Source organism: Notolepis coatsorum (genome assembly GCF_963971535.1).
Source record: "Notolepis coatsorum genome assembly, chromosome: 17".
Taxonomy (NCBI): domain Eukaryota; kingdom Metazoa; phylum Chordata; class Actinopteri; order Aulopiformes; family Paralepididae; genus Notolepis; species Notolepis coatsorum.
Genome location: NC_140181.1, coordinates 29,617,275 through 29,689,363, shown reverse-complemented (window position 1 = coordinate 29,689,363; position 72,089 = coordinate 29,617,275). Strand labels below are relative to the sequence as shown.

Genomic DNA, 72,089 nt, shown 5'->3' with positions numbered 1-72,089 from the left:
AATAACTGCTAAAGCTGTGGCGTACTTATCATCTGCCACCGTCATTGTATAGAAAAGTCTTTGTCCTTCCACTCCCAAACAATGGACGAGCAGGGCACGCTTGCGCGCGTCAGGTAGCTCCTTCCCGGACATGGCTAGTAGGTAATTTTCGAACGAGCGGATCCATGCCGTGAATGGAATGGCTGGCTCTCCGCCGTTTTGAAGAAAAGGTGCCGGTTGGCTTAGGTTCAACATCGACATCCTCGTCGCCAATATGTTATGTCGTAGTAAGAATAAGTAATGGACACTTTAGTACCAGCGTCTGTCTTTATTCACGTTCATACCAAGAGCTCACTTGCTCAGTCCTTCACTCCAACTGGTGTGTCACGCCGGGGCACATCCACCCCGGTGTAACCCATGCTCTAGGTTAGAGCTCCGCCTACAGGCCTAATGGAGACACCACAATGACATGTGAATGTTGTGAGTGTATAAGTCTGTAACTGTATTTTACGTGTTATGGACCCCAGGAAGAATAGCCCCAGCACTGCTGTGGCTAATGGGGATCCAAATAAACTTAAACATGCTGCTAATTGAAATATGCTAATATGCTATAGCATCTCTTCAATTGTGTGTATTCTGGATGCCATTGCTGTGAGGATTCGCCAGTCCCTGAACCCTTTTTCCCTGTCTACTCTCCTCAGCAGCCCCCACCCTTGCAGGAACTTTTCCCTGCCTCCTACTCTCCTCAACAGCCCCCACCTTTGAACATTCTTATTCTCTTGGCGTTTTTATTGTCTCCTGTGTTGTTTAACTGTGTTCTGTCTTTAGTCTCGTTCCCTTTGTAATTATTTATTAGTTCCTTGTATGTTTTGTTTACTCTGTCTAGTGTTCAGTCTCCTTTTGTAGTTAGTTCTTGTGCTTCCCTGTTTATCTTCCCCATTAGTCTGGTGTTTTCCTGTAGCCCTGTTAGTTCTGCCTTTTCCCTCTTGTGTGTCTCATTTTGCTAATTGCCCTGCTGTCTCTCTAGTGTTAATTGTTTCCCCTATATCTGGTGTGTGTTCCCTACTCTTATTGTCGGTTCATTGTTTCGGTTCCATGTTTGATATCCTCGTCCCTGTTTCATGTGCTGTTCTCCTGTGTTCATAGTAAGTTTCCCAGTGTCATTTAGTGTTGTGTTTTTGGACTTGCTCTCTTTATGAGATTATTCTTTGTTTTGTATTTTGCCCTCTGCCAGTCTTAGCTGAGCTTTACCTTGTTTTGTTTTGCTACTGCCTTGGAAGTATTTTTGTTACACTTCACCCCTGGCTCGAAGTGTTCGAATTAAAGGAGCAGTGCTAATTTTTTGACAATCTACCTTTACCTCTCCCTCGTATCTGTTTGCGCCTGGGCCCTCTGCTAACAATCCCTAACAATTGCATTCTGCCAATTACTTGTGTTATGTAGGGCTGTCCCCGACTAAGGATTTGGATAGTCGACTATGATTGGCCAAAATGTGCCAATAGTCAACAAAAAAAGAATATAATATTTTCCGATGACGTCATTCCTCGCCATGCGTAATCTGCCAATGACGGCGTAAGCGTCTTTGAGATCAATATTTCATATTTTCGTCATGGTATTCACATATCAACTCTGCAACGCTTCAATACCGCCACCTGGTGGCCGATCGGCGAGTTGCCAAAACCGGAAGTGGCCGGAAGTGCTTAGTCCGTCCCCTATTGACACTGTGCATATCGATCCGTTGCAATAACTCAATAAACAACATGATTGGACGTATATTAATTTATTGAACTGGAACTTTGAAACACATGAGCACTGGGATTGATATATGTTCTCTCTTCCACTCCTCTCCTATCTCATCCTGTCCTCTTATCTCCACACCTGCCCGCTTGTGTCTGCTCCTGTCTTCTCTTCCTACTCTTCTCAACTCCTCTCCACTCTTCTCCCTTTTCCCTCTGTCATCCTCTAACCTCTTGATCTTTGCCATCTCTTCTCTCTTGATAAAGCATGACAGCAGGCCTGTCAGGGTGCTTTGGAGCTCCTTTGCCAATAATGGCACCATTGGGGCATCTGTCTGAAATACCTCCAAAAAAGGCTTCAGCTGTCTTGCAACAAAAGCGAAAAACTCAAGTTGAGCCAGGTCTTCGGTTGCCTTCTTGACTGTATGTTGGCACTTTACTCTTCTGATGTTTCTTGTGGCTGTGGCCACACTTCGATTGCCCGCTCAGCAACTTGCAAGTCTTCAAACCATCGAGTGGCACAGAACTTAAGAGGAAATCTTGCAGTTTTAGTCAGCTCACTGAAATCCTCTCGCCTTGCTGGCGAGTCGTGGAACACCTGCCAAAGCGCTCTCAGCGCATCTCCGATTTTCCAACCTGTTTCCCTCTCTCCGGTCTGGAAACTTCCATGCACAACATGCAGACCACAACTTCCCAGGTTGATGAGCTTTGGTACATCTGAGTCCTCTTTGCTCTTGTCCTCTTGGAATATTCTTAAGAACTTCCAATTCACTGTAGGGTCGTCCATCGATATTTGCAGGAGCTTCTTGGGGTCCAGAGGTGACAGGGATCTGTTGATACCCTCCAAGAGCTTCTCTGCCTGAGTGTGTCCTAGGAACTCTGAAGTGAAGTAACGCACAGCTACTTTCCCTTCGTGTTCACTCCAGTAGCGCAGAATGATATCCATCTGTTCTGTTTGTGACACTTTGCTTTTCTTAAGTCTTCGATCAGCTGCTCTTGAGAAGTGTGACCTGACCATCTTCATGACCCAGCGAATCTCTGCTTCAAATACAGCTTGGCTTGAAAAAAAATTTTCCCCCTGAGCTCCAGAGCCTTTTTCCGTAGGCTGTTCACTGCTGGTACTGGGCACCCGACTGTCACTTTCTATATCCTGGCTTGTTGGGCCGCTTCTTCCCTCTCCTGTTTTTGTAGTCAAGAAATCTGTCATTCTTATTTCATTATTTAGCTGTCCAGCTAACTTGGTGTGGGTTTGTCCTTTTGAATGGCTCTTGAGGGAAGCGACCCCCATATTGCTGATGTCAAATGACAAATGACAAATGTCAAATGCAAATGACAACTTGCAATAAGCCTTGTGGACATCTCCTGGTACCTCTCCAATCCAGTCCTTGTATTGAGAGTCATCTTTCCAATGTGACTTGAATCTGCCACGTGTCATTGTCACTCACTCCTGTAATGCATCACTGTCATCAGGCCATGTGAGCGGATCGGAGCGTGAGCGGCGCAGAGCGGGCGGTTTTGACGTGAGCGAGGAGTGGGTTTTAAAATGGGTCGGCGCGACGTCCGGAGCGAGAGTTTCCTCCGCTCCAATCCACTCCGGGACGCTCACACAGTGGTTTAACACTGATGTAATAATATACATGTAGTACAATGCCAAAGCAAAAGATGGCGATGTACAAACATGAAGGCCATTTTCAACCAATGAGAATTGAGAAGGGTGAACCTGTGATATCCTGTTCAGGCTTCACTCCTCCTCCTTCACTCACTCCTGTTAGAAAAGTATCGACGCCAGGGCGGTTAGGTGGCCGAGCGGAGATTGCGTTCGTCACCAACCCCAGAGCTGTGAGCTGGATTCGCCTGTTCGAATCCAGCTCACAGCTCCGGGGTTGTCACCAGCTTGGCTGGCCGTCTGCACCAATACAATTGGCTGTATTGGAGGGTGGGAGAAGCTGGCGGGGTGGGTCCGGGTCGTTGTAAACAGCGACTCCTACAGTTCGGTCGGGGCGCCTGCTAAGCGCGGATAGGACTTGAGGGGGATAGTGTGGTCCTCCCACACGCTACGCCCTCTCGATGAGAATCCGCGCTGCCAGGTGAAAAGAAGCGGTGATTGGCTGGACGTGTGTCGGAGGAAGCACGTGGTAGCCTCCACTCTCCCAGATGATCTGACTGTGGGGGGTAAGTGCGCAGCGACCAGGAAGGGACTGGGAATTGGCATACGACTAACATTGGGATGGGAGAAAATCGGAGGAAAATGGAGGGGGAAAAAGACAAAAAAAAAAAAAAAAGTATCGACGCCATTGTTGTTGTCGTTAGCTTACATGCTAACGTTAATGGCAGCGACCATAGCATTGTGGCTTGGCTAACTATCATCGCTTAATAGAGCTAGTGAATGGATAAACAACGTTATTTAACATTGCAGAATGGGTACAATTACAACGCTGCTCAATACAAACAATTGTTAAGGGGCCCAGGGGGTGTAGACTGTTGTAGTTTGAGCTAATTTACACTATGCTCCAAAAAATAAATAAAAAAAAGCCGAGCGATCTGGCGCGGGGAGCGCTCGATTCAAGGTGAGCGGTGAGGGAGCGGAGAGCGACTTGGGGGCGGGGTCAACATGAGCGATTAGCGGAGCGGACCAAGCTTTAAAGAGCGAAGAGCGGATTTCTCGGCCGCGCCGATCCGCTCACGTGGCCTGACTGTCATAGTCACGGCACGAGCGTACTTCACTCCCCCTCCTTTTCCCCTCACATTCACCACACTCCTCTTCATCCTCCTTTCCATCCACCACGCACTTCTCCTCATCCTCTCTTCCTCCACGGAAGCCTCACACCCTTATATGGCCAGCATCCCTTCACTTCCCGTCACTCAGCCCAGCTGCACCTCATCCCTCTGATTCACACGCTGTCAGGCACCTCACTCCTCACAGCTGTATCCCATCCCCCGTTGATGAAGACCCTACTTCTACTCAACGACGCTGACCAGAAGTCGTCGTGGTGTTAAACATCACCTAGGTACGACGTCTCAGCCTGAAGCTCTGCTAACCTGCTCTTGTGTATTCCTTGCTCTAATCCGTTTCTCTTGTGCCCCAGGATCCCTGTTCCAGTGCGCCTTCCTGCCTAGACATCCCGTACTACACAAGAAGTGCTCTTGCTCTCTCTCCAGACACAGACCTGTGTCCTCTGCCCACAGCTGCACCGGGAGTGCACCTGTCCTCACCCCCCCAAGAACATTCTAACCCTGTTCTGTTGCACATTCCTGTTGTACTGCTGTCTGCTTGGGAAATACAATTAAAACCCCTTGAAACGCTCCATTCTCCTCTCCTGTGTTCAGCGATTGGGCTGTGTTCCAAAACCCACTTCTCACAATCACACATTTGAGATTATGAGTCTTAATTTTTAATTGTTAATTTTTATAGTATTAGGAGTTTTATTTGCACCAACTGTTGGTGCATTATATGTGTATGACCGTCAGTCAATCATTGACATTGGATTAAGAAAAACTTACCGTTTGGATTGCTCTCTGGATCGGATCGCTGAACAGCAGAAATGGCCCGACGAGATCCTTTGTTATGCCGGCCACGGACAAGACAAAAAGCCGCCGCGAAGACGAGGAAAGAGAGCCGGGGTCCGGAACAGACTGAGGTCCAAACGACACAGAACCACATTGCCCAGCATATTGTTGGCCAATGTGCAATCGATAGGAAACAAATTGGACGACATCAGAGCAAGGATCCAATTCCAGAGGGACATTCGGGATTGTAACGTCCTCTGTTTCACAGAAACTTGGCTGAGTCCAGATGTCCCGAATCATGCAATAGAACCGGCAGACCACTTCTTCGTTCTACGAAAAGACCGGACGGCATTAGAGTCACTAAAGAAGAAAGGAGGCGGCATTGCCTTCATGATAAACAAGGAGTGGTGCGATTTAGGCAACACAAAGGAAATGTCTAACCACTGCTCCCCAGACCTGGAGTTTATCACGATAAAATGTCGACCCTTCTTCCTCCCAAGAGAGTTAACGTCCATCATCCTCATCGGAGTGTACATTCCACCACACGCGAACACTGAGGTCGCACTTTCAAAACTTCACGACGAGGTAAACAAACTCCAGGCAGCTAACGTTGACGCGGCCATTTTGGTCTTGGGGGATTTCAACAGCGCGCGTCTTAAAAAGGTGCTGCCGAATTTCTATCAGCATGTGACCTGTCCCACCAGAGGCGAGAACATATTAGACCATGTATACTCGCAATTTAAGAATGGGTACAAGTCACAGGCTCTTAGTCCATTCGGTAAAAGCGATCACGCCGCAATTTTTCTTTTGCCTAAGTACAAACAGTGTCTCAAGCGAACGCCGGTGGTCTCGCGAGAGGTTAAGCGTTGGACCGTGACGTCAGTAGAGTCACTCCAAGCAGTGCTGGGAAGCACAGAATGGAGTGTACTCCGTGATAACACAGCCAATATTAACGAATACACCGAAACGGTGATTGACTATGTCTGTACTCAGGTAGAAGTAATAATCCCCACCACCAAAATTAATATCTACCCAAACCAAAAGCCCTGGGTAGACAAATCCGTCCGTGAGGCTCTGAAAGTGCGCACATCAGCATACAACACCGGGCTGGTGACAGGCAACATGGAAGAACACAAGATGGCAAGATACAACGTCAGGAGAGCAGTAATAGAGGCAAAACGGCGTTACAGGGATAAAGTTGAACTTCAGTTTGAACAGGCTGACTCTAGAGGCATGTGGCAGGGCCTCAGAACAATGACAGACTACAAAGGAACCCCCCTCAAACTGAACAGTGACATCTCCTTAGCAAATGATCTCAACTCCTTCTATGCGAGGTTTGAGGCTGTGAATAACAACACCAGCCTACAAACCACGGCAATGGGGGGGGGGGGGTCTGCTGATGGAGACTCAGTGTTCAGGGTAACAGAGCATGAGGTGAGACGGATCTTTAAAAAAGTGGATATCAGGAAGGCAGCAGGACCGGACGGCATCCCCGGCCGCGTCCTAAAAGTCTGTGCCGACCAACTGGCCCCGGTATTCACTGACATCTTCAACCTGTCCTTGGAACAGGCCGTCATCCCCACCTGTCTGAAGAAGTCCACCATCATCCCTGTACCCAAAAAATCTACGCCCGCTTGCCTCAACGACTACCGCCCTGTAGCCCTCACCTCCATAGCCATGAAGTGCTTTGAGAAGCTAGTGAAGGGCTACATCTGTTCCTCCCTCCCCATCAACCTGGACCCTCTGCAATTTGCATATCGCCCCAACAGGTCCACGGAGGACGCCATAGCCCATGTGCTGCACACAGCAGCATCACATCTGGACAAGAGGAAGGGGAACTATGTGAGAATGCTGTTCATCGACTACAGCTCAGCATTCAATACCATAGTCCCCTCCAAACTCATAGCCAAGCTCAGGGACCTGGGCTTGAACTATGACCTGTGCCAGTGGGTCCTGGACTTCCTGACGGGCAGACCCCAGGTGGTAAGAGCCGGCAACTGCACCTCCTCATCCATCACGCTCAACATAGGGGCCCCCCAGGGCTGTGTTCTGAGCCCCCTCCTCTACTCCCTGTACACACATGACTGCGTAGCACAGCGGAACAACAACACCATCATCAAATTTGCTGATGACACAGTAGTGGTGGGCCTGATCTCTGCCAACGACGAAAGGGCCTACCTGGAAGAGGTAGAGAACCTGTCACAGTGGTGTCAGGAGAACTGCCTCTCCCTGAACGTCAGCAAAACAAAAGAGATGATTGTGGACTTCAGGAGGTCGGGGGTCAAGGACTACAGCCCCCTCAGCATCGACGGGGCACCAGTTGAGAGAGTGAACAGTTTCAAGTACCTCGGAGCCCACATATCCGAGGACTTGACATGGACCACACACATTGACAGTGTTGTGAAGAAGGCACGACAACGCCTCTACTTCCTCAGGCGCCTAAGGAAGTTCCAAGTCAGTCAGAAGATCCTTAGGAACTTCTACTCATGTACAATAGAGAGCATCCTGACCGGCAACATCACCTCCTGGTTTGGGAATAGCACTGCACAAGACCGTAGCAGACTACAAAGAGTGACACGTTCAGCCGAACGCACAATTAGAGGGGGGCTTCCCACCCTCCAGAACATTTACAACAAGCGGTGCAAGGGGAAGGCTAAGAGAATTATTAAGGACTCGAGCCACCCGAACAACTGCCTCTTTGAACTGCTGCCGTCAGGCAAGCGATACCGGAGTCTTATGGCGAGCACAGAAAGACTCAGAAGGAGCTTCTATCCCCAGGCCATCAGGCTGCTAAACGAACAATAATCGCTAAACGAACAATAATCACTATGCAACAACCATCAAATGCACACAGCACACACACCCACACGCACACACACACTCACTCAAACAAACAACACACTGCAGCACCCACTCTCCACACTTTAGATCACACAAACACACTTACACTTTATATTTATTGATAAAGGATTTGCACTACAACTCGTACACCTACTGTGAATTGTACCTAAACTGCACCTCGTCCATTTATGCCTTGCACTATATAGTATTGTATATTAGTACACTGCACAGTATTGTATATTGTATGGTAACTACGTCTACGAACATTGTACATATGTCTAAACTGAACACTGTGACCTCTTTTTTTTCTTCTAATTTTTACTATGTTTTTATTTCATACTTATCTTGTCATGCACAGTCTCTGGAGCGCAACAGTAAGAAGCATTTTGTACAAAAGTATTCTGTACTTCTGTATGACAACTATTAAAGAAACTTGAAACTTGAACTTGAAACGTAGAAGGGGTAGTATTTTTTGTAAATCAAACTAATGAACCTAAAATGGAAACATAAGGCTGGTTTCCCTGTGGTTCCTCAGTACAGCAACCCCACTAGTAAGAACAGTATAGATGTATAGAATCAGTCTAGGCATGATCAATGATTTTTCAAAAATGTCTCAAATGTTCCTATTTAGTAGTATAATTTCTTTTAACAAAAAAAAATCACAAAATAGCTAAAAGTAGATAAGAATGAATGTTACAAAATTGATAAAGACTAGACTATTCATGTAAACTAGTATAGAAGACACCAACCCCAGACATCGGCACATCCTCATAAAATTCTACAGGTACCAGGATAGAGCCAGGATCATGAGTCTTGCTAGAGAAAAGAAGGACTTTCTTTACATGGGAAATCGCGTCTATATTTTTCCTGACTACAGCAAGGCAATGCATGACAAACGCAGAAGTTTCATCACTGTAAAGAAGAAAGGACGCCCTGCGTGGCAGTACACTTGAAGTGAAGATGGATGGCAAATGGAAGAAGTTCAACTCTCACGAGGAGACAGAGGCTGTCTTGCTGCCATCATCAGCGACCTCTTCCCTGAATTCGACAAGATAAACAAACCAGAGAACTGAAGTGTACTCGTCCTCCTGTCCTGAGTGAGTGTTTACTAAAGTTTCCCTTCAATGTGGAGACATCGTTTGTCAGTCTTTGATTTATTGCCAAATCTGTAAATGACAGTCCTTGTCCCGAACTCTCAAAGCTGTATGAGCTCAGCCTATAAAGGGGCGATTTAATTTAATTAAACCTAATTTGAGCATTATATTGTGTCATTCGTTTAGCTATATTTCCTTTCCTTTTATCGATTCAGACTGAGCAGAAGTGGTGGTAAGATTTAAACCACCTAAGCCATGGCTGGTTCATTTAGTAACCAAGCAGTTTTATTTTTTATTTTCCTTTTGTCTTTGTTTTGTATGTGTACGTGTATGAATGTGTGTGTGAAGTGTGTAGGCTATACTCTCGGTCACGGTACTAGTCAGAGACGCTCCCTGATTACTTTCCCCATGTGCATTGGTTCAGTTTTACATCATGGCCAGTGCAGATGACGGTGATTGCCCGTCCTCGCAAGGGGATGACATAGAGAACGATACTCCCATCATTATTCATTTAGATTCTGATTGCCTTGAAGCTAAATTTGACAGTTTTGAGTACACAGACTATAAATCCCATACACAGGTCAATGAAATAGACCCGGACAATTTATTTTTTACAATGTCAAATAACGAATGCCAATATTACACCGCCGGTAAATTCAACAGTAAGATCAATGTGGCAAACAACATATCACTGATCCATTTTAATAGTAGAAGCCTTCCCAGAAACTTTGATTCCATAAAAAGTTATCTAAAGGAATTTTATAAACCATTCAGTATCATAGCTATTTCTGAGACTTGGCTGAAGCCTGACAATTACTTAGATTTTAACATCTGTGGTTATGAAATGTTTTGGGTAAATAGAAGCAGCAAAGACAGAGGAGGGGTGGTATTGTACATTGATAGTAATCTGTGCTGTAAAAAGGTTAACGATATGTCAAGGGCCGTGGACGATCTCTTTGACTGTGTAACAGTTGAAATCCAAATGGAAAAAAGAAAAAACATTATTGTGAGTTGTATTTACAGGGAGAGCCAGGGACGAACGCTGGAGAATTTACGGAGTGGATGGAGACATTATTTTCAAGTCACGGTCAAAGGGACTTATTTTTATGTGGTGACTTCAACATTGATTTATTAAAGGCTAAGCATCATAAAACAACAGAAGCATTTATTGATTCAATGTTCAGTATGAGTTTGCTTCCAAACATCATCAGACCCAGTAGAATAACTTTCCATAGCGCTACTCTAATAGATAACATATTTTCTAACAGTTTTGGTAACAGTGGATTATTAATCAATGACATTTCGGACCATTTACCTGTGTTTACGGTGTATGAAGTTAATTACAAAAAGAATAGAACAGACACTGCACCAAAATATATACGGGTTAAGACTGATAGCTCAATGAATGCCTAAGAATGAGTTAATGGCCCAGCATTGGGAAACTGTGTACCTAGAACAGGACACTGATGCTGCTTATGAGTCCTTTCTGAATATTTTCATGAATCTGTATAATAAGCATTGCCCATTAGTCAAATGTAACAGGAAAAATTACTGTACAAAACCCTGGTTAACCCTTTATCTGCCAGGGATTATTCTGATCTTATACCCCTCTCTGCCACCACTGTAAGTCTATGGAGATGTTCCCCTTCTTTGCAGGGCTATAACTTTTTAAATTGTATTGCTAAATTGACATTACTATGGCCCATTCAACGTCAAGTATCTATCGTTTAGGATGTAGCAACGTTCTACTTTTTCATTCACATATTCATACTAAAATACGGTCTAAAGTATAAATATGTTTTTATCGTTTTCTGCAGCATTCTGCAGAAGGTGATTTATAGCCCTAAATACATAATTACATCATCAAATGTAGTTTGATACCGATTGACGTCATATTAAAACTTTCAATTGCACAAGGTCCTAAACGTCTTGCCTCATCATCTGCTGGTGACCGGAGGGGGGGGGGGTTTATAAGTCCGTGGCCGACGTTAAATCATTTATGTAGTATGGGCGATACATAGATCACAGCAGTTTATATGGATCATAATATTCAAACACGCTGAAACTTACCGCACCTTCCTCTGACCGTTGGGTGGTCAGCGTGGAGCAGAAAGTTCGCGATTATGGGATGTTGATATATGCAATCCATTTCCAGGTTGTATAATATATACGTCCAAATCATGTTGTTTATCGAGTTATTGGCAACGGATTGCTATCCAGTGTGTCGAGCTCGAGTCCCACGAGCGATAGCGAGTGGCCGGACCGAAGATGGATGAGCACCACTTCCTGCCGCTCATTTCCTGTTTGGGCGATCCGCCGATCGGCCACCAGATGGCGCTCTTGAACAGTTGGAGAGTTGAGAGGAGATCAACAGGAGATCTCAAGACTCCGTGGGTGAAATATGATTGCCATCACAGATTTTTTAAATATTGATCTCAAAGACGAGTTACGGCGTCATTGGCAGATTACGCATGGCGAGCAATGACGTGGTAACTCGTCCTTGGCGATTAAAGGGTTAACCCATTCTCTGCCACGCTTATATCCATCGCTGTTTGATCTCTGCCAGTACTGTAAGTCTATGGAGATGTTCACCTTCTTTGCAGGGCTATAACTTTTTAAATTGTATTGCTAAATTGACATTACTATGGCCCATTCAACATCGATTACCTATCGTTCAGGATGTAGGAACGTTTTACTTTTTCATTCACACATTCATACGAAAATACCGTCTAGAGCAGCGGTTCTCAACAGGGGTTCCGCGGCACACAGGGGTTCCGCGGAGAGCTGTCAGGGGTTCCGCGAGCTGCCTGATGGGAATGTTTCTTTAAGAATATAGAATGACAACTATTAACTAAACAAATAGTCTATCTAGTGCTTCATGTGTATACAATAATTGCCTAATCTAATAACGAACTAAAAAAGAAATCGATCAAAATGTCTTCACACGTTTCGTAAAGTTATTATAGAAACAACTTAACGTCCGCGTCAGGCGTCATTGCTTTTACCAACAGATTTTCCAACGCATTTCCAGAGAAGTCGCATTCGTGTGACGTCACATCGCGGGTCCTATCTCCGTTACAGAGCCGGCTCTGATCCGTTATCAATGAATTGCAAAGCGGGCGGCTGTCGTGATAATAATTACTAAATGCATTCAGTGCTGGATCTAATCAAATGGATTTATCGAGACACGTTATGGAAAGTTCAAGACCGGATCACAAGCGTGCTAATTACACGCTTGGGCTACGGTGATGGGCTACTCGCCAAGTGCAGACAAAGTGAGTGTATCCGCTGCTGTTATTATTATGATACAAAATGTGAATGAATGAATGAAAACTGTATTTAACAGATAAACAGTAAAAGGCACTCTGCAGATTACATTTATATATAGCTGTTTTATACGTCAACATTGTGTCCCTGACCGTCAACAAAGAATGGCAGGATGTGATGTCATAAACAAGCGTCACCTCACTAGAATAATATTTCCAAATGGTCACACTATGTTATTTTTATAGAAAACAGTGCAGCTGCAACAGATAGCACTTTATTGATATTTTTCTGTATTTAAAAAAATAAATACATGATTTTCTGTTTTGAGAAATGGTCACACTAGTTTTTATTTTTTTTGAAAACAGTGCAGCTGCAACAGATAGCACTTTATTGATATTTTTCTGTATTTAAAAAAATAAATACATGATTTTCTGTTTGATAAATGGTCACAATGTTATTTGTATAGAAAACAGTGCAGCTGCAACAGATAGCACTTTATTGATATTTTTCTGTATTTAAAAAAATAAATACACGATTTTCTGTTTGATAAATGGTCACACTATGTTATTTTTATGGAAAACAGTGCAGCTGCAACAGATAGCACTTTATTGATATTTTTCTGTATTTAAAAAAATAAATACATGATTTTCTGTTTGATAAATGGTCACACTATGTTATTTTTATGGAAAACAGTGCAGCTGCAACAGATAGCACTTTATTGATATTTTTCTGTATTTAAAAAAATAAATACATGATTTTCTGTTTGATAAATGGTCACACTATGTTATTTTTATGGAAAACAGTGCAGCTGCAACAGAGCACTTTGATATTTTTCTGTATTTAAAAATAAAATACATGATTTTCTGTTTGTTTCCCGGTTTCAATGGGTTAAATAAACGTTATTTTGAAAGCAAGCACTTTTGTCATCATTGTAGCAAAAAAGACAGGACCGCAAAAGTCTTTATCGTATGTAGGGGTGCCCTGGAATATTTTTTTGGACACAGGGGTGCCTTGGCAGCAGAAAGGTTGAGAACCCCTGGTCTAGAGTATAAATATGTTTTTATCGTTTTCTGCAGTAGAGATATAGGCACAAATGCATATATTAGATCATCAAATGCAGTTTGATACCGATCAACGCTATATAAAAAATTTCAACTGTACATGATCCTAAGGGTTATGACTGATCATGCGCGGGTGAACGGAGGGGGGGGGGGGGGTCGATTATAATTCCATGATAGTCGTTAGATGCTTCATGTAGTATGGGTGATATATTGATCAGAGCAGTTTGTATCGAAAATGATAAACAAAAACGCTGAAACTCACGTCAGTCTCCTCGTACCGTTGGGCGATGAGAGTGGAGCAAACAGATCCCAGTTATGTGGTGGGGATCTAGGCGATCCATTTCCGGTTTGTATATTACTAATACACGCCCAAATCATGTAGATTATTGAGTTATGGCAAAGATCCATATCCACGGTGTGTGTATTGAGTCCCGCGACGATAAACGAGTGGCCGGACAGAATTAGGGGACGGACCTAGCTGCAACGGGCATTTCCGGTTTGGCAACTCGCCGTTCAGCCACCAGGTGGCAGTATTGAAGCGTTGCAGAGTTGTGCTGAGTCCCGCAGCATCTGACAAGGCTCCGTGAGTGAAATATGAATACCATGGCGAAAATATGAAATTATGATCAGAATCACGTCGTACGCCGTTATTGGCAGAATTCGCATGAACTTGAAACCTGTTGTACGACGTTTTTGGCGGGGGAAAGGGTTAATGACATAATAAGAAAAGGGACAAAAGGTGGACCGTATCCAAATGACTTCATTGAGGACAGCAGGAAAAGTAGTAATATGGAGGAAGTGGCCGATGACTTTAACAAGTTCTTTGTAGGGGTTGGACCTAGTCCTATGGCAAGCCGTTTTAACATTTATTCCCATTTTCTAGCTAGCTGGGGACCTAGCTAGCTCATTCACAAGGACAATTTTGCGAATGAACTAGCTGGGTACCCAACTAGCTCATTCGCAAAGATGACCTAGCTACCCAGCTAGTTCATTCACAAAGACACATTTGCGAATGAGCTAGCTCACTACCTAGGTTGCAGATATGTCTTTGCGAATGAGCTAGCTGGTTAGCTAGGTTGTCCTTGCGAATCAACTAGCTGGGTAGCTAGCTAGCTCATTCGCAAGGACCATTTTGTGAATGAGCTAGTTGGTTAACCAGCTAGCTGATGGTGTTTGGGGGCTGGGGGTGGAACGGAGGGCTGTTTTGGGGCGGAGCAGAGGGTGTTTGGGGGTGGAGGGTGTTTGGGGGCGGATGGTGAGGACAAAGGATGAGCTAGTTCATTAACGAGCTAGCTCATTCGCAAGGACACATTTTGTGAATGAGCTAGTTTGTTAACCAGCTAGCTCATTCGCAAGGACCATTTTGTGAATGAGCTAGCTGGGTACCCAACTAGCTCATTCGCAAAGATGACCTAGCTAGCTGGGTACCTAGCTAGCTCATTCGCAAAGACACATTTGCGAATGAGCTAGCTCACTACCTAGGTTGCAAATGTGTATTAGGACATGTATGGCAATCTGTCTGACAAGGATATGCGAGATTTGTCGATAGAAAACGGAGAATTGAAAATGATTTGAGAGAATATACTTTATTAATCCCCAAAGGGGGAAATTGATTGCCACCAGACGTAGGTAACATACAACGCAAACAAAAAAAATATTATAATAATAGAATACGGCAAAGTGCTTCCAGACAACACATATGGATTAAAGAAATTAAATAACACACTATATATTCTCAATGGCTCTCTTGCAGGGATGTACAGAAGATTCATTTGAGATGGCAGCGATCTGCAGATACTGTAGAATATTAATACAATAATAACTAACTACTACACAATTAGTATGTACGTTTATTGTCTTTGTATTGCATGTTCTTTGCATGTTTTGTGTTCACATCAACCTGCAAAGGGACTAGATGGAAACCGTTTATACAGTAACCATCCACTTAACGTTTTATATTCACCATAGTGACTTACCGTTTTTAATAATACAGTAACCAGGTTACCATACCATACTTTATACAGTAACCACCCAAGTGTGTTAACGTTTGTAGATGGAAATGAGCTTATAGCTATAATCTGGCATGTTTACATATAAATGTTTATTAAATAAATAAATTGAGTTGAATTTACAGATTAGTGTGATGAGGTCTGCTCCACAAGCAGAAGTGGACTGGAATCAAGAGTATTCATTTATATTTACAGCATATATAACCATAATCATTCTATATACCTACTTATACACCTGCATATAACCCATATAACTCTGTATGTATGATAGCAGTGTACAGTGGGGGAAATAAGTATTGAACACATCAACATTTTGTTCAGTAAATGTATTTCCAATGAGCGTATTCAAGCGAAATTTGCACCAGACTTTTGTATTAACTCAAGAAACATTAAACAGGGTATTTGCAGGTTTAGCCCAGTCCGATTGAAGGCTTTTTAATGCCACTCAGAATAAAATGTTTACACATGGTCCAAAGATGTTTATTAACACATAACAAACATTATGCCACATCAATGTGGAACGCCCTACCCACAGCTGTAAAGGAATGTGAATCACTACCCACCTTCAAAACCACTCTCAAGGAGCACCTACGGGAGGCGGCAATTCGAAACTGGCCTCTGTAAATGTCCTAACCCAACCGCCTCCAATTAACAGTTACCCCCCCCCCCGCCTACCCAACCCCCCCCCCCCCCCCACCCAACTACCTCCAATGTACAGTCCCCCCTCCCCCCACCACTCCAATGTACAGTCCCCCCCCGCCCCACCTACTCAACCCCCACCTCCTCCAATGTACAGTTTCTTCCCCCTCAAATGTATATACTCTCAAATGTATATAATGTCATGTGGGGGGGCATGTATCGCAGTTCTATGGCCCTCTTCTCCAATTCTGCTTCTGCTTCAACCATTTTTAGTTCCACCATCTTTTCTCTGGCGCTTCCTGAGGGTGTTGGATTTTGTGATGAGCTGGGCCATTAAGGACCCAGCCTTCCCTTCTGCCTTGTCAGTCTGGTCTTCATGGGTTTGTAGGCGACGAAGGCATTATCTCTTGCTTCAACAGACAGAAAGTCCCCAAACTGTTGAGTAATCACATCACCTGAGACAAACAACAGAAATACATAATTAACACTTTAATCGCCGGAAACGCCGTAACTCGTCATTGCCCGCCATGCTCATTCTGCCGAAGACGCCGTAACACATCTTTGATATCAATATTTCAAAAATCTGTGATCGAAATCATATTTCTCCTCCGGGGACCTGAGATATACTGCTGATCTCCACTCAACTCTAACGGTTCAAGAGCACCATCTGGTGGCCGATCGGCAGGAAGTGACGCGCCAAACAGGAAGTGCTCATCCATATTTCGTCCGGGCACTCGCGATCGTTAGCCGGACTCCATCTCGACACAATGGATAATCAATCGCTCGCCCTAACTCAATAAACAACGTTATTTGGACGTATATAGTATTATACAAGTGTTAATATATTTCATATAATTTCATCTCCCTTACAGCTGGACTGCCCGTAATGTAGTGCCTGTGCAAAATGAAATGTAAGACTTAATACCTTAAATTGAGAATTATGAATTGAATACTTTTTAATACCCCAAAACAAGACATACAAGCTCAGTCTCCAAGACATCATTTTGCATTGGACTACAACACATGTGCCTAGTGATGCACCGATGTGAAAATTGTGGCGGATACCGATAACCGATATTAATCTTGCTGTTCTGGTCGATACCGATATTTACCGATGTCGATATCTCTGTATAGAAAACACTTTTTTATGATAATCAAAGAGCTATTTTCCAAAACGCATACTTTCTTTTACTTTTGTAACTTATTTTCAGAAATGACTGATATTTTGAAACTATTTAAAGGGGAGATGAAGCATAGCGATATAAACAGTCATAGCATCCAATTAGTATTTAGGTAAACCACAGAAAAAAATCACGTTATAAAAATAAGGCGTTTCTAAGAAAAAACTATTTGTTATGTCCATTTATGTAGCATAAATCAACATTCTGTTGCTGACGTCACGGAGATGGTTTCGCCCAGAGGCGGAGCCTCCCACCTCAGAGAATTGCACGCTGTAGCAATATTATTAGGCTCCTCAAATATCGTTATTCATAAAAACACATTTATGTAATATTTTACAGCATTGAGCAACCGCAACAGGGGGATGCTGCATAAGAATGCTCCGTCATCTTTGAGATGGCGAGACCTGCAGTTGGCACTGTGAGGCCACGACATTTGAGCAAATTAATAATACTGCATGTTCTGGAGGTCCAGATTAATTATTAGAATTAGTTCAAGTAGGCCTGCCGCGATAAGCAATAAATCGATTAATTGACACGATAATTAAAATGAATGCAATGATTTTGACGGGCGCGATTAATTGCTATTTGCGCGTTTGTGAGGCGGAACCAGTACCTCTTCTCTGTGTGAGGAGGCGGGGCGCCGGGGCCGCTGGCATTACAGAGGTTGGCTGTGATGTGCTCAGACAGACAACAACGTGTAGCGCACGCTACAACATCTGGCTCTGGCCCACAGTAAACAAACTCGAGTGGAGATTTGGAGAGGGAAAACAATGGAATTGGTTGCAAAGCCAAATGCTACAGCCGCAGTGTGGGAACATTTTGGATTCAAAGCAAATGAGCGAGGTGAACCTTGTAACGCCAACGAGCCGGTATGTCGAATTTGTTTAAAAAAAGTAGCAACTAAACGGGCTAACACGACAAACTTGCATCTGCATCTCAAGCACAACCACCCCTCCAGTATGCCCAGCTGGGGAACAAAACAGCTGCCTCTTCTTCCCGACAGTCGACACTCACTGGTGCGTTTGGCCGACAAAGTAAATATAAACGGGTGCACGCTCATGGAGAGTGTAATTAGCTTCATCGCTAAAGACATGCAGCCATTTAACACTGTGGACAAGTCGGCATTTCGACGAATGCTGCAAACGTTTGACAGCCAGTACGAACTGCCAGGGAGAACATACGTCTCACAAACGGCAATTCCACAACTCTACAACAGCGTGAAAGACGCAATATTAAAGGAGGTCAAAGACGTCTCTTTTTACTCTGCCACTACAGATATGTGGTCAAGCTCAAATATGACCCCCTATATGAGCTTGACCATTCACTACATAAGTGCTGACTGGACCCTTCACTCCAAGTGTTTAGAGACCAGATATGTCCCAGAAAATCACACTGCTGACAACCTTGGAGAAAACCTTAAGGGACTGGATGAACACAAGCTAGCCTGCATGACTACAGACAATGGTCCCAACATTATGGCTGCAATAAGGGACCTTGGCTGGGCATGGCTCAATTGCTTTGGCCACAACCTCCACCTTGCTGTGTCCCATGGTCTGGACAGTGACAAAGATCGGACAGCACGTGCCATGGGTGTCTGTAGAAGTCTGGTCAACACATTCAACATGAGCTGGCTGAAGAGGAGAGAACTGAGGAAGGCACAGAGTGAGAATAATCTCCCCCAACACAGTCTAGTACTGGTGAGTGATGTTTAATGATTTTGCAACACAAAATATTTAAAGTTATTTTTATTTTACATTATATAATTGAACTTTTAGTTCATTGATTTAGTAATATTTGTTATCAATATCTTATGTATCTGTGCACCTATTGTCTCCCCATGATGCAAGCTGTAGCCTGGGCGTCTCTCAGTCTGTGTCTCTCTCTAGCTTGAGTGACCTGATGATCCCGTTGCTACATCCATCCTGATTTGGGGCTGTAGCTGTCTCGCTACATCTGGAGTCATTACTAGCCCCCTCTCACACACACACACACGCCTCACACACACACACATCCTCCTCTTCCGACGCGCACACCAGCGTTTCCGTTAGCCGGTAATTACCGGTATTTGACCGGCAAAATATGTTGAAGTCCGAATATTTAAATATCTCCGGTCTTAATGTCCGGTGAAAATAATTCCTCTAAGCACAATTTTATTATTTGAATTGTATTAAAATCGGCTAAAATTAAATAGCCTATGCGATGAACGAAACAATAATTCCATTTTCAGTTTAATTGTTGCTTCACTCTGATAGGATGGCGCCGCTCAGATGTGAAACTTTTTTTTTTTTTTTTTTTTTGAGCCTGCACGCTCTGGCCACCATAACGACAAACAGGTATACGAGGAAGAGAGAGAGATGGCGAAACAAGCTAAGATTAGTAAATATTTCATGAAACCAAGCACAAGCAGGTCTAATAATGACAACGAAGATGAGTCTTCTGACCTTGAAGTCACAGAGACCGTTGACGCTGATGCCGTGGTGGCTCCCGCGGAAAAGAAACAAATGTCGAGCGCTCTTTTACTATTAATTTATTGATTGAACCACAAAGAGCATCCCCAGTCTGCTGCTACCGTTGCGAGCCTCGCCTGTTCCAATGGGGATCTATTAAAGTCGAACCAGCAACTAAAGTCGCTGTTCTCGCAGCCGTCGCAGGTACAAAACGGATTGGCACAACGAGAGACGGGGTGAGTGATTGTTGACATTTTTAATCATATGCAACTGTTGGTTGACTGCCGTGTCACATAGTAATGCATATTATTGATTATAACTAAATGTAGGCTATAACCTATAATGAAATTAACAAATAAGTTACACGCATGTGGCTCGTCCTCTCTGCATGTGGCGACGAGCTAGCAAACGAGGCAATGTGATGATCAACTACAGTTTGCTGTGTGTGAAGTTGAACATTATGATATGTGTGACGTGTCTGATACAACGAGGTGAAGCGATGTCTACTCGAGATTCATTTGGGGGTGCGTGCGACAGCTGCTGCAGCGCAAGCCTGCGGGGCGCGAGCTTGATGCTGGTAGCGTATCGCACTAACTTGAGAGGCGAGAGATAGTAATTTGATTCTGCAAATCAATTTCTCATTCTTCGCTTGATGTAATTAATACACACGTCCAATTATAACGGAATTCGTTAGCTCATAAAAATGTGATTATAATAGACTGCTGTTTAAAACTCTGACCGGAATATCTCGAATATGTCCGGTGATAGAAATCTTGCAGGACACCCAGACCGGCACGAATATGTTCTAACGGAAACGCTGGCGCACACGCACACACTCACGTACACACACACACATCGCTCACCCACACTTACAAACACATACACACAGTTACACACCAACTGTTATGAGAACTGTCATGAATATCACGAACCATTGATGGATGTTAACCAGATGGCCCCCTTAGAAAACATCCATTAACTCTTGCACTTAGACACACACACCACACAGACTAACACACACACACACACATACATACACACACAGATACATATACACACACACACCCCTCCCCTTCTCTCTCTGTGCAAGAGGGTATAAATGTCATGTAATGTGATGTATTCCTTCTTCTACTGGTGCGAGGGGCTGAGCCCGTGGGCTGAGGAGAGCTCTCTTCTCTGTGAAATAAAGACTCTGTGGGAAACAACTTGGTCGTTCTGTGAATCTTTGGTCCGCTGGTCCATAACTATATCAATTCTAGGACTTACGAGGGATAAGAAAATCCCTTTCACTGTATTGTCTGTACTTTCATGAGAGCGTGTGTGTGTGTGCGTGTAACCAGTAGAATCGAGACCCATAGTAGTAGTCTCTTTTAAAAGTATGAACTGGCCAATATAATAAAAAAAATATGAATATAGAATATAAAAATAAATAATATAACATGTACAAATTATTAATGATAAATAATGGAAATGTAAAAGGTAGTATTTGTTTAAGAATGTTGATATAGACTAACTAATGAAAAAGAACAATATTATCTTTCCCACAGGATGTTGCCACACGATGGGGCACTAAGCAGAAGATGATAGAGAGAGTGCTGGAGCAACTCCCAGCCATAAGAAGTGTCCTGGTTCAAGACCGAAAACATGGCCACCTCAACCCAACCTGGCAGGATGTTGCTGTGTTGGAGTCCATCAGTATCCCCCACCCACCCCTCCTACCGAACCCCCACCCAACCACCTCCAATGTACAGTCCCCCCTACCCAACCTCCTCCAATGTACAGTTTTTACGTCAAATGTATATACTCTCTTTTCTGGACTATTTTTGTATCACAAACCGTACTGTATTTGCAAATCTGGTATGTCATAAATGTATAGATGTAGCAGTACTGTCTATCTGTGTTAGGGTTTGAAACCGACCTCAAACGCACGGCACAGACAGGTAGTTCAGAGTTAGCCAAATACTAGGGCGTATTTATTTTCAGAGTCAAAAAGGAGCAAGTAACAATCTTGAAACAAAGGGAGACTGCCTTCAGCAGGGTTATCTGCGGCTCTGCAGATCCTCTTGGTGTTCGAGGTGGGGAAATGGTATTGACGCTGAAGCGGCTCTGCAGATACTCCCAGCTTCAACTCGAGGTGGAAAAGAGAGAGAGAGAGGTAAATAACAGTCCACATCACACAGAGGCAGTGCGGTCTCCTCCTCCCTTGCTGAGTCCAGAACAAACAAAACGATATCTTCAGTGTTCACCACAACACACAATTTAGCTGAGGGTCAGTGCAAAACAAAAACGATAAACTTCTGTGTCTCTTCTAAACACACACCCCAGTTGAGTCCAGTGCAAGCAAATGATAATCTTCAGTGTCTCCTTTAACACACAACTTAGCTGAGTCAAGTGTAAGCAAAAATAGAACTCTTCAGTGTTCTTCAAAACACACAAAACAGAATCGTCCAAAAAAAGGGTTTGGTTCAAACTCACCAAAGCGCAAGAGTAAAGCGTGTAAACGAGGCGCAGCTCAAAACGGGGGACAAGGTCTTCACCAGCGGCAATCCACAGATGTCCTGGAGGGAGAGTAGACGAGGCACAGCAACGGGGAACAACAGGCAGAAACAGAAGTATTCAAAACAACCCGACATCGATTGAAGGGAAGTCCCAGTATAAAAAGCCTCTGGGGCGCTAATCAAAAACTATGACAGGTGCGCGCTGGAATTGATACTTGCTCCAAAAGCGTGTGGCGGGGAATGCACCAATCAACACAGCACCTTAAAGGAGCGGAGCGTGTGGCGGGGAATGCATCAATCAACACAGTACCTTAAAGGAGCGGAGCGTGTGGCGGGGAACGGACCAATCATCACAGTACCTTAAGAAGCGTGTGGCGGGGAATGAACCAATCCTCACAATCTGTATGTCATGTATGTCATATATGTCCTGATAAATTGAAAATGGGGGACCCTGATGTAAACAAGACTAAAGTCTTTCTCTGGTCTGCATCCCCTTAACAATTGTGTGTATTGAGCTGTACTGTATTGTACCCATTCTGCAATCTGTTAATAAAGTTTTCAATCAATCAATCAAGCCCCACCTACAGCGACAAAACGAAACCGAATCATTTAACACCTTGTTGACGCAGGAATAATACATTTTCACTCCAGAGTGTACTGCTGCACGATGAGCAACGACAATTATTTAAACAGTGTTTAATTGTGTAATAAATGTAATTGATGGGGCTTTTGACGCGATGACTGAAAGTACAGCAGCAAGTACAACGGACATGGTGGCTTCCACGAGAAGACAATTCCGTAGGAGACCTCCAGTCCAAAATCAAGGTATGTGCGGTTTGATTCAGTTTTAAAATCGGCTAAGAATAATAAAATAGAACGGAGCAGTGCATCAGTGAAACGTAAAAAGTGATGAACTAGTTATATTATGTTATATCTTATGCAAGATGCCACGTGGCTTTCCAGCTAACATAAAGTCACGTTGCATGGCCCGTTTTGAACCGCATCGCAGACTATGACCGTTCTAAATATAAAATAGAACGGACATACAGGGTATTTTACATACAACAGAGAAGTGCATCAGTGAAAAGTTAAAATGTATGTATATTATCATCAATACGTTATTTTAGCAATAGGTTAAATGTGTTAAAAGATAGTTGAAGGTTTTCGTTTATCTATCGCCATTACACGCTTAAAAAAAAAGAATTGTAGTCTTTTTGTGGCCATTTCGTAGAGGACATGCAGTGGAATTTTTCCGAACTACATTTCCCTTCAAGTTCTTTTGGGGTTCACAGTTCAGAGTTGAATTATGAATACGTCAATAACTTATTATTCGCGTTAATAAGCCACGAAAGGTAACGTTTTTGACAAATATTGAAACGCAGTTAGTTTCTCCTCCCTATTGTTATCAGGAACAATTAGATCTGAAATTTGTTTCAAAACGGTTGCACTGTGGGGAAAAGAAAAAAGTCCACTAGATTACAGTAGATATCATTATCTACATTTACATTTTATCTGTAGATTATGCACGCCTGGTGATACTAAATCCAAATTAACTCGGGCATTTGGAAGATATATATATATAAATGTGCGAATTAGATATAATAAGGTAATGTATAAGCATCTATTCTATATTCTATAATAATATTTCAAATTGCATTGGAATTCAGTACTGTATCTACAGAACCTTTGGTTTTATCATCTTCCCTTTATTAATTTCCTTCGATTTTTTGGTACACATGATCTCATGGTGTTATCCACTGTCAAAGATGCAAAGAAAAATCATAATTCATATTCTCCTTTATTTCATCACAATTTAAGCAAGCCCAGTAATAGACACAATATTTCTGACACTGAATACATTCCCTGAGGTCCATAGATGTACCTAGATACCAATAATATGCAAATAGCCCAGTCAGTGAAAAGTAAAAAGTGATGAAATAGTTCAATTATGTCTTACAGCATAGCAAGCAAGATGCCACGTGGTCTTCTAGCAGCTGCATGGCCCCGTTTTGAACCCCATGACCTAGCCATGGCACCCCCCCCCCCCCCTCTCACTCACTCACTCATTCACTCACACAGACACACACACAATCAATCAATACATTTACATATTACTACCTTTATCTATATATTTATATAATGTAGTATTATTATGTTATAACAAGAAAAATATGAAGTAATGTTCTAAATAATACCTCTTCTGTATTAGAAAATCGAATTTAAAAGTGCACTATGCAGTTTCAGATTTGTGGCAATTAGTGTACTAAACTAATTTATTACACAATACACACATAATCCTTAGAATGATTGTATCATAAGCATCTTATCAAACCAAAACATCATTTTGAGGCATCAAAATAGTTTTCAATTATTTTCTTTCTCTCTTAGCTGCATAGCTGCATTCTTCAACCAATTCGGCAAAATATAACTGCGTTTTTACACAGACAAGCAATCTCAAGTTTATTCAGACCTTACATTGTAGTTGCGAATCAATCTCATATACAGCTTTTGTCCGAGATCATAGAACTTCACAATGGAAAACGATGAACAAAGAAATACAATGAAGTATAACAGTTTAGCCTTAGCGCATGGTTGTCTCCATTGATACACAGTTAATCAGATCATGCAAATACATTGATTATGAAAATGTGTAAATAAATGTGTATGTATTTATTAATTACTTAATTTCAGCTACAGGAGCATCTTCAGCAGCTACAGGAGCATCTTCAGCTACATGGGCTGTGAGGCTGTTCCTATTGCAGCACAGTGACCAAGCCACCCTCCCCTCGGCTAATGTCTGTACCAACTTGGTGCAAATGGGTATTGGTAAGTGTGGTCCAAACCTTTAAATGGCAACGATGGCACCTTTTCTGTGAAATAACGTCTGTCTGTTTGAGGGATACTGGTAAATAGCATGTTCACATCATCTTTATACCAACTTGTTTGTCTTCTAGGGCCTCCAGCCAACCCGGGGCCTGTACAGTTGAACTGGTCAATGAGCCAGTTCAACCAATTCATCTGTGCAAGGTACCCTGCCATAAATTTGAACTTGATAGGATTCCAGATGGCATCGGCAAACCGAAGTCGGAATCTTATCAAGTTCACGGCTCGCACGGTCAGCGAGGTCAAGAGGCACCTGCAGAGAAGCAAGCTCTATTTAGTGCCAAATGTGTCCATCCCCTTACCTATTGCCGGCACCCCTCCCTCCCCTGAGCATGCAGCGCCCACGAGCCCCCCCCCCCCCCCCCCCCCCCCCCATCACCTGAGCATGCAGCGCCCAGGACCACCCCTCTCTCCCAAGAGCATGCAGCGCTAGGGCGGGCCATACTCGAGTGGGGTGTCTAAAACATGTGTTTTTTTGTGGGGAATTCAAATATGGGATTATTTTTCGAATCGGATAACTCTAACCTACATTGTTTTGGATTTCAAAATGGCCGATTTGATAATTTTTCACCCCTTGGCCATACATGGATGCCAACATGAATCTGAAGGAAATCCTAACATGCAAGGTGTCTAAATGATGTGTTTCTTAATGGGGAATTCAAATATGAGTTCCTTTTTGGGATAGGATAACTCTAACCTGCATAATTTTGGATTTCAAAATGGCTGATTTTACCATTTGAACCCATTGGTATTGTATTACAAAATTGCCAAATGTACCCATCCCCTTTCAAAGATTAAAAAATATATGGGAAATCATTTATAATGACAAAGCCATCAAATGTATTAACAAGTGAACTGTATATAACTGGATACAACTCCAAAGATCAATAATAATAATAATAATACTATATAATAAATTGTATTTGTAATGCACACAAACACCTAAGTGCTAAATCTCGATCTTCTGACTTCTTGAACTTTGCCAGGTTCCAATGTCTTGATTGGACTCATTCTTGGACAGCAAGATCTCCTACTGTACTGCTTTAGCCACCAACCTACAAACACAAACTTAAAGTCAACGTCAGCCATAAATAGGTGAGCTCTTTCCAGAACTACTCAGCAGAAACCTCGTAACCATTTTAACAAACGTCTCAATGTATTGAGAAAATCCATGGGGCTCCATCAATCCTCTATCTTCTTAAATTTGATCAGGTTGCACAAGTCCTGCTTGGATTCATTCTTGGACATCAGCCTCCTGCTGGTCTCCTGAGCCCTGATCCCTCCATCCCTTTTTTCTTGTGAAAAGTACTTAGCAGAGGCCTCAGTCACCATTTTAACAACCCTCTCGATGCTTTGTGTGTGGCAAGGCCAGTCGAGAACCTCCATGGGGGTGTTGATGAAATTCTTCACCTCGGAGGTGCTTAGGGAGCAGGTGACTCTGACACATCTTCTGACCAGCTGATTAAGCCACCAATGCTGGAAGCGTCACTATTGATGTGAGGTGTTCTTCTGATCCTGACAGAGGAGTCTCCCAGCTGAGTGTCTGGATCCCCTGATGTCCAGGATTCTCTCCACCCCCTCAGTTCTCTCTTTTTGATCCTCAGAGCACAGCAGTGTTTGGAGGATGGCTTCACTGTGGGCATACCAAGCAGATCTTCTCACAGTTGGCATCACAACATCCAGCACCTCCCTCCTCTGAGACTTGAGGCAGTCCAGCTGAAACAGGGTGTGCCTAGGCCCTTCGATCCAGGAGTGCTTGACCTTCATGTTGAACCAACATGGATAATACACTCCAATGATGAATTCCACAATGCATTGTAGATTATTCAGGTTCTTTCTTTTAAGTTGATGCTTTGACACCCAGAGCCTGAGGAGTCCGTTTGCTGTGGTGAGCCAGCGGCTGTGGTTTACCGGTCCAATCTCCAGCAGAGCCAGCCTCGCAGAAAGCACTCCATCCCTGATTGCACAGACCAGCTTATAGCCATAATGTTGATCAGTTGAGAGATCTTGAATGATCTTCTCAGGCAGCTTGATCAGCGGAGGGCCAAGAAAGATCCTGGTGAAGTTAGGATTGATCTCCAAGTCTGTAACAGAATCAAGGAGCTGTCCTATTGGCCCAGATCATTTGTTGTCTGACAGAGTAGCCTCATCAACTTCAACAATGAGACGGCGCAGTGGAAGTTCACCAGTGTGCAGGTTGCACACCAACCAGACCAGCTTTCTCCCCTTCAGGTGCAGCTTCCGCATTACACCTGCCTTTACTCCAGTGTTGACATTGGTTGAGTCTCCTCCAATGGCCCACAAGGTCTTATCAGAACCTCTCTCTTTCAGCCAGGCAAACAGGACCTTAGCAATCTTCTCTGCATGGGACTCCTCTTTAGTTGCTTTCTCTGGTGTAAAGTGGAACAGATAGTTGCTGCCAGGCTCACTAGCAACACTATAGTGTTCTTCCTTGATGGGGCGGCGTGGCTCAGGGGTAGAGCGGGTTGTCCAATGATCCAAGGGTTGATGGTTCGAATCCCGCTCAAGCCCATGTCCATCCCACTGCCGTTGTGTCCTTGGGCAAGACACTTAACCTACTTGCCTCGTATGAATGTGTATGCATGTGAATGAATGTTGGTGGTGGTCGGAGGGGCCGTAGGCGTTGATTATTCGCCACGCTTCCGTGAGTCTGCCTCAGGGCAGCTCTGGCTGCAATTGTAGCTTACCACCACCGGTATGACTGTGTATGAACGAATAATGGACTCTGTGAAGCGCTATATAAATCCAAGTCATTATTATTATTATTGATCTTTGCAGGAAAAGATTGGTCACTGCCCTCAGCTTCCATCATCAAATTGGTCATGTCAATCCGCCCATCAAAGAGGATACAGGAGATCCCCCCCCCCTCCTCCCTGCACTTCTCCTCAAACTCTTCCCCAAGCTCTTGCATCAACTTTTCTTGTGCTCTCTTAACCTTGTTCTGATCAATCACTTTACTTGTGTCATCTTCTAAGATGACTCCTGCATCAATCAGAGCTGCAGTTGCTATAGCTGCAGTTGGCCTTAGACCTATGCCATACCTTACACTAGCAAGGGCGATGTTTGGAATCTCATCCAAATTTTTCCGTAGCTTTGCTGAAGCTGCAGGGTCAGTTTCAGGAATGAGCTCAACTTCAGGGACTGTAAGGACGCTCTCAACATCCTTCCTGGCGACCTTTCTTCTTTGCCCCTTCTCCTTTTCTCTGCCTTCTTTTCCATCCCCTGCCTTTCCAATGTTTTCACCTGTCTCTTGTGCTCAGGCAGATCAGCTCCAGCCATTTGGTGTGGTCCTTTACTTCCAACCTTTTCCCTCTGTCCCTTGATGTAGGCAATATCTTTCACAGGAATCTTTTTGTCTTCGTCAGTTAATGTGGGCTTGCATCACACAACCCTCACAACCTGCCCCCTCACAACTAGTAATCTGGCACTTGCAAGTTCAAATATCAAATAACTTGTCCAACTTGACAATTAAACTCTCAAGTTTGCTTCTCCCAAGATAAAAGCTCACTGCCTGCTTCCAAATCTCCTTGAGCTTGGTCATGATGGTCACCTTTTTATTGACTATTTTCTGTCTTTAACAATAATCTACCATTTGTTTTAAAACAAGCAATTGCAGTTATAGTATCGTATAGCTACCGCTCTGCGTCCTACTGGAATATATCCCTATATGTGTCACCGCACACCGGTTTGTGCCAGATCTCTACATTTTCATTTTTCAGATTTTGGTACCAGGACTGACTTCAAATAATGCTGCAACTTGGTTTTACAGAACACCAGCTTCAACGTGCCCTATCGCACGGGCCTCATCCATATGATATTAATAAACCATTTATTTTTTCATGATTAAAATGGATTCACCTGTATAATATCCATTTTTAATCATGAAAAAGGAAATGGTTTGAGCAGGTGTTTTAAAACGTTTGACCAGTAGTGTACATCCTACTATCACTGCTGTAAAAAGTTAGCCATACTAATAAACTTGGTATTAAAATGGCTATTGTGTAGCATGAACATGGCTTCAGTGTGACAAGTAATGAATGTGCTAGGTAATGACAAAGATGTTCAAAAAACAACAGCAAGTCATGGGTTTAAGTCTCTGACGATGTTCCCAACTAGCTGCATCTAGGGTCCAGCTGAGCTAGGCTTGCTTGGTATTGTTTTTAGTCTTTTTCTTACTCATTTATTTAGTTTAACTTGTCAGGTTTGTCTTCTTGACTTATTTGTTTTATAATGTAATGTGTAGGGGTGGGACGGTTCACAAAACCCACGGTTCGGTTCGTATCACGGTTTTTATAAAAAAAAAAAAATGTAACTCCAAAAATACAAGAATCAGCATAAGATATATATAGCCTAAAAATAATCCAACTTTTTTTAATGTAATCCACCCACCCCAGTGGACACGTCTCCCAGGGGCATGGGAAACGCATTAAATACTTATTTATGACTCATCTACAGGAGCAAAGCTTGGATCCAGCTGAGTGGATCAATAGTGGGACTCCTACGGTAGTGTTGTAAAAAATATCGAAATATCGATACATATCGATACTGAATATTTAAAACGGGTTCGATACTCATTTCCCGAAATATCGATACTTTCTGCAGTATCGATACCAGCTGGCTTGCTCCCGCAAGTTGTCGACAGACAGACACGCTGCTGCAGAGCACGCTTGCCCCTCCGCCTCAGAGACCAACAGACACAAGCTGCTGCAGCCTCCTCCCCCTCACAGCCAGGTAGCCCTGTCTTCAGTTTGTAAACAAAGCTATTAGCTAACGTTAGCTAGTCGTTCCTCCGTTAGCTTATGCTAGCTAGCTGGCCACCTTTATAATTACTTCATGGAAACGGAGTAACGTCAAACCGAGCCCACCCACACTACACCAGTACACGCATGAACTCGACACAATGCTACCCCGTTTCCAACGTTAGGTCGAGCCCATCCATACTACACTAGTACAAAACTAGAAAGGTGCACTCAGTAGGTGGCAGTCACACATTTCTTCTCTCTCACTTTTTAAAACAAAGGGTTTTAAAAGTGTATTTATCTTCTCGTATAGTAACAGAGAAGCTGAGGAGAATCAACCAGCAACAAAAGCAAAATTTGTTAAAAAAATATATATATTATTATTTTCTTTTCTTTTGGTATCGAAATGTCGATACTTTTCAAGGTATCGTATCTGTAACTGAGGGGTACAATTCCCTGACTGTATTAATAAGTATGGTATCATTAAACCACTACCGTCTTATGTACATTACTACTGGCCATACAGTACACAGGTATATGAGATGAACACCTCCACAATGACACGGTTCCACAACAAATATGGGTTAGAATAATATTTATTAGCAGCACGAAGATTATCTTACATTACTTGAGAATTAGAGTCGCGCTTGTAAGGCGAAGAATGTGCATGAATAGGTCAAGAGCGTAAGTCCATTAGAATATTACGCAGGAGATAATGAATACCACCTGTATCATAAGAATTATATATATGGTACACTAGTAGATCCGCTGGAGGTACTAAGAGGGTCCCTCCGGTTGTAAGCCAGCAGGGGGCAGGAATGTTCGAATGCAAAAGTCTGGATCACCGAGGAATCAATAAGCTCCAGCTACGGGAGGCGGTACATTACTCCCTTGATCGGCAGACGAAAGCAGCAGCTATAATCCAAGTATGCGTGCAGCATAGGTGAAAGCCAGCCAGCCTCTCCTAGAGACGGGCTCGAGTGATGTTCCTCACGGGTAAATCCCACACAGCAGTGGGTGTAGACGATTCTCCTCCGCTCCAACAGCCACAGGACCAAAGCAATAATCCAGCCGGAAAGGGCTCTGCATTCAACGGTGTATATTCTCCGGTGCGCGGTACTTCACATTAACTAGGTCGAACTTGACGTTATTCCACTAAGCTCTGACACTTTTACTCTCCTATTCGCACGCGGTTATAAGTGCTCTATTTAGACGCAAAGTTGCTCACTTCACTTGGTCGTTGACTCGTGATGAAGGCTTTAACGTTTGAGGGTAACACGTTTCTAGGTTAACTAACTTTAGGCTAAGTGCTGCTGTATCCACCTGCGACGTATTTATACGTACGGTGAATAATCTAGTGCCAACCTTATTTCTGTCTCGTATTCTTGCGCAGAGCCGGTCATGTCCAGGCATGTCTTGGCGGTGACTTTGAACTAGACATTGGGGGGTATGGCCGTGGCGCCTAGGGGATCGCTTCCAATAGGAGAACGAATATTATGGTCTGTCCTGTACCAGGTAAAGGGATATTCCGTGTATATGTACAAAGCATATACAAGGGATATCAAACGATATACAAATATTATACATGGGATCTCAAGCAATAAATATATATATTCGGTTTAATCTGACCCTTTGTAACAGTATCGAAGTCGAAATTCCAGTATCGTGACAACTACGGTAGCATTAACTTAATCACTTTGTTTTATACTCCAGGTCCACCGCACCTGGCACCTCAAAAAATAATAATAATTACAATAATAATTATAATTATTATTAAATAGAATAATTTCTATTTAATAGAAGAGATAGAGAGAGATACAGAGATATAGACAGAGAGAGACATTTATAATAATTATATATCTCTGTATCTCTCTTCCATTCTTTCTCTCTCTATCTCTCTCTCTAATAATAGCCTTAATAATATTAGTAATGTATTCAGGTAAACCTCTATATATCTAGCGTGTGTACATGGCATCAAATCAAAGTGTGTGTCACTGTAGGGCCGCCTGGGCCCAGTCATTGGAATAACAAAGGAACAACAGACTAGAAACTGGGCCTTTGTTCCAGGTGTGAATTGGTCTAGTGACATTGATCACATTGCATTCTGGGAGGGAGTGTAGTTCTCTTATCAAATTGCTGAATTCAATGAATCCTTTCAAACCACCGTGCTACTACTTGGTAAGGATTTTACCAGAATGTTTCATAGGACATAAAAACGATTGGCTAGAATTTTATAATTGATGGTTTATTTTGAAGGTATGAACCTGTAGTTTAATATTATGTAAAAAAAAATTAAATTATTATAATTCTTAGGGAGGAGCTCATGAGCTCAGACTCTAGAGGTTAAACAGAAGGTTTTGTAGATACAGTACTGAATTCTGCCATCCAGACCCATGCCATTTGAAATATTATTATAGAGAATATGAGGCCTATAAATGACCTTATTATAGCCAACTTGCACACTATGGATCAGGCCAAATCTACTCTTTCCAAGGGCAGAGTTCAATTTGGATTTAGTATCACCAGGCATGCATGAAGAACAGAATGAAATCTACTGTATGTACAGTAGGTTTTTTATTCTTGCAACAGCTCCGCCATTTTGAAACTGGTTGCTAAATGCTCAAAATAGGGGAGACAAACTATACTATACTACTACACTATATATTGCCAATATATGCCAATAACGTTAAGTTTTGTGGTATATAATCCAGAGTAATAAGAGAAATTGTGAGGGCTGTGTGTGTGTGGGTCATGAGCAGATAATAGGGAATCTTAAAGTTATACGTAAAACGAATAACCACAAAACTGCTTACGCAGACGTTTTAGGAGAAGGGGGAAAATAAACAACACAACACAACCTTTACAGGTGAAAGCCTCAAAGTGAGTATTTAAGAAAATAAGTAAAGTCCAAAAAACAGGACGACACTCATTAAAGGGGTATTGTAGAAAGAATAAATAAGCCACAAAGGCAACTCCTAAAACCAGAGTTTATATTGAAAACATAAAACAATAAACCTCCACCAAGGGAGTTTATGTGCAACGGACAGTTCCAAAAGAACAAAAGAAAACACTACCATAAAGGACTCGGCCTCTATAAAGTAAAGTGTAAACTAAGCCAGTAGCCGAAAACAAGATGGGTACAAAAGAAGGCTAAATGATGAATAGGGCAGCACTACACTTAAATATAATGAGCCTGACCAAACGTATAGCCAGCACAAGGAAAATGAAAAAGCAGTTGACACTGCAATCTCCAAACTTAAATAGACTCCACATGGCCATAGGCACAGCTGTACTGCATCAGGTGCAATCAAGCCCACACACCTGCCGACCCATGAGGCAATTAACCACAGGGAACAGGGATTGCCAGCTATCCCTCACAGAGGTGAAATAAAGCTAAAATAGACAGCTGTCCCTCACAGAAAGGTGAAATGAGGCAAAAACCATGAACCAGAAAATAAAAATAAAAAATGCATACACTAGTCATTTGTTTGAAGGCAGCTAGAGGCCGTTGGGAAGTGTATTTAAAAAAACGCTCATTGAGAGCTCTGGATGTCCTCTTCTCAAAATGACTCAATTGAGCGACGGTCGCTTTTTCAAAATGGCGTATCCCCACAATCACAAAAACACATTTCAAAAACTAAAATCTCACTAATAACACTTTAACCTATTGGTAAACAAACGTATTGCTGAAAATATACACTATGACTGCTGTTGTGACATGGTTATGATGTTTACTCTTGAATATGTTTGAAGAAAAAAACACCAATTATGTCAGACAGTCTAGAGAGACTGATTTATGACGTGATGACATTTGCGGTCCGGTGCGAGTTGCACTCCACTCTAAACCGGATGTGGCGCTCTGTGCATCGGGGGAAATCCTCCGGCAGAGATATCTTGTAACATGGATCAATATACACACTCGAGTGCATGGGATCGCTTTCGAGACGCAAGAATCAATATGCTTTCGCCGTTTATTGTGTCATACAAACGGAAAATGGATATAGCGGATCGACATCAAATAATTGGAATTTTTTTTTCACCAGACCCATCGGCCAAAGGTAAGAGGAATCTAACGTTAATTCCAGCTCGATTGTCCATTTATTTCATTGCAATCTATCCGATCAACGTCTGGTGTCGTACTAAAGAAAGCCATTAGTGACAATCATGGAATCATAAACGACCCCCCCCCCCCCCCTTTCCTTCACGCATGATGGAGCATAATGTATAGCGATCATATGCATTTGAATTTTTGTATATAGCGTGTATAGGAACGAAACGCCAATCGATTATGTATAATACGCGTCGGGGCCTATAACGCACATTCTAGGAATTACTGCTATACAGTCTAAAAACATACTTATATTCACGACGGTACTAACACAACAATGTATGAATGGAAAAATATAACGTTCCCACATCCGGAACGATAGACACCCGATATTGAATGGGCCATAGTAATGTCGATATAGCTATAATATTTAAAAAGTTATAGCCCTGCAAAGAAGGTGAGTCACTCCATAGGGTTACAGCACTGGCAGAGAGTGGTATAGATGGGCATACTGCGTGGCACAGAATGTGTTAAAGGACTACTCTTGCCTTTCAGCCAGACACAAAACATTTTCTAGAATTGACTACTTATTCGATGTCTCGCTGGTTCCCTTAGCTCTCTCGGATCACAAAGGGATTTATTTTACACTATCGTTTGGCAGACTGGCCACAAGAGCTCCCAGATGGCGTTTTAATTAATCCTTGTTAAAAAACGAAGACTTTTGTACAGAATTATGAGAAAAACTAACGACATTTTTGAGTATTAACATTGGCACGGTGGAAGACAGTAAAGTTATGTGGAATGCAGTAAAGGGCTTTGTCAGAAGTCATGTCACACTTTTCGCTTCCAACCTCCATAAAACTTGTTTAAATAAACTAGAAAAATTGGAAACACTATACGTGGACCTATATGCATCATTGCAGACTAGCTACAATGAACAAGTGAACACACAATGGAAGATAGTTAAAAAAATTAAATAAAATGCCATACTTGGGGCGGGATCCACAAAGAATGGATTGCACGGTGCTAATTTCACCCTCATTATGAATTGAAAATGGGGGACCCTGATGTAAACAAGACGAAAGTTTCTCTGGTCTGCATTCCCTTAACAATTGTGTGTATTGAGCCGTACTGTATTGTACCCATTCTGCAATCTGTTAATACAATTTTCAATCAATCAATCATAAAAAAGAAAAGGGAAAATAAAGAGATTTGATAAAAACTAAAAAGAGTTGATGTCTGCTTATCATAGGCTCTATTCCTATACAAGAAGCCAATCTGTTGCCGCAGTTTACTGGCAAGAATCCCCACATATTTAAATGTATGGATCTACCATAGGCTGTGTCCCTATCTAGTATGGAACTCCTAGTATTTCTAAGGAAGTGCCCTTTTCCGTGTATTTGCTCATTGCTCCTGGATCAGTCTGATCACTGAATCCTGTATTCAGTCCATGCTGTTGGACGATTGTCCTGTGGGAGCGGTGTGCTTTTGCATAATGATATAGTGCATGTCCTCTACTGATATGCTGCAGAGAGATCAGCCAGACCTCTGGGTGTCACGTGGAAGGAACAGTAATTATTATGTAGGGCATCTTAAAGCCCTAATCCGCTTTTCTTTCTTACCATAAAGCATGAGTTATATTCACATACATTCAACACACTTGTGGGATGTTTGTGAACCCAATATGAATCAGATTATAGTACTGTTTTACAAACATCAATATAAACAAACATTTCACAGCCACAAAATACAGCAAATACTATTAGAAACTCATATTTACCTGTTGTCTAGTAGTACTCATACCGCGATACTGAGAACTATTAGGAATGTCTGACTCTTAACCGCTAAGTGTGTTTGACTATTAACACTTTGAATGCCACCCACAAGTTTTCTCGTGTTATTACCCCCCGGGTTGAATGCCCACTCACGAGAATATTCGTTTTATTCGTTTAAATTTTTTATTATCGATCTGAAATCATATTGCATCAAGCGAGCCTACCGTTGGAGATCCAGTCACCCCAGGCGCTCAGATGTGAAAAAAGCGCCCCCTATCGTCTCCCAGTTGGTAAATCACCCTTTTGGATTGGACTCAATGAAAGGGAATGGGAGAAAGGATTTCTGACTCCACATTTTACGTCTCACTCACGCAGCCGGCATCGACCGGCATCACTCCGGAGCCTGAAGAGCAGCGGGGATTATGTGTTCTACTGTATACACGGTTGATCAATACAATGATCGATTTTTTCGAATGGTGATCAGGAATTGGAATAATCCATTTGGATACCATCTGATCTCAGGTAAGGAATCTATGTTATCAGTTTTAGGATAATCAGACTCGTTTTCACGGATATATAAGCGTTTCCCCTATATGTGATATGGCTGTTTTGACTGTAAAAGCCATCAGGAAATAAGAGCAGCGATTATCAGCGTGCGGCACGAGCGTGCGTGCGCACACATAATACTATCGATTATTTAGCGTTATTTGAAAACGATTCATAAATAGGCCGACAAATGACAACGTTCTAGAATATTCCAGTAAAAGGCGATTATCATAGAATGTGTTGTTTAAAAAAAATAAAAAATCTGCTTTGACAATGTTGACTGGAAAATGAGTCTTTGATAAGCGACGGGCAGATTAGACACATAGCCATAATTTAAAACATAGATTAGGCGATATTAACGTTAACACTTTAATCGCCATGGGTTAAATTCATAATTTACCATCCCTCGCCAGCTCTATTTGTCTATGGAGAAGTTCCCCTTCTTTGCAGGGCTATAACTTTTTAAATTCTATTGCTACATTGCCATTATTGTGGCCCATTCAATGTCCTATATGTATTGTTCAGGGTGTAGCAACGTTAAACTTTTTCATTCACATATTCATACTAAAATATGGTCTAAAGTATAAGTATGTTTTTATCGTTTTCTGCAGCTTTCTTCAGAACGTGATTTATAGCCCTAAATGCATTATATTGATGATCAGATACAGTTTGGTAGGAATCTGTGCGAGATGAAAAATTTCAACTGGACGTACTTCTAGAATGATCTACGTATGATCTGATGATGACCGGATGGGCGGGGGATCGTTTATAATTCCGTGGGCAGCGTTAGATGATTCATCCAGAGCGGATCATATGTTCATCATAGCAGTTTATATGGAATACGTTAGAAAATAACGCTGAATCTTACCGTATGTTCCTCGCGCCGTTGGACGATCAGCGTGGAGTAGACCGTTTTCGATTATGGGATGTTGATCCTGATTAACCATTTCCAGGTTGTATAATACTATATACGTCCAAATAACGTTGTTTATTGAGTTAGGGCGAGCGATTGATCATCCAGTGTGTTGAGATGGAGTCCGGCTACCGATCGCGAGTGCCCGGAGCACATATGGATGAGCACTTCCTGTTTGGCGTGCCCCTCCCTCTTGGCCGATCTGCCGATCGGCCACCAGATGGCGCTCTCGAACTGTTAGACAGTTGAGTGGAGCTCACCAGTACATCTCAGGGCTCCGGAAAGGAAATATGATTTCGATGACAGATTTTGGAAATATTGACATCAAAGACGAGTTACGGCGTCTTCGGCAGAATGAGCATGGCTAGGAATGACGTCTTAACTCGTCATCGGCGATCATAGTGTTAACATTAACCTACCCAACCTTCCGGTGTGCGGCGCTCCTCTGTGTGCGACGCGTGTAGCTGCCGGTTGTCTGAGTTTGTTTGTTTGTGTTTAGTAGTGTATGTGTTTCTTTCTCTCCATGTTTTAGCACCCAGTTTATGGACAATATGAGGGCGTTTGTGGATCTGTTTGTGCTTGTGCTTATTTTCATTTTGCTCCACCGTCCTTGTACTTGCACGGAGCCACAGAACGGAGTAAACACATACGGTTGCCATGGCAACTCGCCCGGCAGGATTACATTCACCCAGGAGTTTCTCCTGTCACTTCGGACAAGGGACAGCGTTACGCCGGAGGATATTCCACCTGAGCTTCGCAGAACTGTCACCAAAGCCAGAACCACTAATCGGAAGAGAGGGAGAAGAGGTGGGATTCGTCGGAGACTCAAGAACATGAGCCTCCAAGACCGCCGCAAGCTGCCAGCTCTTCCTTCAATCATGCTCTGTAATGCACAGTCTCTCCGCAATAAGATGGATGAACTGCAGGCCTGGGCCAAATTTAAACATGAAGTGAAGGACACCTGTTTACTGGCCTTCACTGAAACATGGTTAAATGACCGTGATCGGGACGAGGACCTGTCACTTAGTGGGTTCGGCGCTCCGCTTCGTTTGGACCGATCACCGGAGATCACAAACAAACGACGGGGAGGTGGTGTGTGCTGCTACATCAACCAGAGGTACTGTAATACCGTCGTGATTCGGGAGAAGATTTGCACACCTGACATTGAACTTTTGACTGTTTCACTCCGTCCCTTCTATTTGCCTCGGGAGTTCCCACAGTTATTTTTTACTATTGTTTACATTCACCCTCGCACGAACGCATCAGCTGCTTCCAAGCTGATCGCTGACGTCACGCACCGACTCGACGCAATCAGCCCAGAGGCTCCAAAATTCATCCTTGGTGATTTTAATCACTGTCGCTTGAACACGACTTTGAGGACATATGAACAGTATGTAACCTGTGCCACCACACAGAGGAACTCTATCATAGACCTGTGTTACGGCTCAGTGAGCGGTGCTTACAAATCGCTACCACTGCCTTCCCTGGGATCTTCCTACCACAACAGCGTGTATCTGATTCCCATGTACACACCCACTTTCAGGCGGCTTCCGCGGGTGGAGAAACCAGTGAAATGCTGGTCGGAGGACAGCATCTTCTCCCTTCAGGCCTGCTTCGAATGTACAGACTGGGACTGTTTCTTTGCCGCATGCGGCGATAACATTAATGAACTTTGTGACACTATCTCCTCATACATCACATTTTGTGTAGATTCCATTATCCCGAGTAAAGTGGTTATTTATCCAAATAATAAACCTTGGATAACCGTGGGCGGCTAGGTGGTGTAGTGGGCAAGGCACTCGCCACCAGTGTGGAGACGCTAGGATTCGCGTGTTCGAATCCAGCTCTCCACATTGTTTTCAGTTTAGCTGGTCGTCCGCAGTAATACACATTGGCCGTATTACGGGGAGGGAAAACTGAAGGGTGGGGATCGAACGTTGTGAACAAGCGACTCCTACAAGTCGGTTGGTGCGCCTGCGCAGTAGAATCAGGAAGTGTCGGGGGCAGCGTGAGCCTCCCACGCGTTACTCCTCGACACTGAGAGATCGAGCTGCGCAGGTGAAAAGATGCGACTGCTGTTACCTCAAGTACCGGAGGGGACTTGTGCTATGTATGACTTAGTCCACATTGCAGCCGGCTTGTGGGAGGCAAGAAACAGCGTTCGTGACAGGGGAGGGTTGAATTGGATGATACGAAATTGGGATGGGAGAAAATATAGAAAAATGGGAGAAAAAGTGGATAAAAAAAAAAAAAAAAACTTGGATAACCAATGAGTTAAAAGCAGTTATCAATAAAAAGAAACTGGCCTATTGTACGGGTAATGCCCTAGAGAAAAAGGCTGCTTCTAGAGAAGTTTGTATTGCTATTAAGAAAGCCAAACAAATGTATAAGGACAAGATAGAAGCTCAATATAGCAGTGGAGACCTCAGAGCCGCATGGCAAGGTATAAAGAACATGGCTTCCATAAATACAAATACTAATACTGGGAGGAATAAATCCACTACTATTAGAGGAGTAAATAGCACTGACTTGCCAAACACTTTTAATTCCTTCTTCTCCCGCTTTGAAAGTTCTGACTTTTTAGAGAAAATCTCTGCATGCATGGAGTCCCTGGAACCCCAAAACGAAATGGTTATTTCCCAAGATTGGGTCACAGTATCATTTAAAAAGGTTAAACCAAGAAAAGCTGCTGGCCCAGACTCGATATGCGGGCGCACCCTGCACCACTGTGCTGATCAGCTTGGTTGGGTGTTTTCTAGACTCTTCCAGATGTGTGTATGTGATCTAGGTCAGATCCCCACATTATGGAAGACGTCAACCATCATACCCATCCCTAAGTCAAAAGATTCAAAAGAATTGAAGGACTTTAGACCAGTGGCGCTTACCTCATTAGCAATGAAGGTTTTTGAGACGTTTTTAAAAAACACTACCATGTCTTTTATTGAGGGTAAATTAGATCCCCTTCAATTCGCATATCAGCCAGGTAAAGGGGTGGAGGATGTTATGCTCTTCATCTTGGACATTGTGTATAAACACCTGGAAACACCTGGAGCTCATGCTAGACTTTTATTTGCAGATTTCTCCTCTGCTTTTAATAAAATGCAGCCCCACATTTTAATTGAGAGGCTTGACTCTCATTTTAGTCTCCCACACCAGCTTCTCATGCTGATTTTAAATTTCCTCACTGAGAGGGTCCAGCAGGTCTTTGTCAATGGGCAGATGTCCAACATGTCGATTTCCAACACTGGCTCCGCCCAAGGTTGCGTTTTGTCTCCCCTTTTATTTATTATGTACACGGACAGCTGCAGATCGCTTCATGACCAAAGGCATCTGGTTAAGTTCTCAGATGACACTGTCCTGGTATCCCTACTGCAGCGCTCCGAAACTGATCATGGACCTGTACTTCACGACTTTGTGAATTGGTGAGATGATAATTACTTGGACCTCAATGTCTCTAAGACTAAGGACATGATAATTGACTTCAGACACAACCCCGATCATCAAGCCAGTGTAGCTAGTGTAATTCACGATGAGGACGTCCAGACTGTTGAATCGTACAAATACCTGGGAACTGTGTTTGATTGTAAACTGAAGTTCAACCTAAATACAGAGTCTATTGTTAAAAAAGGTCAGCAGAGGATCTACCTGCTGAGAAAGCTGAACTCTTTTAATGTTAGTGCGAAGATCCTGAGCACTTTTTATAGTTATTTTATTGAAAGCCTCCTAACTTTTTCTTTTATCTGCTGGTTCAGTGGCCTGTCCATTAAAGATAGGAACAGCCTACAGTATATTGTGAAAGTGTGCTCCAAAATAATTGGAGTAAAACAGAGAGACCTATGTTCTCTCTGGACGGACCAGGTGGTCAAGAAGGGGACGAGCATCACAAATCAACCTCTCCATGCTCTGTCTCATCGGTTTTCACTGTTGCCTTCTGGCCGCCGTTATGACGTCCCACCAAGTAGGACCAACCGCTACGCCAAATCTTTTGTCCCCTCGGCTATCAGACTTTTAAACACAGACAGTAGTCATTTTAAGTAGCCTTTTGCACTTGGTTGTCTGTTTTTACTTTTACTTTTATTGCTGGATTGTATCACATGGAGTGTTTCTCTTTTTATTTGCCGTGCTGTCGTTGAGATGTTTTGTTGTTTGTTTGTCTTTGTTGCTTGTTGGTGAAGCTGCAAATATGAATTGCCCCACGCGGGACCAATAAAGTTGTCTGAATCTGAATCTGAACATTGGAGTGGATTTGGGCATTCAAGGGGGTAAAAAGGAAAACACGGACTGGCTCTCAAAGTGTTAATCACTAAACAATGCACAGACTATAAAGTATATTATCTTGTACCTCACCTGCACCTTTGTGTATACTGTTTACTTAATTCATAGTCTATAATCAGATTAAATTGTTTATTGCCTATATTTATTGTAACCTATATTATGACTGATAGGGCATACATACCCTATTCTGCACCTTTGTTTGCACTGTTTTCTCATATTTTATATTCAGATTGTATTGCCTATATATGTATGTATTTCTTCTATTACCCTGCCCATGCCTGTACCTCCCATCCCCCATATTGCTATGCTGCCTGAATTTCCCCAAGGAGATCAATAAAGGAATATATTATCTTATCTTAGTCCTTGTGTCAAGAGCTCAGTCAATCAACTAGATAATGGAAACTACTTTTAACAAATTAAGTAATTAATCAAATGTTTTGGGTAGTGTGGTGACCGTTTTCTGTTCAGTAGCCTAAATACAATGTAGTCTTTCCCCCTGGAATCAAAGGCTTAAAAAACTTATGAATGGACCCCATATCTGTGTGTGTGGGATATATCATACTGCCATTTTGTGTGTGTGTGTGTGTGTGTGCGTATGTCTGTGTGATACATTGTATTGTCATGCGTGTGCGTGTATGTCTGTGTGATACATTGTATTGTCATGTGTGTGTGTGTGTATGACATGTCTGTGTGATACATTGTATTGTCATGTGTATGTCTGTGTGATACATTGTATTGTCATGTCTGTGTCTGTGTGATACATTGTATTGTCATGTGTGTCTGTGTGATACATTGTATTGTCATGTGTGTGTATGTCTGTGATACATTGTATTGTCAAATTTGTCATGTGTGTGTGACATGCCCATGCTGTTGGCGTCACCAGTGCATGTGAGCGGATCGGAGCGTGAGCGGCGCGGGGAGCGGAGCGGCCGGTTTTGACGTGAGCGAGGAGTGGGTTTTAAAATGAGTCGGCGCGACGTCCGGAGCGAGAGTTCTCCTCCGCTCCAATCCACTCCAGGCCGCTCACAGTGGTTTAACACTGATGTAATATATACATGCAGTACAATGCCAAAGCAACAGATGGCGATGTACAAACATGAAGGCCATTTTCAACCAATGAGAAGGGTGAACCTGTGATAGGCTGTTCGTTCAGGCTTTGTCACTGTAGAGACGCCCACACTCACTCCAGTTAGAAAAAGTATATCGACGCCATTGTTGTTGACGTTAGCTTACATGCTAACGTTAATGGCAGCGACCGTAGCATTGTGGCTCGGCTAGCCTATCATCGCTTAATAGAGATAGTGAATGGATAAACAACGTTATTTAACATTGCAGAATGGCTACAATTACAATGCGGCTCAATACAAACAATTGTTAAGGGGCCCAGGGGGTGTAGACTGTTGTAGTTTGAGCTCATTTACACCATGCTCCAAAAAAAGAAGAAAAAAAACTGCCGAGCGATCTGGCGCGGGGAGCGGGGAGCGCTCGATTCAAGGTGAGCGGGGAGCGAGCGGAGAGCGACTTGGGGGCGGGGTCAACATGAGTGATTAGCGGAGCGGACCAAGCTTTAAAGAGCGAAGAGCGGATTTCTCGGCCGCGCCGATCCGCTCACGTGGACTGGGCGTCACACAATGACAGCTTCACATTGGTCAGCTGGGCCTGTGTGTGTGTCAGGGTTTCCGTTAGAATTTTTTTTTGCAGGTCTGAGTGTCCGGTAGATTTCAATCTACCGGACAAATGGGATAAATTCCGGTCAGAGTTTATTGAGCTTAAAAACAATTGATAGGCCTATATAAAGAATGACATCATCAAGGCATTTATAATATTTTAACTTAAAACTAGACTACTTTTGCGTATATACAGTCATTAATATATTCCAAATAAAATAAGTCCCTCGAGACTGCGTGCTGCTGCCGACTTGAGGTGTCGGTGGGCAGTCTGCCCGACCTTAATGACAGCAGTCTGTTATAATCACATTTTTATGAGCTAACGAATTCCGTTATATTGGACATTTGTATTAATTATATCAAGCGAAGAACTGAGAAATTTGGCAGAGAGACGGCAACATTATCATGGGTTTGCGCCGTGATGTATATCTCCACCTCCCAACGACTTGGTGCTGCTGCTCATAATGTCCGGTGAAAATAATTCCCTCTAAGCACAATTTGATTATTTGAATTGTATTAAAATTAGAGATGTTCCGATACCATTTTTCCCTTTCCGATCCGATTCCGATACCTAAGCTTTGGGTATCGGCCGATACCGATATTTATCCGATACCAGTGCATAAAAAAAAAATTATATAAATTATACTTTTTTTTTCTTTTTTTTTTTTCAGATACTGTTATACTGTTTTTTAGTAATAACTAGAACGTATGGTATTTATTCAACAACAGGTGATTGTATAGATTTGTATTAGTATCATTAATCAATGAGTATGGGCTGCAGCACTGCAGATATACCCTACTCCAATGATCCACACGGACATTAAACGGTGTTGCACTCGCTACTCAGTGGCTCTGCAGATATACCCTATTCAGTCTGTAAGCTAGTGGCAGATAGAACGTTCATGTTGTGATTTTTGATGCAAAATAAATATTCAACATTCTCTTTTGAAACTCCGCCTCAGACTCTTATCCTTTGGCACTTGCTGTACTTTGCTTGCAGGTCTGCAGCCATTATTGCTGGATTATGTGAATAGCACCAACTTTAGACACGGTAACGTTATCAAGCTAAGCTAACTGACCTAGCTCGCCTTCCCGCATCGACATTAAGATAACGTTAGTAATAGTCAGCTAACGCTAGTCCGTAGCTACTTAACTTAAATACAATTCACCGTGGGTGCATTATTGTTGATAGACGGTCACGGACAGTGTTAGGTCCTGGAGAAAGGACAGGCGATCATCTGATTTGATGTAACGTTAAAAGCGGATGTTGTTCCAACTAGCTATCTTTCCAGCTAATGCTATCATAACACCAGCCAAACACATCCCGATTCCCGTCCGAGCTCCCCGTCACACCGCACTGTCGGGGACAATGGAATTTAAGAAAGTGTATCTGCTGTTAAAATGACACAGCATCACACTTTAAAACATGTTCATTTTATAATCCTCACTCTCCGCAGGACTCGGCAGGAGATAAATTACATCATGGGATCGGAGGCTAGAATTTACGTGTACTCGCCGATACCGATACTAGCATTTTAGGCAGTATCGGCGGCATTTCCGATACTAGTATCGGTATCGGAACAACTCTAATTAAAATAGGCTAAAATTAAATAGCCTATGCGATGAACGAAACAATCATTACATTTGTCGTTGCTTCACCAAGCAGCCGGTCAATGACATCCTGTGTCAGCGAGCTGGCAGCTGATATATCAGCGCGAGCCGGCCGCAGTTAGTTTGCAAGAAGCATCCAGCTGCAGACCCGCAGAGCAGCTTTCCAGGTCTGGGGACCGCACTGTGCCAGCAAAGCTGGTGGGTTCTGTGGGTCTGCAGCTGCATGCCTTCCGCAAATCCAGCAGCAAGCTCTCACTGACACAGCGTCGTCATTACCAGACCGGCTGCTTGGCGAAGCAACGACAACAAACGCAATGATTGTTTCGTTCATCGCATAGGCCACCCAACTCCAGCCCATCCAAATACAATTCAAATAATCAAACTGTGCCCAGAGGGAACTATTTTCACCGGACACTATGACCGGAGAGATTAAATTTGTCGGACTTCAACAGATTTTGCCAGTCAAATACCGGTAATTACCGGCTAACGGAAACGCTGGTGTGTGTGTGCGAGAAAGAGAGTGGAGGACATGGAGGGAGGGAAAGAGGAGGAGAGGGAGAGAGATATAGAGGAGAGAGGAGAGAGAGACAGATAGAGGATGAGAGGGAGGTAGAGGACCAGCGCATATCAGCCCAGCGCATATCACTGGCCCTGTGTGTGTGTCTGTGTCTCTGTGTTGTGGCACCCCAGTGCCTCTGGCAGAGGGAAAATGGCCTACATCAGAGACCCTTCCCCCAAACCAGGCTACTGGGGAAGGTAATTGAGGGCAGGTACCTCCCTAATTACATGCTCACACTGTGGAACAGGTGAGCTGCATCACTAATTAACTGGTGGGGTTTTAAGCAGGGGCAAACAGGAAGAACGGGGAGGAACGAGACACTCGGGTCAGGGAAGTCACCGGAGGACTGAGGGAAGGTGGACGAGAGCAGCAGCGCGGCTTTTTGACACTGGAGAGAGGGAGTAGCAGGCCATGCCGCGGGTTCGTGGGGGGCGGCTGTCGTTTGGAGAGGAAGACAGAAGTGCTGATTGTTCATGTGGGAGGGTGGATATTGAGAGGTGCGCCGAGTGGCGGCGTCTGCGTCCGTCGGAACAGTGCCGCGAAGACTTGCGTGGGAGTGGTAGTAGTCGGTGGTGGGAGGCGCAGGACGTGGCTGTGAGGGATCAGGCACAGCAGAAACCTATTGATTGGTGGCCCCGGCCTGTGAACGGCTATCCAGGGTATTGGGAGGATCGTGATGGAAGTAAATGGTGTGAGGGGGGCGAGGAAGATAGCGGTAGGGATGAGAATGACCATGACGACGGGAAGGGGACGGGTGGGGCCAGTATGGAGTGTAGTGGGGAAGAGAGTGGGGGAGAAGGGTGGACGAAGGTGGAGAAGAAGAGTAGGGTAAGTGAGGGGAAGGGGAGTAAGAGGAAGAAAGAGAGGGGAGATAGCTTGAGTGGGTCAGAGGATGAGGGTGGAGGAAAGGGTTTTGGAGGGTTGAATGTAGTGGTGCGTTTTGAGGGAGGAAATGGGGTTGGGGATATAGAGCCGGACCAGCTGTCGAAGCTCATTAAAGCGCAGTTAGGTGAGGTAAGGTACGGGAAGGTGTTGAGGGATGGAAACTTGTTTATAGCGTGTGTAAGTGTAGTGCAGGTAGAGAGGGCAAGGGAAATGAAGAGCATTGGGAAAGTGGAGGTCTGTGAAGTAGGGATAGTAGGGGAGAAAAGGGATAGTGGGTGCAAGGGGGTGGTTGGGGGAATTCCAATTAAGGTTAGTATGGATCAGCTGTTAGGGGATTTGAGGAGTGACGAACGCAATGGGAAAGTTAAGAGTGTAGAGAGGATGAAGAGAGGGGCAGAGAAGGAGGAGACAGGGACCGTAGTTATTCAGTTTGAGGGTGAGGTTAGTCCGAGAGTGGTGTTTTTAGGGTATTTGGCATATAGGGTTAGGGAGTTTGTGCCAAATCCGTTGAGGTGTTATAGGTGCCAGGAATTTGGTCATGTAGCTAAGTGGTGTAGGAAGGGACAGAGATGTGGTAGGTGTAGTGGGGAGCATAAGTATGGGGAGTGTGAGCTGGGAGTGGAGCCAAAGTGTTGTAGTTGTGGTGGGAAGCATAGTGTAGCGTATTGGGGTTGTGAGGCGATGAAGCGAGAGGTAGTGGTCCAGCAGGTGCGAAGGGAAGGTAGAATTTCATATGCGGAGGCAGCTAGGAAGGTAGGACAGGGACAGCAAGACAAGGGACGGGGGATTAGGGAAGGGCAGTTGGCAGTAAGGATAGTGCAGGAGGGTCAGGGAAAGCAAGGTAGGGGGCAGGGTTTTGAGATAGGGCGTCGGGTGGTAGAGGAAGTTCAGGCGAAGAAAGAGAGGGTGTTTAGGGAGAAGTTAGGTATGGTGGCCTTTGTGGCAGGAGTAGTGAATACGACAGCGGCGGTTAGTAGTAGGACAGAGAGGACTAGGTTGATAGTTTTAGCAGCAGTGGGACACTTGGGTATGGAGGGGTTGACAGTGGAGGATGTTTTGACGGAGTTAAACAGGGTGGCTGGTCAGGTAGCGTTAGGGAAGGGGGGTGTGAGTGAGCGAGTAGGACAGAGTCAGGCCACGGGGGGCGAAGCATGTGTCACAGAGGGGGAGTCAGTCAGGAGGAAGCAGTGTTAGCTGCACGTCATTGGACAATGTGGGGGAGGAAGGATTCCAGTAGATGGCGGTAGAGTAGAAGGAGAAGGGAACTTGTGAGCAGATAAATCTGTTAGGCAGCAATACGCCGGAAGGTGTCCAGTCTGCCGGAAAGTACACGAAGAAGAAGAAGAAGAACGGGGAGAAGGAATATAGTGGTAAGAATTAATGGTGTGTTTAGTAAGGAATATATAGTAGAGAATGGAACTCCACAAGGAAGTATTATTAGTCCAGTGATATTTGCGATAATGATTAATGATGTTTTTAAGAACTTGGAAGGATCCATTAAAGTAGCACTGTTTGCAGATGATGGGGCTATAGGGAGCGAAAAGGCCAGGTACGTGGCGCACTGCATCATGGGTAGAGGGGGAAGGTGCAAGTTCAAGTCGTCGCAGTGGGTTTTATTGTCATGGCGGGTGATTTAAAAAATGTATCGGGTGATTTAAAAAATGGATCGGGCAAAGAGCAAGTTACAGATTCCCTACAGAGACAAGCTGGACCCTGTTCCCAAGGTGCGCTACTTGGCGAAAATGAAAACAATCGGTGGTTTGGATCCTTATGAGCACAAACAGTGGACAGGTGATTTGAATGAGCTTCCTCCATTATCTGAAGCTGAGCTTGTACTGTACCTAGTTAGTGGAGTTAGCTACTACACAGGTGATGAATTCCGGAATATAAAATCGCTGAGTGCTCATGGTCGAACAAACTTTGGATGGGTACAGGACCTGCGCATTTTCAAAGTCAACAACCAGAGAACTGTTGTCATCTCAGAGGTATGTCACCATCACACACACACACACACACACACACACACACACTACAGATTGTCTTACACAAGTCATATCTTGTTTATGTTCCTGTTGTACCGGTATGTCATGTATGTCTCTGTGTGTCATGTATGTCTTAAATGTCATGATTAGATTAGTTGATAGACGCGATCTTTATTGATAATGAAACAGACTAGATCCATAGCTCCCTCTAGTGCCCATGTAAGTCACTTGAGGCTGTCAAATGTAAACAAGACTTTCTCTGGTCTGCATCTCCTTAACAATTGTGTGTATTGAGCTATACTGTACTGTACCCATTCTACAATCTGGTAATAAAAATGTTCAATCAATCAATTCACCTAATGTTAGTGTACAGGGACTGCAGATGTAAATGAGCTCATAGCAATATTGGTACAATACATTGCACATTGTCCCTTCAGTGGCACTGTTTTTGCACTTTTTGATTTTAGCCTGTGGTGGTGATTAGCTGTTAAAGTGAAGCTTCTTATGAGTGTTGTTGTTTTAATTTATTCTATACTAATTTCAATTATATTTGTCTTAGGTTTTGCACTCTCAGCGGCTAAGGGAAGCTCCACTCCAGCCATGGGTTATCCTTCATTCAAGTGGCAAAGTGGAGACTGCCCATTGCACATGCATGGCTGGCGTGGCAGAATCTTGCACACATGTAGCGGGTCTACTGTTTAAGATTGAAGCTGCAGTGAGGATAAGGGGATCAAAGACGTGCACTGATGTTGCAGCCTACTGGATGTTGCCTGCTAATTCAAACAAGGTTGAAGCAGCAGCAACCCACAACATCGACTACTCTTCTGCTGCTGCAAAGAAGAAGGGGTTTGACAAGCTCATCAGTGGAGAGGGAGGAGTGCCAGGGATCCGGACCCGTGTCGGCGGTACATGTCCGAAAGCGGACGACCCCACACATACGGACATGTCATTCTTTTTAAAGGCTCTGCACACTGCCAAGGCTGTTTACAACATCGGATCGGAAGAGTACCATCGGCACTATGCAGACCCTGTGAAGCCATGTATAGTGCCGAAGTCCCTACAACTCCTTCGTGACCAGGGAAAGGATGGCTGTGAGCTGTCCGTCCTTCACCAGTACTGTGAGGGCCTCAGGCATGCAGTAGCAGTATCTGAGACTCAGGCAGCAGCAGTGGAAAAAAAGACGAGGCAGCAATACAAATCCTACGGCTGGTATACATTTAGAGCTGGAAGAATCACAGCTTCGAAGATTCATGACGTGGTGTCCACCAGTCTCACCAAGCCAGCCATCTCTACTGTGAATGCTGTGTGCTACCCAAAGAAAACTAAACTTGAGAAAATTCCAGAGGCCATGCAATGGGGAATAGAAAATGAGGAAAAGGCAAGGCAGACCTTCATAACAATGATGGCACCCAAGCACGAGAACCTGACAGTGGAACAATGTGGGTTTGTAATAAATCACTCATTTCCAGAAGTTGGTGCATCCCCTGATGGGCTCACTCACTGTACATGTTGTGGGAAAGGCTGCCTGGAAGTGAAATGCCCATCCAAGCACCGCTACAACACTATCCTGCAGGCTTCTGAAGATAAAAGCTTTTGCCTTGAATGTACAGACGGGATGTTTAGCTTGAAGCGGGCACACAAATACTACAGGCAAACACAAACGCAGATCTTTGTGACTATGTCCAACTTTTGTGACTTTGTTGTGTGGACGACGAAAGACTGTGGTGGTGCGACTCATGCCAGATGTGGACTTCTGGACGACACTACTAGCAAAGGCACAGGATTTTTTTTATAAAGTCTCACTGCCTGAGCTTGTAGCTTGTCACTACACCAGAGGAGTCTCCAAAGATCCACCTGTACTGCCAAATCCACCTGCTGCTAAGCCTAAGCGTAAGCTTTTAGCAGAGGTACAGCAGTCTGCCACAAAAGACAGCTGGTGTGTCTGCGGAGGGCCAGAAGAACAAGATGACATGGTGGCCTGTGATGGTGAGAACTGCAAAATTGTGTGGTACCACCTCACGTGTGTGGGACTTACTCACAGTCGTGCCTCAAGTGAGCCGTGGCTCTGTAGCGCATGCCAAAGAAAATAATGAAGTAATAAACTCAAATCTCAATTGCACTGAGTTGAGATTTTTACAACTGTGACCTCACATCCTGACACATTGTCATACTGACTGTTTCGTTACATCTGTTCTAGCAATGTTGTACCAATGTTTACCACTGTTTTCCATATGTTCAAGTTTCTCATATTGTTGTTATATGCTGGCCTGGCTGTGCAGTAAATACCATATAATGGTATGGTGTTAATGTTTACCAAGAGAGTAAGCCTACCTCAGAATTGTATAAAACGAAGTTATTATTATTATTATTATACCAGTATTGTGATTGCACTATTTTACTTTTTTTGACCACCTGTAATTGCACTGTTTACTACCGTATTTCATACAGTACTTGGTTGGTTTCAATAAATGAACCCAGTACATTTTACTGGGTTCAAACTGACACAAAATGTTGATTTATTCATTATGATCCGTTTGAAAATTTGAAATATAGGCCCCTCTCTTATACATGCCTCCTCCTAATACAAGCCTGGTATCCGCTACAGTTGAAACAAATACAAGCCGGGGTTACTATTAGAGGAATTACGGTATGTACAATGTTCGATGCAGACTAGAAGTAACTGAGTTACCATACAATATACTATGCAGTATACTAATATACAATGCTATATTACATCTGTTCTAGCAATGTTGTACCAATGTTTACCATATGTTACGGTTTTACCAATCGTATGCTACAGCAGTAAAGGTGTTAATAATTGGAATGGTTTGAAATATTTTTTTTTAGAAATCATGGAATTAATGTAAAAACACAAAGTATATTTAGATTCAAAGGCAATTTTAATATATTTCAATGAATACAGTTTCTCTCCTGTGAAATACAGTTAAAGCATTAACTTTTGACAGCCCTAGTATTTACAGGACATAACATTGTTCAAATAACGTTGAAAACATGACAAACTGAATTTAAATAATCCACATCAGTAAAACTAAGAGGCCTTGATTTTCCATTTTAGCTTTAGCATAACAGATGTATTACCCTCAGTACCTCACTCCATCTCTCCCTCACTATCTGGTAACTCATGGTCTGGTGGTTTCATAACAACACTGTGGCACATATTCGTTAAGGCACAGCACATAGTCACAATCTTGTCAATGAAAGAAAAGTCCTCGCCTTCAAATGGAACCAGCAGTTGGACTGGTATGGTATTATGTAGCATGCGATACTTATTGCGTACCAAACCAATCACTCTTTCAACATGGACCCTGAGGTGAGCTATTTGCCGTGTCTCTTCTACAGATTTTGGATCCATCTGGGCACGTCCTCTTGTGAATCCAGGGATTTTCACCGATGCACACATTAATGAAACATGGTCCCCAATGTCAAATCCACGGTCTGCTAAAACCAAGTCTCCAGGCAACAGTTTATTGAGGAGACCACTGTTCTCAGTCAGATGCTTGTCACTTACACGCCCTCCCCACCCTTTGGAAATTAAAGAGATAGACCCTTGTGGTGTAATGCCAATCAGGTACTTAACAGTGTGCTTTTGCTTGTAGTGGGAATATGTCTGTGCCTGCGCTTTCAGATTTGATGGTCTCTCAGTGCCAATTTCAAAGCAGTCCAGAATAACCGCAACACGATTGCCAAAAGCCTCTACAAACTGATGTGGCATGGTTAGTTGGAGGCAATGTCTACTCGGCCAGTGTACCAACTCTGAGAGGTGATGATGTAGTACACATAAGGTCTCTCTAAACACGGTGGCCACTGTTGTTCGGCTTACACCGAAGAGGTGTGCAAGGTGCTGTTGCGGCAGATTCAGCCTCAGCCGCATCAGAGTTAGGAGAAGCATCTGGAAAGGAGACAGTTTTCGGCCTGCCTTTGTCAGGCATGGAATAACTAATGTGTGCAAAGCCTGCAGCAAGGTCCAATATGGAAGGCCAGTGTAGAATCTAACCTTCACATCATCATCTTTCAAGGACTCCGCACTCATCTTCACCTGGGACAACTCTTTCCTCAGTGTCATGTTCTCCTCGAACAAGCAGTTCATTTCATCACGCATGGACTTCATTTCACCACGCATACGGTTACACCCATTGCATTCCTCCTGTTCCATGTGGTCCTGTAGTGGAGCTTCGTCCACCTCTGACATCTGTGCTGCTTCAACTGGTGGTGTAGCTTCATGCACCTCTGACCTCTGTGGAGCTACTTCTGGTGCTGCAGCTTCATCCATCGCTGGTCTGGGAGAAGCAGATTGATTGAACATTTTATTACTAGATTGCAGAATGAGTACAATACAGTACAGCTCAATACACACAATTGTTAAGGGGATGCAGACCAGAGAAAGACATTCGTCTTGTTTACATCAGGGTCCCCCATTTTCAATTCATCATAACATATATGACATACAGATAGACAGTACTGTAACATCTAGACATTTATGACATACCGGTGTAGCTGTCTCTTCGTTTTCCGGGTAAAGCGATCAGTGTGTGTTGCTTTGACCTCTGTGTGCCCGAGGTCAACAGAAGGTGCCCAGTCTGGGTGGGTTTCATACATTTCATATGCCGGTTTCCCTGAAAAACACACAATTTCTTTGATTAGTTATGTAGCTAAGCAGGACTTGGGATTGTATTATGAGCCCCATTAGCTGGCAGAACATCAGCTACTTTTCTTGGGCCAAAACTAAAAGCACAACAGAACAGACATTACAAAGACAGCATTATGGAAGCAGGCTACTCTCTCATGATTCCATCTGCTTCCATCATGAGAGTAGCCTGCTTCCATCATGAGAGAGTAGCCTGCTTCCATCATGAGAGAGTAGCTTGCTTCCATCATGAGAGAGTAGCCTGCTTCCATCATGAGAGAGTAGCCTGCTTCTATCATGAGAGAGTAGCCTGCTTCCATCATGAGAGAGTAGCCTGCTTCTATCAAGGGGTAACGTTAACCCATGCATTAACATAGCTTTCTTTTTTCTTCTACAACTTACCGGAGTGAAAATGTCGTGAACATACCATGTTTTCAGAAATTGTGTTGAAGGTGATGTTAGGTCGTCTTACAGCCGATACCCACGCCATTCTACGCTTCTTTGTTATGACAGAGATCCGAGGTCCCTGGTTTGTTTTCCAAGTTGGAAAAGAGAAAAATCTAAGGCCATTAGCAATCCGTTTCCTATGCTTGTCATAAGACCGATTGTGGCAGTCCACAACACAGCAGTCCCGCACCATTTTAACGTAACGTTACCTCGGGAGAACTGTAAAAAGAAATGCGCGAAGACGTATTTCCCACTGCGTTCATTCATTCATTCAACTTCTCACCCGGATATCCACAATGCCTTGCGGTTTTTCTATAACCATACGTCACACTTTCGTTCTCTATATGGAAAAGGGGGAGGAATCTCAACTATATAGTACGTAAAATGCAAGAAGCAGTAAATGAAGTAAAAAGGTGGTCGCTAGAGTGGGGTTTTAGATTGTCAATTGACAAAACAAAAACAATATTTTTCTCAAAGAGGAGTATTCCCCAAGAGCTAAATATATCAATTGGTGATAAAATCTTGGAAAGGGTAGAGCAGTTTAAATATCTTGGTGTGTGGTTTGATAAAAGACTAACATGGTCTTTACATATAAGTAAGATGGTAGACAAATGCAAAAAAGTACTGAATGTGATGAGATGTTTGAGAGGGCTGGATTGGGGAGCTAGTAGAAATGCGATGAGAACAATCTATATTAGCCCCATCAGATCACTAATAGATTATGGTTGTATTATTTATAGGTCTGCAGCAAAAACTCATTTAAATAAATTGGATGTAATCCAGAGTAAAGCGTTGAGATTGTGTTGTGGGGCTATGAAAACTATGCCAGTTGCAGCACTCCAAGTGGAGATGGGAGAAATGCCCCTGCATATTAGAAGAGATCAGTTGGGGCTAGTGTATTGGGCCAATCTTAGAGGTCATAAGGATGATCATATTAGCAAAAATGTATTAGTGCAGTGTCAGGAAAAAGAGAAGGCGCAGCTAGAAAGTTTTGGGTGGATTATAGAATCAAAAGCTAGAGAGATGGGCATTCTGGAAATGAGTGTGTGTCCAACAGTCTGTTTCCCAGTAGTTCCTCTTTGGTTGATGGGTACCCCTGTTGTTGATATAGAATTATTGGAGTTAAAGGAGAGAGGAAATGAGCAGTCATATGGTGGAGAGTTATGTAAGGGATAATGTATAGCTACGAGGTCATTGTCGCTAAATAATTGACCGACACAGAGTTTAAAATACCGAGCGACAATGATCGAGTATAGCTATACATTATCCCGCTTATTACATGGCTAACTTACTAACAATATACCTAATTCATTTTACATCGACTCGCAACACTGGTTCTGGCTCCGCTCGTTGCTCCGCCCTGTCATCGCTGGCAGCTTCCCCGGCAGCCGGCAGTGTCTGATTGCACTGATGTCAGTGGGCTTGATTGCGAACAGCTGCGCACAGCGGTCATTATTGTTCCACAGCGGTCATTATTGTTCCACAGCGGTCATTATTGTCTGATAACGGACCTCTGATGCGCGCTATTGACCAATCACAAGCAAGCATTTCGGCGAATGTGAAAACGCCATGTAATAAATCAGGTTAAAATATGGAGAAAGACTGGTGGCTTATACAGATGCGTCTAAGATGGAGTCAAGCAGAGTGGGTGCAGCATTTACAATCCCAAATCTTAGAATTTCAAAAAAAGAGAGATTGAGTGACAGTCTAGCAGTATATACGGCAGAACTAGTAGCTATAATGATAGCGTTATCATGGATAGAGGAGAATAGGCCTAAGAGTGAGATTTTAATTGCGTCAGACTCAATGTCTTCATTGATAAGTATACAAGATGTTGTGTCCCAGTCAAGGCTGGACATTGTGCTGGAAATAGTGCAGATGGTAGACAAAGTAGTAAGGCTGAAATCCAAAGTATAGTCAAACTAAAGGTTAAGGAAAAATGGAAAGTCATGTGGGATAATGAGAGGTTAGGGAGATTGTTTTATGGGGTGCAAAAAAGGGTGGGTTGGAGTAGGGCTACTAGTAGAAACAAGCAAGAAGAGGACGTGTTTACAAGAATGAGGTTGGGACATACAGGGTTGGGTTGGGACATACAGGGTTGAACAGTACAAGGCTGAAATCCAAAGTATAGTCCAAAGGTTAAGGAAAAATGGAAAGTCATGTGGGATAATGAGAGGTTAGGGAGATTGTTTTATGGGGTGCAAAAAAGGGTGGGTTGGAGTAGGGCTACTAGTAGAAACAAGCAAGAAGAGGACGTGTTTACAAGAATGAGGTTGGGACATACAGGGTTGAACAGTACGTTAGTAAAGTTAAAAAAGCATATTAATGGACAATGTGAGTGCAGTGTTAGTCTAGAAACGGTAGAACATGTTGTAGAACAGTGTACATTATATCAAAGGCAAAGAAAAGTTCTTATTAGGAATTTGAAGAGGGAAAAGATAGCACTTAAAATAGTTGACATATTGCAAAGAAATTCTGGAGAAGTTTGTATGGAGAGTTTATTTTATTTTTTGAGAACAGGTTTATTTTATAGGATTTAGAACATCCAGATCCACACTCCTTATCAGTAGATGGCGGTAATGCTCATCGAAAGTGATTGCCAACCGCCAATAAAATAGAAAAGAAGAAGAAGAACGGGGAGAGATTCCAGATGACGGTCATGGAGAAGGAGCTCTCCACCACCCCTGGAAGACAACGAGATACCCCCCCGGGTCATGAGTAAATGCTGGGCATCGTCCTTTAAATGTTTGAGTTGAAGACGGAAATCTATATTACATGTAAAGACTGTGGATATTACTTTGCCACACCTGTGTTGGAGGACCTGGATACTTTTTCTGTCTAAAGACTATAGAAGGAGGCCTGAATGACCACTAACCCTCACAGTGTCTCCTCTGCTTTCTCTATTTAGGCCAGGTGAAGCCAGTACCTTGGACGGGAAGGATTTAAGATGTGTTACTCACCCACCTCCATTCCCCTCACAATAAATATAATCTTCTTTGAAAATTGGACTGTGAGTCTTCTCATTTTTAATTGTTGGTTGAACTTGCCTCCAGCTAGGCCAGGTGCCCCACAGTGTGTATATCATTGAGGAGACATTGTTGTTGCTGTTAATGTCCTGGAGGATCTGAGTAGAGTTGCCATTAGAGGTTGTCTAGTCTGTACTTCTAGTCACAGCCTGGAGGAAGACTTTCTGAGCAAGCTGCTGGAATCAACCGCTTAGATCAAGAACAATTAGACCTTTTCACAAGAATTGTGTTGCTATGGAAGCAGCTTGGGCAGTGTATTATTATTCTGTTACCAGGGAAACTTCTTGGGTCCCAGTGTATTTCCTGTCAGCTATAATGTATTAGCAAACACTGCAACAGGAAATACACTTTGGCCAAAATAGAAAGTTTAGGTCAGATTATTTTGCAATGTGACCTCATACATCACTCTAGATTTACATTCATCACAATTATGTGGCGGGAGTCACTCGGTGAATACAAACATGGACGATAGCTGTGATGGAGGTGGTCAATGGAGGGACAGGGAGGTGTTTACCTTATAAGTATTTGGGGTGATACTTCTGTACAAGCAAAACCTGAGGGGACATATCATGTTTGAAAGCATAATTTGAAAGAATAGCTGGCCTCCACTGCACATCAACGTATAAATTAAACCATAAACTGTGACTTCATGTTTAGTGTCATCTTCATTATTGTTCATTTGCGCATGGGGGTCAGTTCAGGAGCATGACCATTTCACACTGGAATCTGATATTGGCCACCTTAAAAAAATATAGAATACAAATTAAATGTAAACAGCCAAACAAAAATATCTGATCCGAGTCCAGGCTGTAATCAGAAGTACAGACTAGACGACCTCTAACATCATCTCTACTCTACTGAGATCCTCAAGGACAATAACAGCAGAAACAATGACACACACAATGACACATATCAAGAATCAAGTGGTTTATTTGTCACATACATACCAGGGCAGGGCATACAGTGAAATGCGGGGAGAGAGAGAGAGACTTAACTGATTGGTGATTTTATCTGCAGCCTTGTGACTGGAAGGCTAATGACACACACACACACACACACACACACACACACACACACAGAATGTAGTAATGCATCTTATTTGTGGATGTTGGCTCTGTCACTGAAAGACTGATACAGTTAACAGCTGGTTGAGAAGGGAGTCATCTATGGTGTAACTGCCATGAAAGCCCTCTTTTTCCTTATTAATCCAGGGTTTATTGTTGGGGAAGCATCATACCTTTTTGGTGGGTACAATGCTCTCCTCACAGAATCTAATGTAATGTAGTGGGAGAGTCCATCAATATCATCTCCATGAATACTTTCAAACAGGTCCCAATCCGTACAGTACTGAATTTTGCCATCCGGACACATGCAATTTGAAATATGAATATAGAATATAGAATATCAGGCCTATGGATTACCTTATTATGGCCAAGTCACACATCTATGGATCGGGCCAAATCTCCTCTTTCCAATGGCAGAGTTCAATCTGGATTCAGTACCACCAGGTGCCTCTGACAAGGGTGCAAAAAACGTGAATGAAATCTACTGTAAGTACAGTTAATTTTTTATAATGTAAATAGCTCTGCCATTTTTCATCTGATTGAACCGTGTTTTTTTCCTAGACGTTCACAGAAAGGTAAAGAAACTAACTACGTTCTATTGTATGGCAATAACATTCAGGTTTGTTCTACCCATGAGATATGACCCCGAAAATAATGTAAAATGAACCCAAAGGTTCATGCTGGAAGTCAAAAGATTGACAGGCGTGAGCTGGGAAGTGTAGTTTTATGGAATTCGAAAGCCCTGGGTCTCCTCGTTCATAGGACTACACACACATATGACAGCTTCCTTTATTTCTGTCTAATTTATCCGGTTTCTGTCAGGATGCGCCGAGATATTTATAAACTCATATTTCACTAATAACACTTAAAATCAAGTGTCTTGCTTATTGACAAGCTTCCAGGAGGAGCCAGAATCGAACCTGGAAACCTTCAGATGGCCAGACGACTGCTTGGCCTCCCGAAACACTGTTGCCCCAGAATCATACAGTTTGAAGGAACCTGGAAACCTTCAGATGGCCAGACGACTGCTTGGCCTCCCGAAACACTGTTGCCCCAGAATCATACAGTTTGAAGATAAAACCCCAGTATTGCAAATAAAACATGACCCAAAAGGAATGAGGTCACCGTCAGATCCTCGGTTGTGGACGCATGCTGTGAAAAGGCCTGTGATGTCTCCATCTCTAAAAGACATCAGTCGGTCTCTTCTCTTCCCTCCTGTGGTGACCATTCCAGAGGAGAAACCAGCATGCATGAAGCCTCTAAAGCAGGAGGAGATGTGAGGGCCTCTGCAGCTCACACAGCTTGACTTCTCGGTGTGTGTGTTTCTGCATTCAGGAGTTCGGCCAGTCAGCTGCTCTTGTGTGTGTGTGTGTGTGTGTGTGTGTGTGTGTGTGTTTTATCCCTCTAAGTGAGACCACCCTCCGTTAAATGGATTCTAAAGTGGTGACGGAGGTTGCCTTGGCAACAAATGAAATGTTGTTAAATATCCACTGCCCTCTTGTGTGTGTGGGGGAAAACTCTATATCAATAAATAAATATATGGCTTTTTTGTTGATGCCTGAATAGAGGGAGTTACAGTAATCTAATTGCGAAGAAATAAAAGCATGTATGACCTTTTCAAGGTCTGCAGAGGACAACTATTATTTAATTTTGGCGATGTTCCTGATCTGGTAGTAGCAGGACAGGACTACTTTAGTAACTTGGGTGTTGAAGGATATGTCTGGGTCAAAGAATATGCCCAGGTTGCGGGCTGAGAGTGAGACAGCCAGTAGGCGGTATACGTTTCCTGCAACACCAGGTTTTAAGGGGATATATAGCTGCGTGCATGGTTCCGAATAATGTTGCCAATTGGCAACATATATATGGTGAACAGTAGGGGATCCAGAATCGATCCTTGAGGAACTCTGCACTTGAAAGGAGCCTGTGATGAAGAGGCCTCCCCAATTACCACATAGAAACTTCTGTCCGTTAGATATGAGCAAAACCACTCTAAAGCTACCTCATTTATGCCAACCAGGTTTTTCAGCCTTTCAATTCAAATAAAATTATCAACAGTGTCAAATGTATAGATGTAGCAGTACTGTCTATCCGTATGTCGTGTGTGTCATATGATGAATTGAAAATGGGGGACCCTGATGTAAACTAGACGAAAGTCTTTCTCTGGTCTGCATCCCCTTAACAATTGTATGTATTGAGCTGTACTGTACTGTACCCCTTCTGCAATCTGTTAATAAACTTTTCATTCATTCAAATGCCGCACTGAGATCTAAAAAGAATCTAATTGAGCAGTCACCAGAGTCTGCATTTAATAAAAGATCATTAGTGACTTTTAAAAGTGCTGTTTCAGTGCAAAGCCCTGAAACCAGACTGACATTTTTCAAAAACAGAATACAATTTCATAAAAGTAATCAATTGGCTTGACACTATAAGAACGGTAGTTTGGAAATGGGTCTAAAATTATTTAAAACTAGGGGGTCCAGAGATTTTTTTTTTTTTTTTTTTAAGAGGTTGGACCAGGGATTTTTTTTAATTTGATGGGAATATGCCGGTGGACAGTGAGCAGTTTATAATAGATACAATAGTGGGGGCAACTGTCATTATGTTCTCCTTCAGAAATGTGGTGGGAATGATATCAAGAGGGCATGATGAGGTTTTCATGTGTGTGACAATTTCCAGAAGTGCTGGTAGGGTTGAAAGAGGTGAGTTGGGAGGGTGGCACCGGACAATCATCAGGAACTGTCGGTATGGCAGACAACTGCTGTCTAATTCCCTCTATCTTACCAACAAAGTGCTGCAGGAACTCCTCACACTTATCTGGAGAGGCGTCTTGGGGCTGACTGGGTGGTGGGTTTATTACTGATTGAATAGCTTGAAACATTATCCTGGAGTTATGGGAGTGGGAGGCAATTAACTTAGTAATCACTTCTAGCATCTTTGACAGCTGACTGATATTTGTGCATCAGATCTCTGAGGTTGTTGTGTGAAGGCTGCATGGCCCTCTGAACACCTCAACAACAAAGGGCGATAAACCAAACAGGTGAGGGCATCGGGGGGGGGGGGGGGGGGGGGGTCCAAAGCCACGAGGACGTCCTTTTCAGTGGCCATCAACATGCAGGCTTCCAATTTGCTGCCAGACAGGCTGCTCCTCAGTCTGCTTTTTATGTATTTTAGTGTTGAAAATGATCGTTCGCATGCCACCTGCGTTATTGAAAGTGTCAGCAATAACTTGTACGCAAGTCCAAGCAGGTGATATACATCTGTGAGCATGTTAAATCTCTGGAGAACACTTGAACGTGCTGTATCCAACCAACTTACTGCTTATCTCTTACAGAATGACCACCTAGACCCTAATCAGTCAGGCTTCCGGACTGGCCACTCCACAGAAACGGCCCTCATTGTGGTCACAGAGGCACTTCACTTAGCAAAAGCCCTCTCCTCTGTCCTGATTCTCCTAGATCTATCTGCAGCCTTCGACACAGTCAACCATCAGATCCTCCTCGCGGCCCTCGCAGGAATGGGAGTGGCCGCGTGGCCATGTCAGCTCTGCGCTGACATGGCTGACATCATACCTCAATGACCGCTCCTACCAAGTGTCATGGAGAAGAGACCCTGTCGGCCACCCGCCCCCTGCGGACGGGTGTCCCCCAGGGCTCGGTCCTAGGACCCCTTCTCTTCTCCCTCTACACTAAATCACTGGGTAACATTATCACGTCTCATGCCTTCTCGTATCATTGTTATGCCGATGATACTCAACTCTTCCTCTCCTTCCCTCCCTCAGATATCCACGTCTCTGAGCGGATCTCGGCCTGTCTGTCCGACATCTCCGCCTGGATGATGACCAACCACCTCAAGCTGAACCTAAGCTAATCAGAATTGCTCCACCTGCCGGCCAAATCCTCCCCCCTGACCGACCTTTCCATCACAGTCGAGAATGCAGCTGTGACCGCGTCCCTGACTGCCAATAACCTTGGTGTTGTCCTCGACGACCAGTTGAACTTCTCTGCTCACATCGCAGCGACAACCAGAACCTGCAGATTCCTCCTGAGCAAAGTCAGAAGGATCCGCCCCTTCCTGACAATGGTGGAATGAACTACTCACCCCAGTTAGGACATCCGAAACCCGTCCAATCTTTCGCCGTCGACTAAAGACGCACTTCTTCAACCATTATCCCAAATTAAATAATAATAAAAAAAATAAAACTAACCTTACTGTCACGCACTTGTCCTAATAAACTAACCTACACTGTAGCACTCAACACTTTGATGAACATTGTTACTCAGCTGATAGAGTTGTGCCCTTCCTGATGACTTGTCGTCGTACAGAACTTGTAAGTCGCTTTGGATAAAAGCGTCAGCTAAATGACTAAATTATATGTGGGCACTCTTTGCAGGAGGCACAGCTTTTGTTTTTTGTTGACGATTTCCATGTCCTCTTCCTTTCCATCGGGTCCATCCTCCACTGTCCTGGTCATATATTCATCCAGTGGTGATTCTTTCAGTTTGTCCCACTGGCCTGCTAAGCTTTTCAGCTCCGACTGCAGGTTGGCAACTGTTGCCCTGTTGTCAAATTTAACCAGTCACTTGCTGAGGTATTCAAGCTCAGATTTAGGGAGAGCACTGGTTTGGATCAGGGGGACTTTTTTGGGATCCAGAAATGACAAATCTGCATAAAGTGTCACTCATGGTCTCATCCTGAGCCATCTCTGCCGGCATGGCTTTCTTCTTCTTTATTATTTTATGTGGCAGTGCAGCCTCCACTTCCATGTCTGTCTCCTCATCCTGCTCCTCAATTTTTTCATTTGCCCATTTCACAAAGCCATCAGCAGCATCCTTGACAGCCTGGAAATATCTCGCCATTTGTTTGAGGGCATATTGGGTTGACATGACCATTCTATGGGCAAAGAGGATGTCCATCCCTCCCATCTGCAGGTACTTGGACAGTGGAGAATGTATGCTCAAATATCCTGAGGAATAATTGAGCTGTCAGGATTGTCTCATACCTGAGTAGGCCCTCTTTATAATCCTCTGGCTTTGGTGCGTACATTTCCTTTCACTGTCTTCTGTTCCTGTATGGCTGTGAGTGTGGACAGCACATTGTTAAGAGCTACAGGGGTCTCTATCTATCTCAACACCTATTTGAGATAAAACCCTGTGGCCGCTCGAATTCCCTTGAGTCAGTTCTTGAGTCAATTCTCAATCCTAATCACGCTCAAGATACAGGAGGACCTAAAATTACCAGGACTGGTCACCCTCGGAGAATTCAAAGCCATTTTAAAATCCTACGAACTCAGTTCCCTTGGTCAGTGCAACTGTGTTTGATCATTTGCCTGTTTGATAACTTGCCTGAAATTGGAGCTTGATGTAAATGTTTTATCTGTATTTTATTGTGATGTTCTTTTTTATGTTGAAACTTTCTGCTGCCTTGCTTGGCCAGATCGCTCTTGAAAAAGAGATTTTAATCTCAATGATGCTTATCTGGTTAAATAAAGGATTTGATTGATTGATTGATGTATTAAGCCTCAGAACCCCTGATTAGTTCAACAAATCCATGAACCAGTAGCCTTGGTGCTAATCATACAGCGTCCTGATATAAATCTCAAGGCAGAGGTTAAATCTCATGAACTGGCTGACAGTCTCTGATTCTTGCTTGGAACCCCTTCCAGGGCCCTCATTCATCAACGTGATTTACGCACAGATATGTGCTTAAGCTGTGCGTACGACCATTTCTAAGCAGAGTGTGGGATTCATCAATTTCAACTTGAACTTGACTTCGTGCTTATATTTACGCACAGCTCGGACCATGCGTACCTGGCGCCCGTTGGTAGAATATATTATTACAACAAGGAAATGAGCTTCTGTGCATTAGTTTCAACACTGGCATGTTCTGTATGAACCGTAATTCATTATAGTTCATTGTAAAATAGCAACAGTAGTGTAATTATGGTCAAAACCCTATAAATAGCATTTGGAATAATAGATCTTTCTCTCAGAATGAATGCAGCATGGTTTATATAGCGTTATCGGAATATACGGGGTGTACTGACTGACTGCGCTCCGCGTAGCTCAACTCGTTATTATTTTGCGCACAGACCGCAGAAACACGGGAACTTTTGATTATATTTAAAAGGCTTTACGTTAAACGAAACAAGTGGAATTTCGAAGCTGTAAGCAGAATACAAGTCATATGAACACCCACGATATAGTGTTCTTCCCCCTTTTTACTGTATAAGAAAGAATAAAAAACGCATTGCAATGACACCAGGGTGTATGTGTATTACAAAACCCTTGCAATAACAAACATAGTGGACAGACACAACATATAAATATGATGATGGAATTCATTCAAGTCCTCTCCACCCTCGGGTCTTTGCCACCGGCACGGTCCATCGTGATATTGGAGATGGATCGAGCAATAGACTGTTACTGTAGCTGTCAAAGCTCCATCACAAATGCAGTTATGTGAATAGAAAGGGATTCCACTCAGTCAATGTTGCGATGCGCATTTGCCTGATACATGTTGTTGCTGCATGCCGGGAGGAAAGGCATGCTGCATGTTTTCAATTCATTAAATAAAACGGATACTTTTTGCAAGGGTTTACTGACTGTCATACAAATAATCAACCAACTACATACTGTAACTTTTCAGTGCACGTTCTTATTTACATTGTGACAACAGCCTTGTGAGTTCCTGCAGTGACCCGCACACAGACATGATGGAATTCAAGTTCATGTTTGTATTGATCACATATAGGCAGGCTACACATGGCGTATCTGCTACATCATACATGGCAGTAAGATTCATTGTTCTTGTATATGCTCTCGTATTATTGTTTATATAGGCTACCCAATACTGACATCAAAATAGATTGTATGCCTCTAGAACTCATATGCAGCAGGTAGAAAATTGACGGAAAATCCGTCGCGATTTGGAATAAAATTGAGGAGAACTTTAATCCCTCGGTATTAATCAAACAAAACGGAAAAAGGCAGTCATATTCCAGCACGGTCTTTATTAGTGTTTGCGCTGCCCAGGCAGCAATGGTTAATACTAATAGATATCATATCCGACATCACCGTACGTGTACACGTCTGTCAGCCTGTCTCATAACACGCTTCCCTCGGTTTAGTCCATTCTTCCACATTTCATGGGGGTGTCCATTACCGTATATGGTTAATCGGGGCGGTTTTGGTATGCAAATACGTGAAAGTGTGCACGAGCCTCGGCGCAGGGCCAAGGTGATATTTATCATGACAGGTGTGCGTAGAACCTGCGTACGCACGTGTGGTAAATCCTGTTTTTTTTGTGCGTGCACTGATTCTAAATTCTGTGCTTACGTGTGGAAATAGAACATTTTCTACGCCACGTTGATGAATGAGGGCCCAGGAGAGCACATTTTATTTTATCCACTTTTTCTCCCATTTTCTATTTTTCTCCCATCCCAATTTTCATATCATCCAATTCAACCCTCCCCTGTCTTTGAACGCTGTTTCATGCCTCCCACAAGCCGGCTGCAATGTGGACTAAGTCATACAAAGCACGAGTCCCCTCCGATACTCGAGGTAACAGCAGTCGCATCTTTCCACCTGCGCGGCTCGATCTTTCAGCGTCAGGGGTCTGGGCTTTGGAGGGGCCCCGCCCCCGTCGCTTCCTGATTCTACTGCGCAGGCGCACCAACCGACCTGTAGGAGTCGCTGTCCACAACGCCCGATGCCCACCCATCAGTTTCCCTCCCCCTAATACTGCCAATGTGTATTAGTGCGGACGACCAGCTAAACTGAAAGCAATGTGGAGCACTGGGCTCGAACAGGGAGGCGAACCTGTTCGAGCCCAGTCTCCAGTATTCATGGTGAGCGCCTTGCCCACTGCACCAGGTAGCCGCCCCAGGAGAGCAAATTCTTCATTTCAATGTATACTAATCAGTTATCAATTTCATTTGAAATATAACTTGTTTGTAATAAACAGAATGTCTGCTTGGGAAAACTCCTTTCATTGAATCGTCATAATTACAGCAATACTATTTAATAGTAGTACTATTAACAATAATATAATATATATATATTTTTTTTAAATCCTTTTTGCAGTCCAACCGGTCACAGGTAAGATCGATTTGACGTAAATTTCAGCTTGGTCGGGCCTTGCTTTGATAGCCATCCACCCGGTCAGCGAATGAGGCTACTAAGGCTAGTGCCGTTATTGGTAATCAATCATCAGAAACGACGTGCCCCGCCCCCCCCCTTTCATGCATTCATGGTGGACCATCATATCGATCATATGCAGTTTGATTTTTAACTCTAGCTTCTCTATAGCCGAAATGCCATTGGATTTAACGTTACTAGCTTAGCGCCTTATATCTCGCCTTCCAGGAAATATACTAGCCCAAATCCCATATAACGCCTATATTCACGAGGCTATAAAAAGAGAACGTATTGATGAAATTTTTTATTTTTTTGTATTTTATTTTTTTATTGTTTTTTAAACATAACATAAAATTAGACACAAGCATTAACAGTAAACATCCAATGTAAATCACAGGACTATACATTCCATTTTAATCAATATAAATGTAGTTTACGAGATATATACCTAATACTTGCTATCTAATACAATACATACATATGCTCTTGCTCGCTCTCCCCCCCGGACCCCCACTTGGATAATCCATCCATTTTCATTTGTTTCTAACCAGGCACTACAATTCATATGCTAGCCTTTATTCTCTCCACCACTTCTAACCAGATTGCAATGTTGGTTCCACTGACACCTAAAATTCTTGCTGTAGATATCTCTAGATAAATCACATCGAGATAGGTAAGAACCCATACCTTCCGGCACATTTGATCCGGTTGAATCCATCGTGATGCTATCAGCTTTTTAGCAGCTGTGAGACCGGATAAAATTTGTCTCTTTAGCTGTATAGGGGCTGCAAACTGAAAAACATCATTCAACAGCAATACAGAGGGGTGTACAGGTATGTTCAGAAATAAGAATTCTGATAATTGCTGGGTCACTTCTTCCCAGAATATCTTAACCGGTGGGCAATCCCAATACATGTGCATAAATGTACCCTCATCCCCATTTGTACATAAGGAACATAGAGAATCTTGTCTAAGTCCCATTCTGTTCAATCGTATAGGAGTCAGGTATGTCCTATGAATATAATTAAGATTAATTTGTTGATGGTCCGGGTTGCGTAACGCAATTTGAACGTTTGCCCAGACTTCTTGCCAATCAAAATCTATTTCCAAGTCTGGTATATCCCTCCTCCAGACTGAGTCTAGGGGAAGGATTCCATAGGAAGATGTTAGTAAGTGATGATACAAATCAGATACGAAGCCTCTCGATGTCTCTCTTTCTTTTTTTAAAACTTTGGCCATTCCCCTGGCTCTTTTTTGCGTTTTATCGCATTTATTCTGGTCAAGGATGACCGACAGAAACAGGCTGAAGGGGTTCAGATGGGGGGGAAGACACTCTGGGAAAGGCACGGCTGCAGTCCGGGATTCGAACTCGCTAAACCCCAGATCCGTGACGAGCACGGTTGTCCCCGGCGCCGAAATAGCGATCGAGGTACGTGGTGAGCTACTGGAGCTCCCTCGATGTCTCTCTTTCATAGAATAATTTGTGATATCTGTGGTGCTCAATTGGTATCCTTAATGGGACTCCATGAGCCTTCAAACATTCCAATAACTGTGCGTAAAAATAATATGTGGAACTGGTGAGGTTAAATTTGTTATGTATATCTTGATAGCTACAAAAACCCTGTTTGTTGAAAACATCTCCCAATGTATGTATGCCCTGCTTTTCCCATTTGGGGTATCTGATAGGTCATTTTCCAATAAGGAGTGCATTGTTATTGAATAGGGGAGTATGGCTATGCCATTTATATTGGTTAGAATATCTTTTTTGTGTTTCACACCATATCCGGATCACATGTGTAATAAGGGGGCCAAATTTCAATTCGCATTGCTTAATTGATAATATAGTGTATACTATGTCCTGCAGTCTATGTGGTGCTACTATATTTTCTTCTAAGTTTCTCCAGGATACAGATGCTTGGGAGTCAAACCAGGTTGTCAGTGGTCTTAAAGAGTACGCTTTAAAATAGTGGTAAAAGTCTGGAAATGCTAAACCTCCGTCGGCTTTGTTTCTCTGTGCGGTCAGGGTTCCCACACTTGCCTTGACATTTTTTTCCATACTACCTCCTGATTTTCCAGGTACCATATTAAGTGATGATCTATAGGCCCCTGAAGTTTTCCGCCCCCATCCGCGCCCCCCTCCCCTCACACACACACACAACCCCCTAGGACACCTGACTACTTACTTGATTTAAAAGATGTGCCAGTCAAGTCTACATTGTAAATGCTTAGAGATTATGTCTTATTGATAATATCAATGCATGAAATAATGCAACAAGCTGTAGATGAACAACAATTTATTGAACTGGAACACATGAGCACTGGGATTGATATATGTTCTCTCTTCCACTCCTCTCCTCTCATCCTGTCCTCTTCTCTCCACACCTCCCCTCGTGTCCGCTCCCGTCTTCTCTTCCTACTCTTCTCAACTCCTCTCCACTGTTCTCCCTTTTCCTCTGTCATCCTCCTCTTCCATCTTCGCTGTCTGGGAACATCTGAGCAAAAGTGTTTGAAATGTCAGAGTTGGAGTTGAATAAGAAGTGTGATCTGACCATCTTCATGACCCAGCGAATCTCTGCTTCAAATACAGCTTGGCTTGAAAAAAAGAATTTTCCCCTGAGCTCTAGAGCCTTTTTCCGTAGGCTGTTCACTGCTGGTACTGGGTACCTGATTGTCACTTTCGATATCCTGGCTTGTTGGGCCGCTTCTTCCCTCTCCTGTTTTTGTAGCCAAGAAATCTGTCATTCTTCTTTCACTATTTAGCTGTCCAGCTAACTTGGTGTGGGTTTGTCCTTTTGAATGGCTCTTGAGGGAAGAGATCCCCATATTTCTGATGTCAAATGACTTGCGGCAAAACTTGCAATAAGCCTTGTGGACATCTCCTGGTACCTCTCTAATCCAGTCCTTGTATTGAGAGTCATATTTCCAATATGACTTGAAACTGCCGCGTGTCATGAGTTCTACTGTATACACGTTAGATCTATACACTTATCGATTTTTCCGAATGGTGATCAGGAATTGGAATATACCAGTTGGATACCATCTGATGTCAGGTAAGGAATCTATGTTATCAGTGAGTTATCAGACTCGTTTTGATGAAGATATAAGCTGTTTTGTGAAATGTGCTCCAGCGGTTTCACTGTAAAATCGACGAGGAAATGAAAGCAGCTATTATCAGCGCGCGCCTCAAATGGGTGTGCGTGTACGTATAATATTGATCATCTAGCGTTTATTTGAAAACGATTCATAAATAGGCCGACAAATATCAACGTTCTGGAATATTCCAGTAAAAGACGATTATCACAGAATGGCCCAGAATGGGCTGTTTTTTTTTTTTACCTCAAAACGGGTGCTTTTCAAAATGCTCTCAAACGGAAATGAAGCGATAAAAAACCAATCTGCCTTGACAGCACTGACTGGAAAATGATTCTTTGATAAGCGACGGGCAGATTAGACACATAGCCATAATTTAAAACATAGATTAGGCGATATTAACGTTAACATTAAAGTGGATGGTGGCATTCCAGCACTAAGTCTGGCGCCACCTGGTGGCACTGAAAGTGTTAATAGTAGGGATATCTGCAAATTTTGCGTTGGCTCGTATCTGCATAGCTAGTAGGTGACTTGGTTTAGAACCATGAAAGTAATAATGTTGTCTTGTGCTACGTATTTGAAATTCAGATTGTTGTTTTAAAATGGCGTTAATCTCTTTTTTTAACACATTCATTTGAGATTCCAATCGAACCGAGTAGTTGTATTGTAAAGAGGAAAATAACATAGAGTAAAGCGTTTCCAGCTCTGCCAGTTTTGAACAACGATTCTTGCGTATTTTGGAGGAAAAGGCCCCGGTGAAATCCTTGATACTTGATCCCTTTACCGACATCCATAATATTCTGGGGTCCTGTACCGATTGTGCATTCTCCAGCAGGAATTCAACAAGAGCTTCTTTGAATTGTGTATTGAATTCATTGTTTTTCAGCAATATCGAGTTAAATTGCCATCTTGGGGCTCGGGATGACAGTATACCAAATGATCCTTTTAGGAGTAAATAGCAGTGATCTGATCGTGCATTGGGTACCATTTCCACGTCATAGTTATCAAATAGTCTAGGGGATGCAAAAACATAATCTATTCTGGAGAATGTCTTGTGTCTTGTAGATCAACAAGAGTACTTTCGGGCCGTTGGGTTGAGTGATCGCCATAGGTCATTCTGTATTCTTAGACCAATCCTTTAGTGCATTAGATGAATTTTTCTGATCATTGGAAATGGTGGGATAAGATTTATCCATCCCGGGATCCCAAATGGCATTAAAATCCGCACCAATTATAAATGAGTATTCAGGAAAGTTTAACATTGTTCTGGTAAGTGTAGCGTAGAAGTTAGCCTCGTAAAGATTTGGGGCATATGCCGCTACCAACGCTATTTTCCTGTTACTGTATACAATTTTAGCTATGGTTATCCGACCATCTGTATCAGACCATACGTCCTGCAATTCAATATTCAACTTCCGTTTCGCGACTATAGCAACTCCACGGGATCTCGTTCCAAAGGAAGAGTGGCTAATGTTATGATATATGTTGTCCGCTAGCATTACTTTGTCTTCCACTAAAAGGTGCGTTTCGCTTAAAAGAGCCACATCAACCTGTTTGTTTTTCATCAGTGTGAGCACGCTTTTGCGTTTATGTTGTTTATTTATTCCCCCAGTATTCCAAATCATTATATTCAAACTAGCCATAATCTATATAAGTTGTTGTGTACTTGTTAGTAATGCGTCAAGATGGCGGAGTAACGACGCACATGAGATATAGCTCCGTGAGAATTTAAGTTTTACTACAGCCCATTTGACTTGGCTCGAACTGAAAGTAATACTTCATGTTCTCTGACTAAACAGACGACATTATCACACATTTGGTATGCCTAAAAAACCAGCAACAAGATATATGCGAAAGACAGAACGTGAAGAGTTAGAGGAAACGGGCTCGAGTACAGGCGACAAGATGGCGGACGCCGCGGAACCAACAGAGCTAACGCCAGCGATAATGAAGGAGCTGATTACCTCTACAATTCGTGCCGAGGTAGCTTCCCTCCGTACAGAATTCCTGGCCGAGCTCCGTACCTCCCTCTCGGTCCTCCAGGCCTCGATATCCACACAGACGCAGAAAATACAGCACGTGGAGACTTCTTTGGCGGATATAGACGAGAGGTTGTCCAGAGTAGAGACACTGTGTGCATCCACAGTAGAGACATTGTGTGCATCCTTAAGCGAAAACACTAACCTACGACTCAAAATTGATGACCTCGAAAACCGTTCACGCAGGCAGAACGTAAAAATAATTGGAATCCCTGAAGGAATCGAGGGGCAGAACTCTATTACATTCATGTCCGCCTTTTTCGTGGAGCTGTTCGGTGAAGAGGCCTTCGACAAGCCGGTAGTCCTAGACCGCGCACATCGCCTAATGGCACCCAAAACGCACCAGAAGGCCCCTCCTAGAGGCATGATGGTACGGTTCCATTATTCCCAGACGAAGGAGCTGGTCATGCGGCTCTCACGTGAGCGGGGACGGCTAACATTCAGGGGCTCCACGGTACACATTTTCCCGGATCTTTCTGCGGACCTATCCAGACGCCGAGGGGCATACAAAGACATCAAGAACCTGCTCCGCGAGGCCAACATCAGATACGGCTTGCTTTACCCGGCTAAGCTGCGCCTGACATTCGGTGGGGAAGGCTACACATTTGACTCTCCAGAGCTGGCAGCCGATTTCTACAAGAGAGAAATCCTGCCTACACTAAAAGACTAATAACGCTTGGATATGATACACATCAGTTTTTCCCCTCATACCCCCGGCTGAAGTGGATCTGAAGGAACATTCTGGCTGACCGGTAACGTTCTTCACGGTCCTAGCAACTAGCTAGACCGTTGTTATTATTATTATTAGTACTATTATTATTATGATTTATTTTACTTGCATTTGTCTACCATCAGGTGAGCCACTACTTTTCGTATTTTTTTTTCGTATTGGGATTACCTAGGAGGTAATGGAACACTATCCAAAAAACAATCCGTTATTATTCCTATTATATACCATACTGTTGACGATAAATCCTGCTTACACTAAAGGACTAACAACATTTGGATATGATATGATATATGATGGGGGTCAATGTCAGACTTTGCAATCAAAAGTTAGGGGGCTAATAACCCTTGCCATAATTTCAGTGTGCCCCCTAACTTTTGATTGCAAGGTCTGACATTGACCCCCTTTTCAGGAGTTGACCTAGAGCCCACCAAGGTCATGCATATCAAGTTTGGTCAATGTCAGACCTTGCAATACACTGTAAGGCACTGTAAGGCTCCGGCCCCTACTCACTTCCAGTGATGAAGCTAAGCTATGCTAACGGAGCGTCTATTCCCAAAGCTAAAATGCACGCACAGAGACAAAAAAGGTATGTATCTTCTTGTCTAACTCCAGGGAAGATGTTAAATAAGCTAATTTCCCAAAATGTTGGAGTTCCCCTTTAATTATAAGCACCCTGGACCACCACTCTGCCATCTCAAATGTCATGAATATTTTTTCACTTTCTTATGCCAGTGTTTAATCCTAATAGGG

The 72,089-nt window shown here is 43.3% G+C and overlaps 1 protein-coding gene across 1 annotated transcript; it reads right to left on the bottom strand.

The window, feature by feature from the left end:
* Nucleotides 1-16,466: 16,466 nt before the first annotated feature.
* On the bottom strand, nt 16,467-53,448 carry LOC311243989 (uncharacterized protein; the record flags this gene model as incomplete). The annotated part of the gene is made up of 4 exons (XM_084333397.1): nt 16,467-16,568; nt 52,179-52,461; nt 52,671-52,797; nt 53,211-53,448. 4 exons carry the CDS (start codon nt 53,446-53,448, stop codon nt 16,467-16,469), a joined length of 750 nt encoding a protein of 249 aa, XP_084189523.1.
* Between the last annotated feature and the right edge of the window lie 18,641 nt (nt 53,449-72,089).